Source organism: Triticum urartu, chromosome 5, assembly GCF_003073215.2.
Source record: "Triticum urartu cultivar G1812 chromosome 5, Tu2.1, whole genome shotgun sequence".
NCBI lineage: Eukaryota > Viridiplantae > Streptophyta > Magnoliopsida > Poales > Poaceae > Triticum > Triticum urartu.
Genome location: NC_053026.1, coordinates 373,076,750 through 373,148,838, shown reverse-complemented (window position 1 = coordinate 373,148,838; position 72,089 = coordinate 373,076,750).

The window sequence follows — 72,089 nt, the reverse complement described above, 5'->3', positions numbered from 1 at the left end:
TCCTGGCGTTAGAGCCTCAGGAAGGGTGTTGGATCGCAGAGCTCAAGAACTACTTGATGCAAGGGACCCTGCCGGAGAGCGAGGAGGAGGCAGAGCATGTAGCGCGGCAGGCCACGGCTTACTGCATCAAGGATGGGGAGCTGTACCGAAAGCGACCAAATGACGTGTCCCTAGGTTGCATCTCCAGAGAGCAAGGGAAGGAGCTGCTGGCGGACATACACGGCGGAGACTGTGGGCACCACTCATCATCACGAACCCTCGTCGGCAAGGCGTTCCGCAATGGATTCTACTGGTCCACAGCACTCAGCGACGTCGTTGAGCTGGTGAAGGCTTGCGAGGCCTGCCAGTTCCACGCTAGGCAGATCCGTCAGCCGGCAGGGGGTCTACAGACTATACCCCTCTCGTGGCCGTTCGTAGTTTGGGGCCTAGACATTCTGGGCCCGTTCCCTCGGGCGCCAGGGGGCTATCGCTACCTCTACGTCGCTGTGGACAAGTTCACCAAGTGGGCTGAGGTTGAAGCTGTCCGCACCATCCCAGCAGGCTCCGCAGTCAAGTTCATCAAGGGTCTCGTGAGCCGGTTTGGGGTGCCTAACTGTATCATCACCGACAACGGTTCACAATTCACCAGTAATCTCTTCAAAACGTATTGTGCTAACCTTGGAACGCAGATATGCTACGCCTCGGTGGCACACCCCCGGAGCAACGGCCAGGCCGAGCGAGCCAATGCCGAGGTCTTGAGGGGCCTCAAAGCCAGGACCTTCAAGAAGAAGCTGGAGGCTTGCGGCAAGGGCTGGTACGACGAGCTCCAGTCTGTGCTGTGGTCTATCTGCACAACCGCAGCCAAGCCGACTGGTGAGACCCCGTTCTTCCTCGTCTACGGAGCAGAGGCTGTCCTCCCTCACGAGGTCAGGCGTCGCTCCGCACGGGTCCTGGCGTTCGACGAGACGCAGCAGGACGCCATGCGGGGGAAATATCTCGTTCTGGGGGAGGAACGCCATTGAGAAGCCGTGCTACGAGCGGCAAGGTATCAACAGGCGCTCCGGCGATACCACTGCTGCAACATCCACCCCAGAACTCTTGAGGTAGGGGACCTCGTGCTCAGACGGGTTCTCTCCAGGGAGGGGCCGCGCAAGCTCTCTCCCATGTGGGAGGGCCCATTCAAGGTTGTTCATGTTTCCAGGCCTGGCTCCGCGCGCTTGGAGACCCTGGAGGGGTACCCGTCCAGAACGCATGGAACATTCAACATCTCCGGAGGTTCTATCCCTGAGCGAGACCTAGCACCTATGGAAAGGCACGGTGCCTGTGAAGCTGCCACATTTTGGGAAAGGCCCGGTGCCTGTGAAGAAGGCCAATGCCTGTGAAGCTACCACATTTTGGGAAACGCCCGGTGAGGGAGTCCTGGATTAGGGGGTGTTCGGGTAGCCGGACTATACCTTCAGCCGGACTCCAGGACTATGAAGATACAAGATTGAAGACTTCGTCCCGTGTCCGGATGGGACTTTCCTTGGCGTGGAAGGCAAGTTTGGCGATGCGGATATTCAATATCTCCTACCATTGTAACCGACTCTATGTAACCCTAACCCTATCCGGTGTCTATATAAACCAGAGGGTTGTAGTCCGTAGGCGATCAACTCCATACACAACAATCATACCATAGGCTAGCTTCTAGGGTTTAGCCTCCTTGATCTCGTGGTAGATCTACTCTTCTACTACCCATATCATCAAAATTAATCAAGCAGGAGTAGGGTATTACCTCCATCGAGAGGGCCCGAACCTGGGTAAAAAACATCGTGTCCCTTGTCTCCTGTTACCATCCGGCCTTGACGCACAGTTCGGGACCCCCTACCCGAGATCCGCCGGTTTTGACACCGACATTGGTGCTTTCATTGAGAGTTCCTCTGTGCCATCGCAATCAGGAAGGATGCCTCCTCCTGTCTTTAAAGACGGCGCCGTTGCTAAGGGAGCGTTGGCTGTCGGCCAAACCCTTCGGCTAGGTGGTTTCCTCATGACCGCCTGTTCGGCTGTTGCACCGACGGTGACCTCTCGGGTCATCAAAAGCAACCTACATGTCAGCTCGGATCTTGTCGAGCAGCTAGATCCAATGGAGCTCTCTTCCGTAAACGAGCTCTTGGATCGCATCGCCGCCCTGGGGGTCGCTACGGATTACGACCAGGTTGGGCTTAAACCCGATCTAAGAGAAATTAACTCTTCCCAAGTCACCCACCACATTGCCATGGTAGAGGAGCAGTGCGGCGACCCTTCATCTATTTTAAGGACTAGTTACGTCCGAATTCCCGACTCCTCCAAGCCGGATACCCGCAAAGAGGAGGATGTAACTCAAGACCTGAGCTTAGGATCAGGCAACGGGCTAGATTCGTTGGACAACATCCAAGAATCCGAACTTCAGAGTTCGGAAACTCTCCGGCCTCCGAATCTTGGATTGGGTGAGGTTTCAGATTCAACGACACCCGCCCACCCGAACATAAGCGATCTCTCCCAAATTAGGCAAAACCCCGAGGAAACAGTACATCATTACTGGGCCAGATTCCTCCAGGTTATGAACAAGATAAAGGATTGCCGCGAGGGAGACGCAATCTCAATTTTCTGTAGTAATTGCAAGGACGAGGGAATCCTTAACACCGTAAGTCGTCGTGATATTACACACTTCGCTGACTTGGCGTCCATAGTACAAAAATACTGTGCGATAGAAAGCGCCTGGAAAACCGAAATAAAATTATGGGATAATCCGGCCTTGAATAATAATCCCGTCTGAACTAAGAGGGTGCATCATCATAGGACACCCGGGATAAACACCAAAAAGCCAAAACCCTCTACAGGGCATGGAACTGTACTGGAAAGGTGGCTTGATGGACCCTGTAGAATTCATAATACAGAGGACGCCACACCAACTCACAGCCTTAGAGCATGTTGGATACTCCGGCAGGTGGCCAAAATTGGTGAGGACCTCCTAATTCTGGAGGCCGCAGAAAGCCAGCCCGAGGACACCAGTACCGTTCTCACAGTCTTCGAGACCTTCGCATCAAACAATATGCGAAAAAGAACACTCCGCAGCCTCGCCGAAGTCTATCAAGTTGCAACAATAAATCCATGGAGCGACACTGCTATCACCTTCAACGCAAGTGATGAACCTAGATTCCGAACAGCCCGAGCACCAGCCGCATTGGTCCTCAGTCCCATAGTGGACGGCTTTCGCCTCACCAAGGTGCTCATGGATGAAGGCAGCGGACTGAACCTCATTCATGAGGAAACCCTTCAAAAAATGGAAACAGACTGGAACCGCATCGAGCGAAGCAGCACAACCTTTAGAGGAATAATCCCCAGTCGGGAAGCGCGCTGCACAGGAAAAATCACACTAGATGTGGTGTTCCGCACGCCGGATAATTACAGGTCCGAAGAAGTCACGTTTCAGGTGGCCCCGTTGGAAAGCGGATATCACGCTTTACTGGGACGGGAAGCATTCTCAATCTTCCAAGCAATACCCCATTACGGGTACATGAAGCTTAAGATGCCCGGGCTAAACGGAATTATCACTCTAGCTAGTGATCCGGACGTAGCACTCCGCGCCGAAAACAAGACGGCCGCATTAGCCCTTGAGGCGCTATCCGAAGCCTTAGTGGCCAAGGAACTGACTGCGCTGCGCTCCACGGTTAACAGGGATGATGTGATACTCGATAAGAGATCCAAATCCACATCCTTCAAGCCAGCTGACGAAATAGTCAAATTCCAGGTCCATCCAATGGACCCCAAAAAAACAGCTTCCATCGGGGCACGACTGAACCCTGATGTAGACGCCGCACTGCGAGAGTTCCTACGAGAGAACTGGGACATTTTCACCTGGCACCCTTCAGACATGCCAGGGATCCCACGCAGGCTGGCCGAACACAGCTTAAATATCCTAAAAGGATTCAAACCTGTCAAACAAGCCCTTCGGTGTTTTTCCGAACCCAAGAGACAGGCTATGGGAGAGGAGCTAGCCAAGCTATTGGAGCACGGATCCATTAGAGACATAAAACATCCGGACTGGCTAGCAAACTTGGTGATGATACCAAAGAAGGACAAATCCTGGCGCCTGTGTGTCGATTTTAAAGACCTTAACAAGGCTTGCCCAAAAGATCCCTTCCCCCTCCCCCGTATCGATCAAATTATCGATGCCACCGCAGGACACGACTCGTTGTGTTTCCTCGACGCATACTCCGGATACCATCAAATCAAGATGGCAGAATCAGACCAAGCCGCAACAGCATTCATCACACCATACGGCCCATTCTGCTTCAACACAATGCCCTTCGGGCTGAAAAACGCCGGCGCAACATATCAGCGCAAGATCCAGACATGTCTGGCAAATCAGATCGGCAAAACAGTGGAGGCGTATGTGGATGATGTGGTCGTCAAATCAAGACATGTCGAATCTCTAGTAGATGACTTGAGGCTTACATTCGATAACCTCCGAAAATATGACATCAAGCTCAACCCGGAAAAGTGCGTCTTCGGCGTTCCAGCCGGAAAGCTCTTGGGCTTCATTGTATCCGGTAGAGGAATCGAAGCAAACCCAGCCAAGATCCGAGCTTTGTCACAATTGGATGTCCCAAAGGACCTTAAACAAATACAAAAATTAACCGGATGCGTGGCGGCTTTAAGCCGCTTCATCTCCCGCTTGGGAGAAAAGGCACTACCCCTTTATCGCCTCCTTCGGCGCACCGAACACTTCGAGTGGACGGATGCTGCCACGGCCGAACTTGATGAAATAAAAGCCATATTGGCAACAAACCCAGTCCTGGCCGCGCCAATCACTGGCGAACCAATGTTATTGTACATTGCAACAACACACCAAGGTGTCAGCGCAGTGCTCATTGTCGAGCGGGAAACGGACGGACACAAATTCCCCCTTCAAAGGCCGGTCTACTACGTGTCCACTGTCCTCACTCCATGCAAATCACGGTACCCGCATTATCAAAAGATTGCATACGCGGTATTCATGGCATCCCGGAAGCTACGACACTACTTTCAAGAGTGTTCCATAAGAGTAGCCTCGGAAGTGCCACTAAACGATATTATCAACAACCGCGATGCAACGGGCCTGATTGCAAAATGGGCCATTGAGCTTCTCCCGTTCGATATAACCTATAAGCCACGGCGAGCTATTAAATCGCAAGTTTTGGCCGACTTTGTCGCAGAATGGACGGAGGCCGAGCTCCCTAAAGAGTACGGCAGATATTCAAACTGGATTACGCATTTCGACGGCTCCAAAATGTTGGCCGGACTGGGGGCTGGCGTCGTCCTGACGTCCCCCACAGGAGACACAGTCCAATATGTGCTCCAGATCATGTACACGGATTCCAACAATGCAGCCGAATATGAGGCCCTCCTACATGGTCTCCGGATAGCAGTATCCATGGGTATCCCGCGCCTAGAGGTACGCGGGGATTCAAACCTCGTGATATCCCAAATTAATGGAGACTTCGACGCCAAGGACCCAAAAATGGCAGCTTACCGCAACACCGTCCTAAAAATGTCAGCTCGGTTCGAAGGGCTGGAGTTTCACCATATAGCCCGAGAAAACAATCAAGCAGCGGACATCCTGGCATGCATCGGAGCAAAACGCGATGCAGTCCCCCCAACATCTTTTTGGAAAGATTGTTCAAGCCATCCGTAGCATGGGAGGGAGAACCCACAAATAACAGCCCGGACCCGGCCGCACCACTCGACGCCGAACAATCTGACACAATTGGAGGCTCTGCCATTGAAATTACACCTTCAGCCCACGTAATAATGGCGGTCATCGCCCCGTGGACAGAATCATTCCTAGCCTACCTTACTAGGCAGGAACTCCCGGAGGACCAAAACGAGGCCAGCTGCATAGTGCGGCGATCTAAAGCCTATAGAGTCCATGAGGGAGAGCTTTATAAGAAAAGCACTACCGGAGTCCTTCAAAGGTGCATCTCCGAAGAGGAAGGGCGGAACCTTCTGGCTGAAATTCATGCCGGACTTGGTGGTCACCACGCCGCTGCTCGGTCCCTTGTTAGCAAGGCTTTCCGTACAGGCTTTTATTGGCTGACGGCCCGGGCAGACGCTCAGGACCTAGTCCAACGCTGCACTGGTTGCCAACTTTTTGCCAACCAAAGCCATATGCCACCCACCGCACTCCAAACTATACCCATCACCTGGCCTTTTGCGGTCTGGGGGCTTGACATGGTCGGACCCCTTAAAGGTGGGACCGATAGGAAAAAATACTTACTGGTCATGGTGGATAAGTTCACCAAATGGATAGAGGCCAAGCCTGTTAAAAAGGCCGAATCCGGACCTGTGATAGACTTCATATCCAGGGTTGTACACCGTTATGGCGTCCCCCACAGCATCATAACCGATAACGGTACAAACTTTACCGCCGACGAGGTAAAACTCTGGTGCAAAAACATGGGCATCCAGCTCGATTATGCTTCCGTCTATCACCCACAAACCAACGGCCAGGTCGAACGTGCAAATGGTCTTATCATGAGCGGCATTAAACCCAGACTGGTGCGGTCCCTCAAGGAATCTAACACGCACTGGGTAGAGGAGCTCGACTCCGTGCTATGGGGGCTGCGGACCACGCCAAATCACACCACCGGATACACACCATTTTTTATGGTGTACGGCGCAGAGGCAGTTCTGCCCTGCGACATAATTCATGACTCACCTAGAGTGCGCATGTACGAAGAAAGAGAAGCCGAGCTCGATCGGCAGGACAACTTGGACGCCCTAGAGGAGGAGCGTGACGTGGCAAAAGCCCGTTCTGCATTTTATCAACAGCAGGCCCGAAGATATCAAAGCAGAGAAGTACTGGCCAAAAGTTACAATGTTGGCGAACTAGTTCTACGCCTGCCGGATAAGAAAAAGGACAAACTCAAGCCCAAGTGGGAAGGTCCATTCATAATCGACCAAGTCCTAAGTGGCGGGGCGTACCGCCTGCGAGATGCGTCGGATAACCGACTCGAGCCGAACCCGTGGAACGCCACCCGTCTCCGAAGATTCTATGCCTAGCGCCGGACTCTGTGTTCGTCTCCTTCCTCTGTCCATTTTTTGCATTTTTCTGTCTTACATTTCTCTCCTTCCCCTCTTTTCTTTTATAGCCCTTAAAGGCTCATCTAGTGATGCGCCACTCGCGCTCATTAAACCTGGGGGCTTCTTTAACAGAAGCTTATTTATACGGGCTTCACGCCCAACACATGCGTCAAACTTCCGCATGTACCTTTTTCTTCACCATTATATGCATCGATATGACTTAAGTTTTGGCCAAGCTGGGTTGCCTGGCTCCTGTGTTTACCCCTACGTTCCCGATTGTTCGGCTAGGCGGTAAAGGGAGCACCTCTGCGATTGTTACTGCCGGGTCAGCCGGATGTGTACCTCAGACTGGGTGAAGCCGAAAGCTAGCGTTCTTAAGGGAATATTCAGTCGGTGAGATAAAAGATGATCTTTTTACTCATTTTATGCGCCCCCAGATGCTTTTTTCTGCGTCTTTTTACACAGTCCGGACATGCACTTTAGGGCATGCCTCCCAGAGAAAGGAACCTGTAACGGAACTATTCTCTCTGGAAGATGTTTTTACTAACCATGTAATATAACATAACTAGTTGGGCACTTGTCTAAAGCACTAATGACCCCTACGCCTGGTCTCCACGCATACCATGGTTCTTATATAACCGCTATGGTATTCGGACACACTCCGGACCGTCAGGTCCCGAGGTTGAAGCGAAAAGGTCGGCAACGACAAACGATCTACAATCCGGCTAGAAGGCATTACACATGTCAATTCAAAATTACATAGTCATTCTGACTGATTGTATTCCTCTTCTATACCATCTAACAGGCTGTCTAATTTACAGTCCTGCTAGGAATACTTCGCGGCCAACTCTACTTGGCCGTATACTAAGCTCACAGGGATCTCCTTCCCGTCAGGCCCCACTGGTCCGACCTCGGCCATGTGGTTTGGATCAGACTTCGTAAAACGGGTCTTCACCATGGCCCAGGCTTCCCTAGCGCCTTGTCAGCAGGCCGATATCTTCCACAACCGGAAGCGCCGCCGAGCCCCCTTCAGCTTCTCCGCAAGCTCTCCAAGGCCCTCGGGCATGGAGTGGGCAGGCCATAAGGCTTGGGCAACGCCTCGCATCGCCTGCCGAATTCGCTCGTGCAGTTGCATGAGTTCGGGAAGAAGGTCACCCGTAGAACCAGGCATCTCCTCTGCAGGACGACCTGTGAGCATACCTACAGACATTACTCTGTTAGTCGACTTCCTCGCCGAACTCTTTTTTCAAATTTCATTCAAGCACTTACTAAATATGCCGCGTTGAAGCCGCTGATTCTCCTTCATGGAGTCCGACAGCTGGCCACGAACATCTTTAAGTTCGACGTCCAGCCTGGTGTTGGCATCCTGAAGATCATTCTTCTCTCGCCTCACCTTTGTCAACGTACTCTCACGGCCTTTAGCCGGCGTAAGAGTTGTTGCTTTTCCGGATCGAGTCCGGCGCCATCTGCAACATGATTTGTCAGATTTGCACCAACACCGCATAATACTAATCTTTCGAAGTGTATCTTACCTGAGGGGGTCTCTTTGGGATCCCCTGCTGCGGCTAGTGCGGCCTCTAGTTGGGCCTTGCACTTTTCCAGCTCCTGGGACAGTACAGTATTCTTCTCTGTAAGAACCTGCATATTAAATGATCCTTAAATCAGTTGCTCTAACTGTTTCAAGTCTCGGGGGCTACTGGTATATATATTTGACCAAAATTTTCTTACCCGTATGTCTTTTACATACTGCTCCGTGGCTCTGGCTAAACCATTTTGAGCGGCACGGAGGTACACATCTCCCGAATTAAAGGCATCTAAAGCCTCTTGGGAGAAACAAGCGTCGCGTAGAACTGTCCGGCGACGCCTGTGGTTCATGGCACTCTCCACTTCAGAATTTGTGGCAGACAGCCTGTCCGCATCCTCTGTCGGAGGAGCGTCCGGTGCGCGCCTTGTGCTCGCCTTCACTTCCTAGCCAGACGTTGGAGCTTGGCTGGTGGAGGCGCGATTGGCAACCTCTCCGGATGTAGTCCGACGAGGTCTCTTCATTCTGAAGATAGCACGAACGTTAATATGCCCTGATAGAATAACACCAGGGAAACAGAGGATGCGCTATACCTTTGCGCCGGCATCTCAGTCGGGACTACATTCCTTTTTGCCCCACGGGGCCCTGCGGCCCCTCGTTGGCTAGCCGCCACAGGTTCGGCCTCCTGCCTCGGAAATCTCCCCTGCAAAACACGGTTGTCGTTAGAAACACCGGAATACGTGAGAGTGGAATCTCTCTCAAGGGAATGAGACTCCGGTTTCTGTCACCTAGGAGGCCGGAATTAACCCTGGGTAATCAGCCATGATGGCTACCAAGGTATTGTCCTTGCTTAGCTGATGGAACACCCCGTCGATAAGCTCCACCGATATGTCCGGATCCTCTTCGGAGTCCGGATCGAGGGACCATTCTGGGTCCTCGGGCTGTGGAGGGCGGCTGTTTATATCCTTTACCACCTGTCGCAGTTCCTGCATTGAAGTCGTTAGACTACATATCTAACCGTGGGAGTATAAAACAAACGGGCAAGCGCAGTTGTTCACTTACCCAACTTGGAGGATCGTACATAGTAAATCCGGCCTGCGGGTTGACACGGAGGAATTCCTCCTTTTCTCCCTTGTACAAAGAGGATAAGATCTTTACTAGAGTGGCAGATGAGGCCGGCCCCTTACGACCGTAACGGGTGGCGTCATCCTCCCCGTTGAAATCCCACATGGGGTGGCCTCTATATTGAAGTGGCTGCACCCCCCGCATAATGCATGCGGCCATGACTCCAATCATGGTTAGTCCGGAATGAGCCAACAGTCTTATCCAGCCCATCAGGTAAAGGACGTCTCTGTCGCTTTCTCTCCGAGAGCTCCGCGGACGCCAGCTCAAGCGTTTATTCAATGGAGCACTGTTGAACTCAGGGAGACCGACCCGGATAGGGTCCGGTAGCGGGACGTCATCTATGTAAAACCATTCCGAAGGCCAGTCCTCGGACGCCTTCTTTGGGGTTCCTGATAGGTATCCGGTCCCGGCGATGCGCCATACTTCGGCTCCGCCAACTTGGTATATAGACCCCTCTCGAGAAAGGGGCACCAGGCAGAATAACCTCTTCCACAGTGCAAAATGAGCCTCAACGCCTAAAAATAGCTCGCAAAGGGCGACGAAACCCGCAATATGTAATACGGAGGCGGGCGTGAGATTGTGCAGCTGGAGGCCGTAGAACTCCAGAAGTGTAGCGACCTGACCCGAATGGATCACGTCTACTGTGCTACGATGTCATCCCTGGATCAGTAATGCTGACACCACACAGTACATCGAGGTTTTATAGCAGAGTTGCAATCACACACTTATTACATCGATGGCTGAAAAAGAACTTATTACAATAAATATGACTTAAGGCCATATTTTAAAGATAACAGCGGAGGACTTGGAAGATAAATGGGTCCATCAACTCCAGCGGCATCATTGAGTATAGGGCCACGACCTAAACGCACCTCAATCGTCGTCTGAAAAGTCTGCAACATTAACGTTGCAGCCCGAAAACGGGTCAGCACATGGAATATGCTGGCAAAGTAACACATAGAGAGTAATGGAATGAAACAGCTATACTATATGCATATATGGCTGGTGGAAAGCTCTATGGTTAAAGTTTTTGCGTAAAGCCAATTTTTCCCTACTACAAAGGAATAAATTTTATTTACTGTCATGGTGGTTGTGAAACATTGAGAATGGTTGAAAGCATTCTCAATCCCAATTAAAAGTAATTAAAACCCAATAACATTAATTAGAAGTAACATGTTGAGATTCACAATGATATTCAAGTACTAGATACTCAAGTTGTCCATAACCGTGGACACGGCTAATCATGATTAGTTTGTTACTCTGCAGAGGTTGCGCACTTTTCCCCACATGACTCGATCGCCTCCGTTTGTTTTCTCGCACTACATGGTGTTTGAGAGACGGATGACCGAGACATAGTCTTTCAGAAGCACTAGCACCTTACATGTGGGGTAGACCGGTACACCTACATCCCCTACATCTGCTAGTCCACCCCGTAAGAGTTCGCACAACTTAGTCAACTATGCCAGAGCCCATAGTAGCATGTGGCTGCACACCGGAAGTTTCTAGCATGAATTATCTTATGATCCCTTTGAGCCTGGGTGGCGGTCCAAAAAAAAACAGGCAAGTCCTGATAGACATCAGGTGCCTCAATCCACCCAGATGTGTGTTTAAGTTGCCACCTTAGATAAACCATTAAAATTATCAATCGCACATCTGTCATGGATATCACTCACCCAATCCACGTCTACTAGCATAGCATGGCATAATAAGTAAACGTAGAAGTAACTCCCAAAGGTTTCATAATAATACAGGTAATAGATACTACCTCATCTACTTCCCATCCCACAATTTAATTAGATCCTAATCATGCAATGTGTGGGGATTGATCTAATGCAATAAAACATGGGTTGTAGAAAAGGTATGATCAAAGTGTTACTTGCCTTGCTGATGATCCGCGAGTCCTAGGGTTTCGAAGTAACAAGCGGTGCAATCCGGGTAATCTATCGCAGACAAACAACAAGCATACAATAAGTACTCATCTAATGCACAGGTAAAACTCGAACAAGAGATCGAACCAGGTAGTTCAACTTAAGAACTCCGGTTGCAAAGAAAGAACGAAAAACAAACGGCGGAAGAAAACAACTCGGTTCTAGCAAGTTGAATCTAGGTCAAAATTTTACTGTAACAAAAGCTTGTTCAAGTTGATTAGACGGAACGGCGGTTTCGAGACGAAACTCCAGGCGCTTGAATCACCTGATTCCGATAAACGAGCGAAAAGATAGACTAGGAAGAAGATCGGATCTGAGATCGCGATCGCGGAATAAATCCGACGAAAAGAAAAAGAAGAACGGTTAAACGAAAGGACGTTCGTTAACCTAGAAGAATCCGGTGATCACGTTCGTTAGGACGAACGGTCCGGCGAACGGTCCAAAGCAACTAAATCGGAGAAGAAAACGAATCCGATCTAGGGTTTCGGAGAAGAAAAACCGAACGAAAAACCGATCTAGAAAACCGGAACGGTTTAGAGAAGAAAAGAATCGGAACGATTAGAAGAAAACGATCCGAGAAAAAGAATAGATGTAGCGCGGGGCAACCTTGGCGAGGTCTCCGGTGAGGGCTCCGGCGGCGTCGGCGTAGGTGTGGGGCGGCGGCGTGGGCAAGGTGCGGCGGCGGCGCGGGGTGTGGGGTGGCGGCGCGGGTGAGGCGGCGCGGCGGCGGTGACGCAGGGCGCGGTGTGAGCGGCGCGGCGGCGGTGACGCAGGGCGCGGTGTGATGCGGCGCGGGGCGCGGTGCAAGGCGTGGTGTGGAGGAGAGCTTTGATTTGATGTGTTTAGAGGGGGGTGCTTGGGTATTTATATTGGGGAGGGGAGGGGTTTACTTGGGGTAGAGGACAAGGAATTAGAATAGGAGTAGGAAAGATCTAGAAAATAAACGGAGTAGGACTAAAGAAAACGAAATAAGGAAAAGGGGACAAGGGGGCGCCCTAGAATCCTAAAAGGATTCGGTCCTAGCAAGAGGCGGCGGCCGACCGGCTCCTGGCTCGGCGCCTGGCGCCTGGGAGCGCGGCGGTAGGTGGCTTGGCTTGGGCCTTTGGCCCAAGGCGCTGCTCAAATTTTTTTTAAATAGTTTCCTCGCGCAGAAAAAAAACAAAAAAGGGATCTAAACGAACTCCGAAAAATCTAAAGTAAATTTTCCCCGACTCCTAAAAATGAGCCGAACAAAATGAACTTTTCTCCGGACCTAAAATGCAATTTTTGAAAACGCGCATTTTTTCCCTATCCAAATAAAATGCAAATAAACACCGGAAAGCAAAATTGATCTATTTATTATATCTTCATTTTTCCTAAATTTGGGAAAGTCATATTATTCCCTCTCTCATATTTTGACACCGGAAAAATTATTGAAGATAAAATAAATAAATCAAATGATCCTATTTTCAAAATTCGAGAGAACTCTCAAATATGAAAATAACGAAATCTCCAACTCTCTCCGAGGGTCCTTGAGTTGCGTGAAATTTCTAGGATCAACCGAAATGCAAGAAAATATGATATGCATATGATCTAGTGTATAACATTCCAAATTGAAAATTTGGGATGTTACAAACCTACCCCCCTTAAGATGAATCTCGCCCTCGAGATTTGGGTTGGCTAGAAAATAGGTGAGGGTGGTCTTTGAGCAAATCTTCTTCTCTCTCCCAGGTGGCTTCATCCTCTGAATGGTGGTTCCACTGAACTTTGCAAAACTTGATAACCTTGCTGCGAGTAACTCTACTGGCAACATCGAGAATCTTGACTGGCTTCTCCTCATATGTTAGGTCATCCTTTAACTGAATGGCTTCTAATGGCACTGTATCTCTTAGCGGTACCTCCGCCATCTCGGCGTGACATTTCTTCAGCTGAGAAACATGGAATACATCATGAACTCCTGACAGTCCTTCTGGTAATTCCAACTTATAAGCGACTTCTCCCATACGTTTCACGATCTTAAATGGTCCAATGAAACGCGGTGCTAACTTTCCCTTAACTCCAAAGCGCTTAACTCCTCGAAGTGGGGATACTCGAAGGTAAATTCTGTCTCCGGTTTCGTAAACTGTCTCCTTGCGTTTAGAATCTGCATAGCTCTTCTGCCTGGACTGGGCTACCTTGAGCCTATCGCGAATCAACTTAACCTTCCGTTCTGACTCCTTAATCAAATCTGGTCCAAAGAATTGACGGTCTCCAACTTCGTTCCAGGACAACGGTGTCCTGCACCTCCTTCCGTATAAAGCTTCGAAAGGGGCCATCTTCAAACTGGTTTGGTAACTGTTGTTATAAGAAAACTCCGCGTACGGTAAGTTTTCGTCCCAACTTGATCCATAATCTAGTGCACAAGCTCTCAGCATATCTTCCAAAATCTGATTGACTCTCTCGGTCTGTCCATCTGTCTGCGGATGAAAAGCTGTGCTGAACTCTAGTCTGGTTCCTAAAGTTTCATGCAACTGATTCCAAAACTTTGAGGTAAATTGGGTTCCTCTATCTGATACGATACTCCTCGGAACTCCATGCAAACAAACGATTCTAGTCATGTATATCTTTGCCAACTTAGCACTGGTGTAAGTGGTCTTAACTGGAATGAAATGTGCTACCTTCGTCAAACGATCAACTACTACCCATATCGAGTCATATCCGGCTTTTGTCCTGGGTAGCCCTGTGATAAAATCCATGCCTATCTTATCCCACTTCCATTCGGGTATCGGCAGTGGTTGTAACAATCCTGCTGGCTTTTGATGTACTGCTTTTACTCTCTGACATACGTCACAAACTGCTACATACGCTGCAATATCCTTCTTCATTCCGGTCCACCAGAATGTTTCCTTCAAATCCAAATACATCTTGGTATTCCCTGGGTGAATCTAATATGGTGAATCATGTGCCTCCTGCAAAATCAACTTCCTGATCTCCGGGTCATTGGGCACATAAACACGGTCCTCAAACCATAAGGTGTCGTGCTCATCCTCACGAAATCCCTTTGCTTTTCCTTCGCTCAATTTCTCCTTTATAGCAGCAATCTCTTTGTCAGATTTCTGAGCTTCTCTGATCTTATCCATCAATGTTGATTGAATCTCCAATGCTGCTACATAGCCTTTCGGAACTATCTCTAAGCTTAGTTCACGAAGGTTTTCTGCTAACTCCTTTGGTATTTTCCCCGTCATTATCGTATTGACATGGCTCTTACGACTCAGTGCGTCAGCTACTACATTAGCCTTTCCGGGATGGTAATGCAATCTCATGTCATAATCCTTGATGAGCTCCAACCATCTCCTCTGTCGGAGGTTCAACTCCTTTTGAGTGAAAATGTACTTCAAACTCTTATGATCCGTGTACACCTCACAATGATTTCCAATGAGGAAATGTCTCCACGTTTTCAATGCATGCACTACGGCTGCTAACTCCAAATCATGCGTGGCATAATTCAACTCATGAGGCTTCAGTTGTCGTGATGCATACGAAAAAACTCTCCCTTCCTGCATAAGCACTGCTCCAAGTCCTCGACGTGAAGCGTCGCAATACACCTCATAATCCTTGGTCTGATCTGGCAAAATCAATACCGGTGAGGTAACCAATCGTTTCTTCAACTCCTAGAAACTAGCCTCACACTCCTCAGTCCATTTGAACTTAGTATCCTTCTTCAACAATTCATTCATAGGCTTTGCAATCTTTGAAAAGTTCTCAATGAATCTCCGGTAGTATCCTGCGAGTCCAAGAAAACTCCGGATCTCTCCAACTGTTGTTGGTGCTTCCCATTCGGTTACGGTCTCAACCTTTGTGGGGTCAACTGCTATACCTTCTCCGGATATAACGTGTCCGAGGAATCCAACTTCCTTCAACCAAAACTCACATTTGCTGAATTTGGCATATAACTGATGTTCCCTTAATTTCTCCAAAACCATACGCAAATGTTCCTTATGCTCCGCTTCATTCTTTGAATAAACCAAAATGTCATCGATGAACACTACGACGAACTTATCCAAAAACTCCATAAACACTTTGTTCATCAGGTTCATAAAATAGGCAGGTGCGTTAGTTAATCCAAATGACATAAAGGTATACTCATACAGTCCATATCTTGTGGTGAATGCTATCTTAGGTATGTCCTGCTCTCGAATCTTCAACTGATGGTACCCTGATCGCAAATCGATCTTGGAAAACACTTTAGCTCCTTGCAATCGATCAAACAGATCGTTGATCATTGGCAGTGGGTACTTGTTCTTGATGGTTACTTCATTCAATCCCCGATAATCTACAACCATCCTTAATGATCCATCCTTCTTTTCCACTAGAAGTACGGGTGATCCCCAAGGTGAAGAACTTGGGCGAATGTAACCTTTATCCAATAACTCCTTAATCTGATTCTTAATTTCCACCAAATCCTTTGCTGGCATCCGGTACGGTCGCTTCGATATTGGGCCTGTACCTGGCAATAACTCAATCAAAAACTCAATGTCTCTATCCGGTGGCATGCCTGGTAATTCCTCAGGAAATACATTAGGAAAATCCTTTACCACTGGTACTTCCTCCTGCACAACTCCTGATAAGCAATTCACTTGTGTCCTGTTTGGCACATGCCGGGATACATACTTGATCCTTCTTCCTTCTGGTGTGGTAAGCAAAATTGTCTTACTGGCGCAATCGATGTTTCCTCCATACATCGACAGCCAATCCATACCAAGAATCACATCCAGACCTTGGGATTCCAGAATAATTAAATCTGTTGGGAATACATGCCTTCCTATACTCAATGGTACTTGAAAACATCCTTGTTTGGCCATGTATTCTGCTCCTGGCGAGCTTACTAGCATAGGTGTTTTAAGAATCCTAGTGGGCAGGCTATACTTCTCCACAAATCCCCTTGATATGTATGAATGCGATGCACCAGTATCAAAAAGAACGAGTGCAGTAAATGACTTAACCAAAACTTACCGATTACTGCATCGGGCTGATCTTCAATCTCCTCCACATTAACGTGGTTCACCTGTCCCCTATTGAAAGGGTTCGGCTTCTTCCCAGAGCTTCCATTGCCATTTCCATTCTGGCCTTCAGGACATTCATTGGCATAATGTCCGGTCTTCGAACACTTGAAACAGGTGACTTGACTCAGGTCTCTCTTGGTTGGGGTTGATGGGGTTGTTCGGTTCTGGCCGTTGCTTCCTCCATTCCCATTACCATTCTTGTGGCCATTATGGTTGTGCGAGCTACCTCCTCCACATACTGGCCAACAGTCCTTCCTCCTTGGCGTAAGTTGCGAAACTCACGCTTCTTTATGGCCATAGCTCCTGCTGAAACATGGGCAGTGCGGAAAGCTTGCTGAAACTGATCCCATGTGACAGTGTCAACTGGATAAGTGGCTGTGAAATTCTCCCACCATGCTGCCGCGGGTCCGTCAAGCTGGTGTGCGGCAAACTTCACTTTCTCACCATCCGTGCATCCTGCAGTGGTCAACTCCCTTCCTATCTTGCGGAGCCAATCGTCTGCTACTATTGGCTCGGTGCTACTGGAAAACACCGGCGGATTCAGCCTAAGGAAACGGGCTAAGTGGTCAACAGGTGGTGGTGGTGGTGGGTTGTTGTTGTTGTTCTGCTGATTCTGAACTAACATTTGCATCAATTGATTCTGCTGCTGGATCAACTGAGTGAGCTCCGGTGGAAATCCATTGTCACGTCTCGGAGGCATCTAAGGGTTTAGAAAAGACGAGAATTAAGAATAGAGGGGGTCTAAAGGGAAAACACTACCCATAAGCACATGAGGCAAAAGCACACAATTCACTTCAATCAATCAAACAAGGGCTTACAAACGGTCTAACTATCGCAAAAGTGCTCGACTATATTGTGTTTACATGGGGGAATACTACTACTATCTGGTGGTCATCTAGAAATTTGAACCGGTGGAAGACTCCATGATATCTACTCCAGCTTCGTCTTCAAAGTCGGGTTCACTTGGATCCGAATCGGTGTCGTCGATGATGATGTAGTTGTCTGGACATGCGACGTACTTGTCGTCCTTCTGGGATGCTAACTTCCTCTTGAGTTCTTCAATCTCCTGCTTAAGATCGCAATTGTGCCTTGCTAGAGCTACGATCTCGTCCATGTAGTCCTTGCGTGTAGACTTTAGTTCTCCTTCTAGCTTGATGATCCTTGCCTTCGCATTCTTCAACTCTACCATATCATTGCACATCTGGTTCTCATGGCGTCGAATGTGCTGGTTTAACTCCTGGATGAAAGATGCAATGGATCTATCCTTCTTGGTGCTGACTAACTCCCATTGTTCATCACGGCGTCTGCAAATCTGGTAGATAGTGTCCTTGAGGTCTTCTTGATAAACTTCTCCAATGCGTCCTATGGTGATATGAGCTGCCATGCTCCTTCCTAGACTCCAGGTTGGTGCATTGAAAACACTATCTATGGGCTTCGTGATTGGCGCGAATGTCCTTCCCGGAACGTGAGCTTGAATCTTCCAGCGCTCCTCTTCAGGCAGAGTGGCGTTGAAGGTTCCCGTGAAGCTTGGTAATCCAATGTTCAGGTACTTGGTGACTTCCTTCAGGTGAAATCCAAATGGTGTGCCTTCATCCGGTTGAGCGTACTTAATCTTCGCGTGCGTCATCCTAATAGAGTAGAAAAGATGAGGAGTTAGAAAATGAGAAGAGAAGGGTGATCTATGGCTTTAACTTAGTGGTCGTGTCCTACAGTCAGCGTGTGCTCTGATACCATCTCTGTAGCGACCTGACCCGAATGGATCATGTCTACTGTGCTACGGTGTCATCCCTGGATCAGTAATGCTGACACCACACAGTACATCGAGGTTTTATAGCAGAGTTGCAATCACACACTTATTACATCGATGGCTGAAAAAGAACTTATTACAATAAATATGACTTAAGGCCATATTTTAAAGATAACAGCGGAAGACTTGGAAGATAAATGGGTCCATCAACTCCAGCGGCATCACTGAGTATAGGGCCACGACCTAAACGCACCTCAATCATCGTCTGAAAAGTCTGCAACATTAACGTTGCAGCCCGAAAACGGGTCAGCACATGGAATATGCTGGCAAAGTAACACATAGAGAGTAATGGAATGAAACAGCTATACTATATGCATATATGGCTGGTGGAAAGCTCTATGGTTACAGTTTTTGCGTAAAGCCAATTTTTCCCTACTACAAAGGAATAAATTTTATTTACTATCATGGTGGTTGTGAAACATTGAGAATGGTTGAAAGCATTCTCAATCCCAATTAAAAGTAATTAAAACCCAATAACATTAATTAGAAGTAACATGTTGAGATTCACAATGATATTCAAGTACTAGATACTCAAGTTGTCCATAACCGGGGACACGGCTAATCATGATTAGTTTGTTACTCTGCAGAGGTTGCGCACTTTTCCCCACATGACTCGATCGCCTCCGTTTGTTTTCTCGCACTACATGGTGTTTGAGAGACGGATGACCGAGACATAGTCTTTCAGAAGCACTAGCACCTTACATGTGGGGTAGACCGGTACACCTACATCCCCTACATCTGCTAGTCCACCCCGTAAGAGTTCGCACAACTTAGTCAACTATGCCAGAGCCCATAGTAGCATGTGGCTGCACACGGAAGTTTCTAGCATGAATTATCTTATGATCCCTTTGAGCCTGGGTGGCGGTCCAAAAAAACAGGCAAGTCCTGATAGACATCAGGTGCCTCAATCCACCCAGATGTGTGTTTAAGTTGCCACCTTAGATAAACCATTAAAATTATCAATCTCACATCTGTCATGGATATCACTCACCCAATCCACGTCTACTAGCATAGCATGGCATAATAAGTAAACGTAGAAGTAACTCCCAAAGGTTTCATAATAATATACAGGTAATAGGTACTACCTCATCTACTTCCCATCCCACAATTTAATTAGATCCTAATCATGCAATGTGTGAGGATTGATCTAATGCAATAAAACATGGGTTGTAGAAAAGGTATGATCAAAGTGTTACTTGCCTTGCTGATGATCCGCGAGACCTAGGGTTTCGAAGTAACAAGCGGCGCAATCCGGGTACTATCGCAGACAAACAACAAGCATACAATAAGTACTCATCTAATGCACAGGTAAAACTCCGAAAAAGAGAACGAACCAGGTAGTTCAACTTAAGAACTCCGGTTGCAAAGAAAGAACGAAAAACAAACGGCGGAAGAAAACAACTCGATTCTAGCAAGTTGAAACTAGGGCAAAATTTTACTGTAGCAAAAGCTTGTTCAAGTTGATTAGACGGAACGGGGGTTTCGAGACGAAACTCCAGGCGCTTGAATCACCTGATTCCGATAAACGAGCGAAAAGATAGACTAGGAAGAAGATCGGATCTGAGATCGCGATCGCGGAATAAATCCGACGAAAAGAAAAAGAAGAACGGTTAAACGAACGGACGTTTGTTAACCTAGAAGAATCCGGTGATCACGTTCGTTAGGACGAACGGTCCGGCGAACGGTCCAAAGCAACTAAATCGGAGAAGAAAACGAATCCGATCTAGGGTTTCGGAGAAGAAAAACCGAACGAAAAACCAATCTAGAAAACCGGAACGGTTTAGAGAAGAAAAGAATCGGAACGATTAGAAGAAAACGATCCGAGAAAAAGAATAGATGTAGCGCGGGGCAACCTTGGCGAGGTCTCTGGTGAACGGGGCTCCGGCGGCGTCGGCGTAGGGCGGCGGCGTGGGCAAGGTGCGGCGGCGGCACGGGGTGTGGGGTGGCGGCGCGGGTGAGGCGGCGCGGCGGCGGTGACGCAGGGCGCGGTGTGATGCGGCGCAGCGGCGGTGACGCAGGGCGCGGTGTGATGCGGCGCGGCGGCGGTAAGGTGCGGTGTGGAGGAGAGCTTTGATTTGATGTGTTTAGGGGGCGGGGGTGCTTGGGTATTTATATTGGGGAGGGGAGGGGTTTACTTGGGGTAGAGGAGAAGGAATTAGAATAGGAGTAGGAAAGATCTAGAAAATAAACGGAGTAGGACTAAAGAAAACAAAATAAGGAAAAGGGGACAAGGGGACGCCCTAGAATCCTAAAAGGATTCGGTCCTAGCAAGAGGCGGCGGCGGCCGACCGGCTCCTGGCTCGGCGCCTGGCGCCTGGGAGCGCGGCGGTAGGTGGCTTGGCTTGGGCCTTTGGCCCAAGGCGCTGCTCAAATTTTTTTTTCCTCGCGCAGAAAAAAAAACAAAAAAGGGATCTAAACGAACTCCGAAAAATCTAAAGTAAATTTTCCCCGACTCCTAAAAATGAGCCGAACAAAATGAACTTTTCTCCGGACCTAAAATGCAATTTTTGAAAACGCGCATTTTTCCCTATCCAAATAAAATGCAAATAAACACCGGAAAGCAAAATTGATCTATTTATTATATCTTCATTTTTCCTAAATTTGGGAAAGTCATATTATTCCCTCTCTCATATTTTGACACCGGAAAGTCCTAAATTCGAGAGAACTCTCAAATATGAAAATAACGAAATCTCCAACTCTCTTCGAGGGTCCTTGAGTTGCGTGAAATTTCTAGGATCAACCGAAATGCAAGAAAATATGATATGCATATGATCTAGTGTATAACATTCCAAATTGAAAATTTGGGATGTTACAAGAAGCCCGCGGAGAAATGGATGAATTGGAAACCCCAGTCCCCTTATTAGATAGGGGACGAGGCACACCCGCTCTCCTTTAGAAGGATTGGGGGTGCTCTCCGCTTGTTTTCCGCCATTGTAGGTGGCGAGACCGGCTCGGACCGGTACCTGTATGGCTGAGGGAGAAATCCCTTGGCCTGAAGCGACACTAACTCGCTATGTGGAATGGTGCAACTCTCCTAGTCCCCGGGTTTGGGACTGGAGGGGCGAGGGGAGGAGCTGCGATGGCTGGTCATGTTGGAATGGACCTTTGCTGGAAGCGCTCTGATGATAACTCGCGGAAAGGAGAAGATGTGGTTTGGACCTAAATCCCCATCCCGTTAAATAGGCGGCTCGTTTATACGGCTAGGGGTGTGGATGTAGAAAAAACCCGGCTTTTCGCATTTGTTTGACACGTGGAAGACGGCCATTATTGGGCATGGAAGCCGAAGAGCACTACATTACAAAAATCGGACATTATTCCTACAGGTACACAAGATTTGGAGAAGAACCCGCCTTGCAATGCCGAACAATCTGTGCGCCGGACTCGTCGTCATTGAAGCCTGGTTCAGGGGCTACTGAGGGAGTCCTGGATTAGGGGGTGTTCGGGTAGCCGGACTATACCTTTAGCCAGACTCCAGGACTATGAAGATACAAGATTGAAGACTTCGTCCCGTGTCCGGATGGGACTTTCCTTGGCGTGGAAGGCAAGTTTGGCGATGCGGATATTCAAGATCTCCTACCATTGTAACCGACTCTATGTAAACCTAACCCTATCCAGTGTCTATATAAACCGGAGGGTTGTAGTCCGTAGGCGATCAACTCCATACACAACAATCATACCATAGGCTAGCTTCTAGGGTTTAGCCTCCTTGATCTCGTGGTAGATCTACTATTGTACTACCCATATCATCAATATTAATCAAGCAGGAGTAGGGTATTACCTCCATCGAGAGGGCCCGAACCTGGGTAAGAAACATCGTGTCCCTTGTCTCCTGTTACCATCCGGCCTTGACGCACAATTCGGGACCCCCTACCCGAGATCCGCCGGTTTTGACACCGACACCCGGTGCCTGTGAAGCTGCCGCATTTTGGGAAAGGCCCGGTGCCTGTGAAGCTCGCCGCTCGTGACACTCTCACGTAATAATGAGTGGGGCTGTACACGCCCCGGAGTCTCCGGAGTGCCGCCCTCGGGCCTCGGGGGCTCCCGCCCATGCCTAGTGGCAGTAGTTAGCTCCGCGCTGGTGAGAAGACGTCGAAGACTAGAATAGGTGCCGGACGTGGCTTTTTCATTTGCTTTCTACAGTTGGCTTGTTCGTTCCTGTTTGAAGTTGTACTGGAGCTGTTGCCATCCCAGGCTTGTGACTCTTTATCTTTTTCACTCACTTGCCTCATTTTCTCTCGCCAATCTCGCGAGGGAGGTTCGCGGACGCCCTCGCGAGTGTTTTCTGCCCTGATCGTTTGAAGCTTTCCTGTCCGGGTCCGCTGCGGGAGCACCCTCCCAGTCTGTGCCCCACGGGCATCGCGACACGAGCACAGGACCTGGGCCAATTGCCCCCACAACCAGATCGAAGGCTACTCCTCCTGCTAATCCTTGCAGGACATGAAGGGCGAGGCCCCAGCCTCGGGAGGCGAGGACCGCGTCAAGCCCCACTGAGCTAAATAATTCCCGCACATGGGCACGCGACGCGGAAACATAGCGCAGAAATAGCGGAAGCAGCACGATGATCAACAGCAACAGTTCTAACACGCCCCCGCGGGGCCCTACACTACCTTCTTATTTCTGCGCAGGGAAAGAAGAAAAACAAAATGGGCACGACTTGCTCGGCACCAACTTGCGGCGAAAGCTCGAGCTGCCTCTCGGGGCTCAGGCGGATCCCTCCTCTCGCTTCACCAGGGCGCGACGGCGGGCTGACCCGCTACCTTCACCCAGGCGGGCGCGACGGCGCGGGGGCTGGTCGCGGCCACCACTGGAGGAGCTGCTGCCTGAGAGAGAGTCGCCGAAGCTTGGCGAGCCCCGAGCGCCGCCGCCTACACGCCTGTCGCCGTCTTCATCCTGGTCAGCACCAGGGCAGGGCAGGCGGCCGCGGTCCTCGTCTTCGGGGCAGCACCCAGCGCAGCGACCGTCTTCCCCGAACACCCTCATGTAGAGGGTGGCGTCGCCATCGAATTTAAAGTGCGGGGTGCGCCGCCGGCTCAGGCCGCGTGCATGGGCAAACGTTTGCCAGCCGCGGGTCAGGACCACATTCCCAGAAGCGGAGACCTCCAGCAAAGCCCAGGAGGCCCTGCTGCAGCAACCATCTGCCTGAAGCCAGAGGCCGCCCCGAGCGCCGGCCGGCAGTTCACCTACGAAGAAACGGGGGAGCTGGAGCCAGGTGCTAGTCGGGTCCGCCGACCACACGACGAACTCCGGTAGCACCTCCGCCGAGCGAAAGCGCGGCCTGGGGGGCCTCGCGGCCACGGCGTGCCTCCCATCGGCAACCGGGCGCTCACCACCGCGCAGGGAACCACCTCCATGGCCACAGGAAGCCATTACGGGGACCGCGGGGTGCTTGCGAGGGCGGCCCCGGCCGCGCTTGGTCGGTGGGCAGTCTGGCTCTACCGGACGAGCTTTTCCTTTCTCCGCGGTCGAGAATCTCTTCGGCGGAGCCATGGGAATGGCGAGTAGCCAAGAAGAAGAAAAGGAGTAGCAGGAAGGGATAAGCTAACGAGGCTCGCACAGTCCCGTACTTATAGCTGGAGAAGGCCAACCACCGACCACCACGATCGCAGGTAATCATGACCCATTTCTCTGCATGCAGGGACTTGTCAAGTCGTGCGGTTGCCGAGGCATCATGGGGAAGCACATACGCCCACGTCCAATCTGTCGCCACGTGGCGCCCAAGGCCGCAGGCTATTGGGGCCCGTGGTGCTTCGCGCTTGTCCCTTCGCTTCTCTGCTAGGCCCAGCCCGGGCACGCCTCGGTCCCGGGGGCTACTGTCGGCGTTCTGGGAACGGGGGTCCCCAGACTTGCCTGCCTGCGGCCTGCGGCGTGGCTCGAGTGGGGGCCCAATTCGGCCCAGCTTCATCAGCTCAAACTCAAGACCCTCGCGAGGGGCCAAGCCCTGCGGGGCGGACGATAGGAAGCTTCCTCAGGAGCAGCCTCATCAGGCAGGCTCGCGAGGAGGCGGAGAGATCAAGGCAGGGGCACCTCGCGAGGAGACCGTGACGCAAGCCATGATGATTGAGATCAGGCGGGCGCCGGCCCGTGCAGTGTCCTTGTTTCCCCTCCGGTGCAAAGGGAGTAAGCACAGTCCAAGGCATCGGGCAAAGGTTACCATTCCGGTGCAACGAGACCAAGACCAGCAGAGCGGCAGGACGGAGGTCACCGTGGAGCCCAAGACGGCGTCATCACCAGTGCTTTTGGCAGCCGAAGACCACCTTTGGTCAAGATAACTTGTACTAGATGTTCCCCTTCAAAATGGCCAATTGCTGGCGCCCTTCCCGCTCATTATTTGGGAAGAGGACCAGGGCCTCTATAAATAGGACTAGCCCCCAGAGAGGAAAGGAGGAGGAGGATAGAGAGAGAGATCCGGAGCAAGTAGAACACACCGCAGCAGCTCAAGAACACCTCTCGCGAGGCCGTTCTTCCCCCTGTATTGTTCATCATCAGCCCCTGAGGCAATCCACCACACCACACACTGGAGTAGGGTATTACACCACATCGGTGGCCCGAACCAGTATAAACCTCGTGTCCTTAGTGAGTTCTTCTTTCCGGGCTAGATTTCTTGCGAGCCATAGAAGCGCGAGTCGGTAGGGGAAAGATCATTGTGCGCACCCCAGAGTTTGAACCTTAAGGGTCTGTCGGAACCCGAAATCCGACAGTGTTCCCCTCCTGGGCCCAGAAGAACTGCACGGCGTCAGCAGCACTCTTCGGAAGATCTTCAAAGGCGTCTGGAGAACTCCACAGTCGAGTGAGCAAGGAATATCTCTGACCGCCAAATATACTCTGCAAAAGAAAGGGCTTACCAGCCGCTATCTGTTCGGCCTGCCGGATCTCTTGATGAGCACTCCGGGACTCGGTCCGTGCCTCATTGGCCTCATGGAGGGCTTTGGCGAGTTCAGCCGCTTGGGACGTAGTCTTCTCCTCCAAAGTCTCGCATTTGCTGATGGCGTCTTTCAGCTCCTCCTCCACTTCGGCCACCCTCTCTTCATGCTGGCGCCGGGCGACCTGTTCGGTCTTTAATTCCACAGCCACTTTATCAGCGGCTTCTTAGCTCGCTTTCGCCTCCTCCTTGGCCTGGGCAAGGGCGCTTTTGAGGGTCTCGACCTTGGCCGCGCTACCTACACTCATAATCACAACAATACATGAGTTATACTCTGAATTTGCATGTTTCTTCAAATATATGATTAAACTCTTTCAAAAAGTACACGCATACCTTGCGCCTCATCGAACCGCTTGTTAATGCGGACGATCTCATCATCGGCCAACTTTAGCTTTCGATTGAGTTTGGAAACTTCAGCGGCCTGGGCGGTTGCCGCCAACAGGGAAGCCTATGGAAAAAAGAAAAGTATGTCACCTTCTCCAAATTCAATGAGATCCTTTGTTTGGCCTTTTCCAAAAACCGGACAGAGTATCAGGGGCTACTATCTATATACAGGTATATTTCCTTCATATGAAAAGCATCTAGAGCATTACATCGCATACCTTGAAGCTTGTTAGCAGGCTGGTAAAGGCTTTGTTCAGCCTGCTCTTGGCAGACTAAACCATCTCAACCACCACACCCATCAGGGTGCGGTGCTCCTCCACGATGGAAGCACGTCATAGTGCCTCCACCAGAGTATTCAGCGCCTCCGAATTAGTGGAGGTCGCTGTCGGAGTCGATGCTCCCCCCACCTTCAAAGGGGGTTGCTCGCTCGATTCCGGAGCCATGTGGGTCTCCGGAATAGTATTCGGCTGGGGGCCAGACTGGTCAGGGCCCCCACTGTCGGTCTCCACGGGGGTTGCACCCCCCATGTTCTCGGCAGCCGAGGCCTCACCCTCAGGCGCCATATTGGCAGCCTTCCTCACTTCTCCGTGGCAAGGAGAGGCCCCTCAGGACAACACCTCAGTGTCATCCGTGGTGGTTGGTGGAGAGGCTCGCGGAGGCGTCTCGCTCTCCACCATCTCTGGTGCCAGAGACCTCCCCTCAGATAGCGATGGATGAGGGAGGTCGCGGGCAGGACTAAAATACACACAACATAATATGTTATATTGAAAACATAAAAGACCGGATATTTGTACAATATCCTTTGATACTTACGATGTGGCCAGGGCCTTGGCCCTGGGGCGCCTCTTGGGGATGTGTTCGGCATCCAAATCCGAACCATCCAAGAGGGTTATCTTCCCCCTCTTGGCCACCCACTCCCACATATGGAGAGGCCGGAGTTGGTAGGTGAGGATTCGGCGGAAGAGGATCACCCGAACCACGTCAGTGAGACTGGTGTTCTTGCTTATCATGGTTTTGATGCGCTTTTGCAGCGTCAGCACTTCCGCGGTGGACCCCTAGTCTAGACCCTTGTTGTTCCACGACGCGAGCCGCATAGGTGGTCCAGATCTGAATTCAAGAGTGGCTGCCCACCTGGCGCCGCGGGGTTCGATGATGTACAACCACTCCTGTTGCCATACCTTGACGGTCTCCACAAAGGCCCCTTTAGGCCAAGTGGATTGGGGAGCTTGCTCACCATGGCGCCGCCGCAGTCCGCGTGCTGCCCATCGACCACCTTCGGCTTCACATTGAAGACCTTGAGCCATAGGACGAAGTATGGGGGGATGCGGAGTAGCGCCTCACACACGACGATAAATGCCGAGATGTGCAGGAAAGAGTTTGGGGCTAGATCATGGAAATCTAGCCCGTAGTAGAACATGAGGATGCGGACAAAGGGGTGGAGGGGAAACCCTAGCCCGTGGAGGAAGTGAGGGATGAACACGACCCTTTTCCTGGGCTCCGGGGTGGGGATGACTTGCTTCTTGGCAGGGAGCCTGTGTGTGACGTCCGTAGACAGATACCCCGCCTCCCGGAGCTCCTTGATGCCCTTCTCCGTGACAGAGGAGGCCTCCCACTTGCCTTCAAACCAGATCCGGACATGGCTGGAGAGGTTGGTGGCGGTGGGAAAGATTAAAGTTTGGGGCGCTGGGGCTCAAAGACGGGAAAGTAGGAGAAGGAAGAAGGCGTGGGAAGGAAGAGGAATCTTTACCCTCTTATATAGGCAGTGAATATCAACCCCCCCTCAAGCCTTAAGACTCGCCTATTCCCAAGGGGTCGTGCAAATGGCATGGTTAGATTACCCAAACTGTATAGATGAGGATCCTGCAATAAGTGGACACGATCTATTTTGACAAGACATGTCAATAGAGGCAGCGCCTCAAAACATGAAGCGGGAGGTGAAAAATGGTTTGAAATGTTAAAGAGGCCAGATGTGGCGTTTCACCAAAAAGTTGTTAGTTGACACGCATTATTTTGATTAAATATTTTGCCTTCGTGATTGAGGGTTGTGATTATCATGTAGACCCAGATATAGCTCTTTCATTCAGAAGATTGCTTTGAAGTATTTGGGAGGAGGAACCAGCCTTGCAATGCCGAAGTCAATCTGTGTGCTGAACATATTGTCATTGAAGACTGGTTCGGGGGCTACTGAGGGAGTCCTAGATTAGGGGGTCCTCGGGTGTCCGGGCTGTGTGATATGGGACGGACTGATGGGCTGTGAAGATACAAGGTAGAAGACCTTTCCCCGTGTCCGGATAGGACTCTCCTATGCGTGGATGGCAAGATTGGCGTCTGGATATGTAATTTCCTTCTTCTGCAAACTGACTCAACACTAGGCCCCTCCTGTGTGTATATAAGCCGAAGGGTTTAGTCCTTACAGGCTATCAGAAATCATATAGGCTAGACATCTAGGGTTTAGCCATTATGATCTCGAGGTAGATTGACTCTTGTAACCCCTATACTCATCAAATACAATCAAGCAGGACGTAGGGTTTTACCTCCATTAAGAGGGCCCGAACCTGGGTAAAGATCATGTCCCATATGTCCCTTGTTACCTTTAATCCTCAGACGCCCAGTTCAGGACCCCCTACCCAAGATCGGCCGGTTTTGACACCGACACAAGGGGCACCCCAAGTAGGTCTGAATCCTACTTGGGCTCCTGCCCTTGGCTGCGCTCACCTGCCATATTGTCGGAGGGGGGAAGGAAAGGGGGAAGAGGGGAGGAAGGGGGAGGCTGAATCCCCCCTTTCCTTTCCCTGCTTGGGAGGCTGCCATGGGGGGTGCGCCAGCCCCTTGTGGGCTGGTGTGCTCCCCTCTAATGGCCCAATACACCCACTAGCCTCCCGGGTGTGTCCGGTACCTCTCCGTTACTCCGATGACTACCCGGTACACTCCGAAACACTTCCGTGTCCGAATACCATCGTCCTATATATCAATCTTTACCTCTCGACCATTTTGAGACTCCTCGTCATGTCTGTGGTCTCATCTAGGACCTCGAACAACATTCGGTCACCAAATCATATAACTCATATAACACTATATCGTCAACGAACGTTAAGCGTGCGGACCCTACAGGTTCGAGAACTATGTAGACATGACCGAGACACCTCTCCGGTCAATAACCAATAACGGAACCTGGATGCCCAAATTGGTTCCTACATATTGTACGAAGATCTTTATCGGTCGAACCTTATGATAACATACATAATTCCCTTTTTCTATTGATATGTTACTTGCCCGAGATTCGATCGTGGTATCTTCATAACTAGTTCAATCTCATTACCGGCAAGTCTCTTTACTCATTTTGTAATACATCATCTTGAAACTAACTCATTAGTCACTTTTCTTGCAAGTCTTCTTATGATGTGTATTACCGAGAGGGCCCAGAGATACCTCTCTGATACTCGGAGTGACAAATCCTAATCTTGATCTATGCCAACTCAACAAACACCTTCGAAGATACCTATAGAGCATCTTTATGATGACACAGTTACGTTGTGATGTTTGATAGCACACAAGGCATTCCTCCGATATCCGGGAGTTGCATAATCTCATGGTCAAAGACATATGTATTTGACATTAATAAAGCAATAGTAATAAACTGAAATGATCAATATGCTAAGCTAACGAATGGGTCTTATCCATCACATCATTCTCCTGATGATGTGATCCCGTTATCAAATGACAACACATGTTTATGGTTAGGAAACCTTAAGCATCTTTGATCAACGAGCTAGTCTAGTAGAGGCTTACTAAGGAAACCGTATTTGTTTATGTATTCACACATGTATTTAAGTTTCCGATCAATACAATTTTAGCATGAATAATAAACCTTTATCATGAATAAGGAAATATAAAATAACAACTTTATTATTGCCTCTAGGGCATATTTCCTTAAGTCTCCCACTTGCGCTAGAGTCAATAGTCTAGATTATATTGTAATGAATCTAACACCCAAGGAGTCTTGGTGCTGATCATTTTTTGCTTGCGGAAGAGGCTTAGTCAACGGGTCTGCCACATTCAGATCATATGTACTTTGAAAATTTCTATGTCTCCATCCTTGACCTATTCACGAATGGAGTTGAAGCGTGTGTCGATGTGTTTGGTTCTCTTGTGAAACCTGGATTCCTTCGCCAAGGCAATTTCTCTAGTGTTGTCACAAAAGATTTTAATTGGACCCGATGCACAGGGTATTACACCTAGATCGGATATGAACTCCTTCATCCAGACTCTTTCATGTGCTGCTTCCAAAGAAGCTATGTACTCTGCTTCACACGTAGATCCCGCCACGACACTTTGCTTGGAACTGCACCATTCAATATTAATACATATGCGGTTTGTGACTTAGAGTCATCCAGATCAGTGTCGAAGCTAGCATTGACGTAACCATTTACGACGAGCTCTTTGTCACCTCCATAAACGACAAACATGTCATTGGTCCTTTTCAGGTACTTCAGGATGTTCTTGACTGTTGTCCAGTGATCCACTCCTGGATTACTTTGGTACATCCCTGTCAAACTAATGGCAAGGCACACATCAGGTCTGCTACACAGCATAGCATACATAATAGAACCTATGGCTGAGGCATAGGGAATGACTTTCACTTTCTCACTATCTTCTGCAGTGGTCGGGCTTTGAGTCTGGGTCAACTTCACACCTTGTAACACGGGCAAGAACTCTTTCTTTGACTAATCCATTCTGAACTTCTTCAAAACTTTATCAAGGTATGTGCTTTGTGAAAGTGCTATTAAGCGTCTTGATCTATCCCTATAGATCTTGATGCCCAATATATAAGCAGCTTCACCAAGATCTTTCATTGAAAAATTCTTATTCAAGTATCCTTTTATGCTATCCAGAAATTCTATATCATTTCCAATCAACAATATGTCATCCACATATAATATCAGAAATGCTACATAACTCCCACTCACTTTCTTGAAAATACAGGTTTCACCATAAGTCTGTATAAAACCATATGCTTTGATCACCTCATCAAAGCGTATATTCCAACTCTGAGATACATGCACCAGTCCATAGATGGATCGCTGGAGCTTCCACACTTTGTTATAACCTTTAGGATCGACAAAACCTTCTGGTTGCATCATATACAATTCTTCTTTAAGAAATCCATTAAGGAATGTTTTTGACGTCCATTTGTCGGATTTCATAATTATAAAATGCGACAATTGCTAACATGATTTGGACTGACTTAAGCATCGCTACGGGTGAGAAGGTATCATCGTAGTCAACCCTTTGAACTTAACGAAAACCTTTCGCGACATGTCGAGCTTTGTAGATGGTGACATTACCATCAGCGTCTATCTTCTTCTTGAGGATCCATTTATTCTCAATGGCTTGCCGATCATTAGGAAAATCCACCAAATTCCACACTTTGTTCTCATACATGGATCCTATCTTAGATTTCATGGCCTCAAGCCATTTATCAAAATCTGGTCTCATCATAGCTTCTTCACGGTTCATAGGTTCTCCATGGTCTAGTATCACGACTTCCAGGATAGCATTGCCGCATCACTCTGGTGCGGAACATGCTCTTTCGACCTACGAGGTCTAGTAGTAGCTTGATCTGAAGTTTCATGATCATCATCATTAGCTTCCTCTCTAGTTAGTGTAGGCATCACAGGAACAGATTTCTCTGATGTGCTACTTTCCAAATTGAGAGAAGGTACAATTACCTCATCAAGTTCTACTTTCCTCCCACTCACTTCTGTCAAGAGAAACTCCTTCTCTACAAATGTTCCATTCTTGGCAACAAAGATCTTGCCTTCTGATCTGTGGTAGAAGGTGTACCCAATTGTTTCCTTAGGATATCCTATGAAGACGCACTTCTCTGATTTGGGTTCGAGCTTATCAGTCTGAAGCCCTTTAACATAAGTGTCGCAACCCCCAACTTTAAGAAACGACAGCTTAGGTTTCTTGTCAAACCATAGTTCATACTGTGTCATCTCAACGGAGTTAGATGGTGCCCTATTTAACGTGAATGCGGTTGTCTCTAATGCATAACCCCAAAACGATAGTGGTAAATTGGTAAGAGACATTATAGACCACACCATATCTAATAAAGTACAGTTACGGCATTCGGACACACCATTACGATGTGGTGTTCCACGTGGCGTGAGTTTTGAAACAATTCCACATAGTTTTAAATGAAGGCCAAACTCGTAACTCAAATATTCGCCTTCGCGAGTTTTAGTCATCTTGCCCATGAGGAATGGTTCACAAGTATCAAATGATTCATAATCAAGTGATTCCAAAAGTCCATCTGCATGGAGTTTCTTCACGCGTTTAGCACCAATATGACATAAATGGCAGTGCTACAAATATGTTGCACTATGATTGTCAACTTTGCATCTTTTGGCATCAATTTTATGAATATGTGTATCACTACGATCGAGGTTCAACAAGAATAGACCATTCATCAGGGGTGCATGATCATAAAAGATATTACTCATATAAATAGAACAATCGTTATTCTCTTATTTAAATGAATAACCATCTCGCACTAAACAAGATCCATATATAATGTTCATGCTCAACACTGGCACAAAATAACAATTATTCAGGTCTAAAACTAATCCCAAAGGTAGATGTAGAGGTAGCGTGCTGACAGCAATGATATCGACCTTGGAACCATTACCGATGTGTATCGTCACCTCGTCCTTAGACAATCTTGATTTATTCTGTAGCTCCTATTTCAAATTACAAATACGAGCAACAAAACCAGTATCAAATACCGAGGCGCTACTACGAGCATTAGTTAGGTACATATCAATAACATGTATATCAAATATACCTTCGTTCACTTTGCCATCCTTCTTATCCGCCAAATATTTGGGGCAGTTTCCGGTTCCTGTGACTAGTCCCTTTGCAGTAGAAGCACTTAGTTTCAGGCTTAGGTACAGCTTTGGGCTTCTTCCTGGGAGTAGTAACTTGCTTGCCATTCTTCTTGAAGTTCCCTTTCTATCCCTTGCCCTTTTTCTTGGAATTAGTGGCCTTGTTAACCATCAACACTTGATGCTCCTTCTTGATTTCTACCTCCGCGGCCTTAAGCATTGCGAAGAGCTCAGGAATTGTTTTATTCATCCCTTGTGTATTATAGTTCATCACGAAGCCTTTGTAGCTTGGTGGCACTGATTGAAGAAATCTGTCAATAACACTATCAACGGGAAGTTCAACTCCTAGCTGAGTCAAGTGGTTATGATAACCAGGAATTTTGAGTATGTGTTCACTGACAGAACTGTTCTCCTCCATCTTGTAGCTATAGAACTTCTTAGAGACTTCATAACTCTCAACTGGGGCATTAGCTTGAAATATTAACTTCAAGTCTTGGAACATCTCATATGCTCCATGACATTCAAATCGTCTTTAAAGTCCCTATTCTAAGTCGTAAAGCATGACACACTGAACTATTGAGTAGTCATTAGATCGAGCTTGTCACACGTTCATAACATCAGCTTCAGCTCCTGTAGGAGGCTTTTCACCTAGCGGTGCATCAAGGACATAATTCTTCTGTGCAGCAATGAGGATAATCCTCAAGTTAGGGACCTAGTCCGCGTAGTTGCTACCATCATCTTTCAACTTAGCTTTCTCTAGGTACGCATTTAAAATTTAGGGGAACAATAGCTCTGACCATTGATCTACAACATAAATATGCAAAACGATAAGACTAAGTTCATGATAAATTAAGTTCAGTTAATCAAATTACTAATGAACTCCCACATAAATAAACATCCCTCAAGATAACTAAGTTATACGTGATCCAAATCAACTAACCCATGTCCGATCATCACGTGAGATGGGGTAGTCATCAATGGTGAACATCTCTATGTTGATCATATCGACTATCTGACTCACGTTCGACCTTTCGGTCTCCAGTGTTCCGAGACCATATCTGTACATGCTAGGCTCGTCAAGTTAAACCCAAGTATTTTGCCTGTGCAAAACTGTCTTACACCCGTTGTATGTGAACATAGAGTCTATCACACCCGATCATCACGTGGTTCTTCGAAACGAAAAACTTTAGCAACGATGCATACTCGGGGAGAACACTTTTATCTTGAAATTTAGTGAAAGGATCATCTTATAATGCTACTGCCGTTCTAAGAAAAATAAGATGCATAAAAGATAAACATCACATGCAATCAAAATACGTGACATGATATGGTCATCATCATCTTGTGCTTTTGATCTCCATCTACAAAGCATTGTCATGATCTCCATCATCACCGGCTCGACACCTTAATCTCCATCGTTGCATCGGGGTTGTCTCTGAATGAAGTATGCCCTAGAGGCAATAATAAAGTTGATATTTTATATTTCCTTATTCATGATAAAGGTTTATTATTCATGCTATAATTGTATTGATCGAAAACCTAAATACAAGTGTGAATACATAGACAAACACTGTGTCCCTAGTGAGCCTCTACTAGACTAGCTCGTTGATAAAAGATGGTTATGGTTTCCTAACCATTGACATGAGTTGTCATTTGATAATGGGCTCACATCATTAGGAGAATTATGCGATGGACAAGACCCATCCGTTAGCTTAGCATAATGATCATTCAGTCTTATAGCTATTGGTTTCTTCATGTCAAATACATAGTCCTTTGACTATGACATTATGCAACTCCTGGACACCGGGGGAATGCCTTGTGTGCTATCAAACATCACAACGTAACTGGGTGATTAAAAATATGCTCTACAGGTATCTCCGAAGGTGTTTGTTGAGTTGGCTTAGATCGAGCTTAGGATTTGTCACTCCGAGTGTCGGAGAGGTATCTCTGGGCCCTCTCGGTAATACACATCATAAGCTTGCAAGCAAATGACTAATGATTTAGTAACGAGGTGATGTATTACGGAAAGAGTAAAGAGACTTGGTGGTAACGAGATTGAACTAGGTATGAAGATATTGATGATCGAATCTCGTGCAAGTAACATATCGATGGACAAAGAGAATTACGTATGTTGTCATAACGGTTCGACCGATAAAGATCTTCGTAGAATATGTAGGAGCCAATATAGGTATCCAGGTTACGCTATTGGTTATTGACCAGAGAGGTGTCTCGGTCATGTCTACATAGTTCTCGAACCCGTAGGGTCCACACGCTTAACGCTTGATGACGATATACTATTGTATGAGTTATGTGATTTGGTGACCGAATGTTGTTCGGAGTCCCGGATGAGATCACGGACAGGACGAGGAGTCTCGAAATGGTCGAGAGGTAAAGATTGATATATAGTACGATGGTATTCGAACACCAGAAGTGTTCTGGAGGGTACCGGGTACATATTGGGTCACCGGAAGGGGTTCCGAGCACCCCTGGCAAAAGATATGGGCCAAGAGGGGAAAGCACCAGCCACAAGGCCCTGGTGCACCCCCATGTGGGCCGGCCTAGGAGGAGAAGGAAATAGGTGAAGGGAAAGGAAAGAGTGGAATAGGATTTCCCCCTTCGTTCCCTCTCCCCACTCTTTCCTTCCCCTGCGACAAACATGGCAGGGGGGACGCGGCCAATGGCAGGAGCCCAAGTAGGATTCAGGCCTACTTGGGGCGCCCCTTGGCTCTCCCTTCTCCCTCCTACCTATATATATGAGGTGGGGGCACCTAGAACACACCAGACAATTGCCTAGCCATGTGCGGCGCCCCCTCCACCGTTTACACCCCCGATCATATTTCCGTAGTGCTTAGGCGAAGCCCTGCGGAGAGCACTTCACCATCACTGTCACCACGCCATTGTGCTGACGGAACTAATCTACTACCTCGACGTCTTACAGGATCAAGAAGACGAGGGACATCACCGAGCTGAACGTGTGCAAAACTTGGAGGTGCCATACGTTCGGTACTTGATCGGTGGATCATGAAGAAAGTTCAACTACATCAACCGCGTTGTGAAACACTTCCGCTTACGGTCTACGAGGGTACATAGACACACTCTCCCCCCTCGTTTCTATGCATCTCCATGGATAGATCATTGTGTGTGCGTATTTTTTTTGTTTTCCATGCAACGATTCCCAACAGTGGCATCATGAGCCAGGTCTATCCGTAGATGATATGCACGAGTAGAACACAAAGAGTTGTGGGCGGTGATAGTCATATTGCTTACCACCAACGTCTTATTTCGATTCGGCGGTATTGTGGGATGAAGCGGCCTGGACCAACCTTACATGTCCATGCAGATGAGACCGGTTCCACCGATAGACATGCAACTATTTTTGCATAAAGGTGGCTGGCGGGTGTCTGTTTCTCCTACTTTAGATTAATCGAATTTGACACCGGCCGGTTCTTGAAGAAGGTTAAGACAGCAAACTTGACGAAACACCATTGTGATTTTATGCGTAGGTAAGAACGGTTCTTGCTAGAAGCCCGTAGCAGCCACGTAAAAACATGCAACAACAAAGTAGAGGACGTCTAACTTGTTTTTGCAGGGCATGTTGGGATGTGATATGGTCAAGACATAATGTGATAAACGTTATTGTATGAGATGATCATGTTTTGTAAGATATCTCACAACCGACAAGAGCATTATGGTTGTCACTTTATTGTATGAAATGCAAACGCCATGTAATTGTTTACTTTATCACTATGCATTAGCAATAGTTGTCGAAGCAATAGTTGGCGAGACCACCACGATGCTACGATGGAGATCAAGGTGTCGAGCCGGTGACGATGGAGATCATGACGATGCTTTGATGATGGAGATCAAAAGCACAAGATGATGATGGCCATATCATGTCACATATTTTGATCGCATGTGAGGTTTTTCTTTTATGCAGCTTATTTTGCTTAGTACGGAGGTAGCATTATAAGATGATCCCTTAACTAAATTTCACGGTAAAAGTGGTCTCCATGAGTATGCACCATTGCTACAGTTCGTCGTGTTGAGACACCACGTGATGATCGGGTGTGATAGACTCTACGTTCACATACAACAGGTGTAAGATAGTTTTACACATGCGGAGTACTTGGGTTAAACTTGATAAGCCTAGCATGTACAGACATGGCCCCGGAACACTGGAGACCGAAAGGTCGAACGTGAATCATATAGTAGATACGATCAACATAGAGATGTTCACCATTGAAGACTACCCCATCTCACATGATGATCGGACATGGGATAGTTGATTTGGATGACGTATCACTTATATGACTTGAGGGATGTCTATTTAAGTGGGAGTTCTTTAGAAATATGATTAACTGAACTTAATTTATCATGAACTTAGTCTTACTAGTTTTTGCATATCTATGTTGTAGATCAATAGCTCACGATATAGCTCCCATATTTTTCTGATATGTTCCTAGACTAACCTAAGTTGAAAGATGATAGTAGCAATAATGCGTACTGGGTCCGTGATCTGAGGATTATCCTCATTGCTGCATAGAAGAATTATGACCTTGATGTGTCGCTAGGTGACAAATGTATTGCAGGAGCAGATGCAAACATTATGAATGTTTTGCAAGCTTGATATGATGACTACTTGATAGTTTAGTGCGCCATACTTTACGTCTTGGGACTGGGACTTCAAAAATGTTTTGAACACCACGGAGCATACAAGATGTCCTAAGAAGCTGAAAATTGATATTTCAGATTCATGCTTGATAACCCACAAGTATAGGGGATCGCAACAGTTTTCGAGGGTAGAGTATTCAACCCATATTTATTGATTCAACACAAGGGGAGCCAAAGAATATTCTCAAGTATTAGCAGTTGAGTTGTCAATTCAACCACACCTAAAAGACTTAATATCTGCAGCAAAGTATTTAGTAGCAAAGTAGTATGGAAGTAATGGTAACAATGGCAAAAGTAACAGTAGTAGTTTTTGTAACAATTGTAACAGTGGCAACGAAAAAGTAACTAAGCAAAGATCAATATGTGCAAAGCTCATAGGTAATGGATCAGTGATGGATAATTATGTCGGATGCGATTCCTCATGCAACAGTTATAACATAGGGTGACACAGAACTAGCTCCAGTTCATCAATGTAATGTAGGCATGTATTCCGAATATAGTCATACGTGCTTATGGAAAAGAACTTGCATGACATCTTTTGTCCTACCCTCCCGTGGCAGCGGGGTCCTATTGGAAACTAAGGGATATTAAGGCCTCCTTTTAAAACAGTACCGGAACAAAGCATTAACACTTAGTGAATACATGAACTCCACAAACTACGGTCATCACCGGGAGTGGTCCCGATTATTGTTACTTCGGGGTTGCCGGATCATAACACATAGTAGGTGACTATTGACTTGCAAGATAGGATCACGAACTCACATATATTCATGAAAACATAATAGGTTCAGATCTGAAATCATGGCACTCGGGCCCTTGTGACAAGCATTAAGCATAGCAAAGTCATAGCAACATCAATCTCAGAACATAATGGATAGTAGGGATCAAACCCTAACAAAACTAACTCGATTACATGGTAAATCTAATCCAACCCATCACCGTCCAGCAAGCTTACGATGGGATTACTCACGCACGGCGGTGAGCATCATGAAATTGGTGATGGAGGATGGTTGGTGATGACGATGGCGACGGATTCCCGTCTCCGGAGCCCCGAATAGACTCCATATCATCCCTCCCGAGAGAGATTAGGGCTTGGCGGCGGCTCCATACCATAAAATGTGATGAATCCTTCTCTCTGATTTTTTTCTCCCGAACGTGAATATATGGAGTTGGAGTTGAGGTCGGTGGAGTCTCAAGGGGCCCATGAGGTAGGGGGTGGGCGTGCCCTGCACCCTCGTGGATAGGGTGTGGGCCCCCTAATGGTGATTCTTTCGCTGGTATTTTTTATTATTTCCAAAACGTGTCTCCGTGGATTTTTAGGTCATTCCGAGAAATTTTATTTCTGCACAAAAATAACACCATGGCAATTCTGCTAAAAACAGCGTCAGCCCGGGTTAGTTCCATTCAAATCATGCAAGTTAGAGTCCAAAACAAGGGAAAACATGTTTGGAAATTTAGATACGTTGGAGATGTATCAATGCCCGTGTCGAGAGGTATGAGACCTCTGACAAGTACTTCGCCTACAAGATGGAGAAGAATAGCTCAGCCAGTGAGCATGTACTCTGGATGTATGGGTACTAAAATCGCTTCAATCAAGTGGGAGTTAATCTTCCAGATAAGATAGTGATTGACAAAGTTCACTAGTCACTATCACCAAGCTACTAGAACTTTGTGATGAACTATAATATGCAAGGGATGATGAAAATAATTCCTGAGTTCTTCGCGATGCTGAAATCAGCGAAGGTAGAAATCAAGAAGGAGCTTCAAGTGTTGATGGTTAACAAGACCACTTGTTTCAAGAAAAAGGGCGCACTACAAAAAAAGACACGTCCGTGACATTTTGGGCCGAACGAAATTTTTTCTGTCATGCTTATGAAACTTCTATGAAAATAATTGTGACAAAACCCGGTATCATCATAGATGTGGTGGGTTCCTACTTCTATGACAAAAAATCATGACAGAAAATAAGCTTTTAATCTTGGGCGGGCTGGAGACGCAGCTGCGTAACATTCTTTAGGCCGTCCATGACGTAAAAAATCGTGGTAGAAGCGAGGGCGAGGAAAATATCGGGGAGTTCCGGTTACGGTGGGTGGTCAGGGCCGAGCGATGCATAGAGGAATTGCGTGTTTCTCTCGTACACGTACGCGCGTCGGTGCGAGGCATTGGCTCTAAATGAACCCGAGCAAGGTGTTCGCCTACTGAACCCGAGCGATTGCACTGGCAACAAGTTACTGAACTTGAGCAATCGATTGATCCCTGGCTGCTAACTGAACCCGATCGAGCGATTCCTTCGCTACTGCTGCTAACTGAAGTCGATCGAACTTGATGCCTCTTGATGAACAGTGAGCACTGTTGGGGTTTGGATTAACAGTTCCCAGTGGGGGTTGGACGAACAGGACCCCGTGGTAGTAGAGGCCGTTGCCGCTGGATGAACAGGACTCCGAATGAGCCGGTTGAGGGTGGATGAACAGGACCCAGTGGACGGCTGGATGAACAACAGCTAGTGGAGGGCTGGTTGGACAGTAGTCGGTGGAGGGCTGGATGAACAGTAGCCTGTGGTGGGGTGGTTAAACAGGACCCTGTGGAGAGGGCTGGTTGAACAGTAGCCGGTGGATGCTGGATGAACAGGAGCCCGTGGATGAACAGTAGCTGGTGGAGGCAGGACGGAGACGCCATGGATGAACAGTCGCAGGTGGAAGATGGAGGAGGTCGATGGTGGATGAACAGTAGACCGTTGAGGCTGGAGCGAGGCAGTAGACGGTGGATGAACAGTAGTCCGTGGAGTCTTGTTTTGCGATATGCCACACCATTCCCAATGAACAGGACCCCCGCTTCGACCGTAGGAGGTCGAAGAGAAGTCTGTTTCCTCCGTTTTGCGGTACGCCACACCCCTCCCGATCAAGAGGACCCCGTGTGACGCCCCAAGACCAACGCTCCAGATGCCTTCCATGTTTTGAGTGTCAGCTCTGTTATTTAATTGTCTGCTGCATTTCATCATGTCATCATCGCATCATGCGCATTGCACCGGCACTCCGTTGCCGTCATGTTTCTGAAACTTGCATTCGTTCGGGTCTTCCAGTTCTCTCCGTTGTCCGTTCTGAACTCAGACACACTCGCACGTGCCTGCGGCACCTCCGAAATATTATTTTATAAGTGTCTAGAAAATGTTCTCGGAATGGGATGAAAGTTGGCATGCGGTGTTGTTGTGTTGTAGGTAGACCGCCTGCCAAGTTTCATCATATTCGGAGTCCGTTTGATATCCCAACGGATAACTATAGCGGCACTATAGCCGGTTTTTCGTCGGACGTTTTTGGTCTCGGGAAACAGTCGTTGGGCCGCTTTCCGCCCCTCTCTTCTCAACCCATGGCCTTCTGCACAGCCCACGTATAGCCACCCTACCCCTCCTCGCGTCTGGAGTCGTCCGATCGAGATCTAATCGTCCGAAAACGGACTAGTTCCCCTAACCCTAGACCCCTACCCTATTTTAAGCAGCCCCCCTTGCCATTTTTAGGCATCCCTAGCCATTCCCCTACCTCATAGCCGCAACCAAACCCTCCCCTGCCTCAGATCCGACGCCGCAACCTCGGTCCCGCCACTTGCTGCCTCCCGATTGCCCCTGCGCCACCGCAGCCGCCAGCCTTGTCGACTCCCGCGATGCCACGCGTCCTCCTCGCTGCCGCGGCTGCCTAGGCCCGGGCGAAGCCCGCCAAGCCCATCAGGGCCCGGCCCCGAGCCCGTGTGCCACCGCCAGCGGCTGCCACTCCTCGCCGCCACGCTCCCGCACCCGGCGCCCGCACCATCGCGTCAGCCCCGCCGTCTTCGCGCCTAGCACCTGCGGCCTCGCCGCCCGCTCAACGGAGCGTTGACCCATGCCGCCCCGCGGCTCCGCTGCTCCCGTGCCTCACCGGACCCCTCGAGGGATCCGCCGCCGCCGCAATAGCCCGAGGCAGCCTAGAGCTCGCCGGAGCTCCACCGGCCCTTGCTGTCACCGCGAATGGGCCCCCGGAGCCAGATCCGACCTCTACCACTCCGGATCCGCCCGTCCCGTGCCTTGGACCTCGCTGGGGACGCGCCAAGCCGCCATCATCGTCCTGCCTCGTTCGGTGCAGCCTCGCCGCTTCCCCTGCCTCGTGTTGACCTGCGTCGCCGCCTGCTTGGGCCGCATCCAGCACCCTTGCCCAGCTTTGCCTGAGCAAGCCGGCCTGCCGCCGTTTGCTAGCGGGTTCCTACCCGACCGAGCTGTGAAGGCCCGAGGTGAGAATGCCCAGCCCAATTCCCCTTGGTGTTGTGGGCTAGACCCAGTAGTTTTGGCCTGTGCCTGTTTTTTAGTGTCTGGCAAATTTCCTAAATAACCAGTGCCTGCATACTACAGAAATGCCATTTTACTTGCTTTGCTCACAACTAAATAACCGTGCATCGGTTTAAAAATGATGTAAACTTATAAAATGCTTAGAATTTCATCTAGTTTCATAATATGCAAATTTCATCCATGTTAAAAATGTTTAAAATGATGTTTGCATTTAATTTGCATATTGCCATGTTAAAAAGATTTAATTCATAACTAATTAACCATAGCTCGGATTTAAGTAAACTTTATATGTAAATGGGGTAGAAAAATGCATAGTTTAACATGGTGGCATTACTTTGCATGGTTAACAACTCTAAAATATGGTTTAGGTCACAACATTACCAAATTCATAATATGCATACGGGGATTTTCCAGATTTGTTGTTTGTTGTTTCCGGCCTCATTTAAACTTGCCTAAATAGTTAGTTTATATATGTTTCACCTCTTGCCTTGTTTAACAACATTTAATATTGATGAGTACATAACCGAGAGAGAACTAAATAAGTCATGTGGTGTTTCGCCAATATGCAACTCGTTGCATATTGAGCTCCGCTTAACTTGTAGTGTTGTTTGTGCACTTTGCCATGCCATACCTTATTAAATCGGACATGCATCATACTTGATTGTGCTTCATGCCATGTTTATGTGATGGTTGTTTACCATGTTGTTTGCTTCTTTCCGGTTGCGCTTCTCCTTGATAGTTCCAGTTACATTGCGTTTGTGAGGATCTGTTCGACTACGTTGGTTCGTCTACTTCTTGGTTTCAGTTTTCTTCCTAGCGGGATTTCAGGCAAGATGACCATTACCATCGATATCACTTATATCTTTGCTTGCTTGTTGTTTGCTCTATCGTTATGTCGCGCTACCTACCACTTGTTTATCATGCCTCCCATATTGCCATGTCAAGCCTCTGACCCACGTTCCTAGCAAACCGTTGTTTGGCTATGTTACCGCTTTTGCTCAGCCCCTCTTATAGCGTTGCTAGTTGCAGGTGCCTTGCAGGTTGTTCCATGTTGGAACATGGATATGTTTGGGATATAATATTATCTATTGTTTAATTTAATGCATCTATATACTTGGTAAATGGTGGAAGGCTCAGTCTTTTGCGTGGCATTTTGTTCCACTCTTGCCGCCCTAGTTTCCGTCATACCGGTGTTATGTTCCTTGATTTTGCGTTCCTAACGCGGTTGGCATTATGGGACCCCCTTGATAGTTCGCTGTGAATAAAACTCCTCCAGCAAGGCCCAACCATGGTTTTAACATTTTCCACCACTACCTATTACTTTTCAATTGGGAGTCACGCTCCTGAGGGTCATCTTTATTTAACCCCCCCCCATGGGGCCAGTGCTTCTCTAAGTGTTGGTCCGAACTAAGTAGACTATGGGGCCACCTCGGGGAAACTTGAGGGCTGGTTTTACTCGTAGGATGTCTCCTCCGGTGTGCCCTGAGAACGAGATATGTGCAACTCCTATCGGGATTTGTCGTCACATTCGGGCGGTCTTGCTGGTCTTGTTTTACCATTGTCGAAATGTCTTGTAACCTGGATTCCGAGTCTGATCGGGTTGTTCCGGGAGAAGGAATATCCTTCGTTGATCGTGAGAGCTTGTGATGGGCTAAGTTGGGACACCCCTGCAGGGTGTAAACTTTCGAGAGCCGTGCCCGTGGTTATGTGGAAAATGGGAATTTGTTAATATCCGGTTGTAGAGATCATGAAACTTAACTTAATTAAAATGAATCAACCGCGTGTGTAGCCATGATATTCTCTTTTCGGCGGAGTCTTGGAAGTGAACACGGTTTGGGTTATGTTTGAACGTAAGTAGTTTCAGGATCACTTCTTGATCACTTCTAGCTTCACGACCGTTGCATAGCTTCTCATCTTACTCTTGTATGCGATGTTAGCCACCATATTTGCTTAGTGCTTGCTGCAACTCCACCTCATTACCATATCCTACCCATAGAATTAAATAGTGTTGATCGTGAGGTTTTTGAGATTGCTAAGTCCTCGTGACTCACGGATACTTCCAAAACAGTTACAGGTGCCAATGATACCAGTGTAGGTGACGCAACCGAGCTCAAGTGGGAGCTCAATGAAGATCTTGGTAGTTATTATGTGTCTTTTCCGGATGATTAGTAGTGGTGCCCAGTTGGGACGATCGGGGATCTAGCATTTGGGGTTGTCTTCTTTTATTTTGGTTCCGTAGTCGGACCTTGATTGTACTCTGGATGATGTATGTTTAACTTGTTATTTGTGCGAAGTGGCGATTATAAGCCAACTCTTTATCCCTTTCTTATTTAGTACATGGGATTGTGTGAAGATTACCCCTCTTGCGGCAAAACCACCATGTGGTTATGCCTCTAAGTCGTGCCTCGACACATGGGAGATATAGCCGCATCGTGGGCGTTACACGTCGTTTCGACCGTAGGAGGTCTAAGAGAAGTCTGTTTCTTTTGTTTTGCAGTATGCCAGACCCCTCCTAGTGAATAGGAAGCCGTTTCGACCATAGGCGGTCGAACACAAGGTTGTTTCCTTCGTTCCGCGGTACGCCAGGCCTCGTTTCAGCAGTTCCGTCCAAGCCAGTTGGTTCCCAATGAACAGCACACATTCTTTTACCTCCCGATAAATATGACATAGTTTCGCCGTTCGGACCCAGCCGGTTGGCTGCCGATGAACAGGACGTTGTCGCTGCTCTTCGTTGCCTCTCCATGTACACGAGCCCTGGTCGTACGTATGCGCGAGTAGGCGTTCGACACCCCGCCCGTATGTATGTACGTGGACGTATTTACTTTCTTGGACCCTGGCTGTATGTACATATACACGATATTGACGGGACTGCGTGACATGCTACGTCCGTGCCTCTACTACAACACGTGCCCTTCCTTACTCGGCCACGGTTCATCGCTGCAGCCTGCAGACAGACCGATCGACCAGTTTGTATGTACATGTTCGCGACTAGAATGACAATGCTACATACACTTCGACCAGGTGGGTCTCGAATATCAGGGAGGATAAGGAAGCACTTCCTTACGTGCGAAGTTATTGCTGGTGGGTCCCACCTGTCAGGGGGAGAATCATTTTTTTGCCCGTAATATGGACACACTTCCTTGCGTGCGAAGATGTAGCTGGTGGGTCCCAGCAGTCAGGGGGAAACGTTTTTTCGTGATATATGATGGTCGTCCAGTGGGTCCCTGCTATCAGGTGGAGGAATCATTATTTTGCGTGTAATAAGGAGGCACTTGCTTGCTGCAGCTGTGGACCCAGTTGTGAGCCTCTCCACGTACGGTACTCTTTCGATGGAAGTCGTTCCTTGACCACATTAACCACGCCGCGCCGGGAGCACCAAGGTGGTGGACGCAGCGAGACCTACGAAGGGAAAGACGCGGAGCCGGGGAAGACGTGGTAGTGGATGCCCATGCGGAGAGGAGTACGAGGGTTGACTGGTTCGGCTGCAGTGTGAGGCTGCCGTCGCCGCAGAATAACAGGGGTTGTGGGTGATTAGAGGGTTGGCCTGGCCAGAGGTTGCAGTAGGGTGGGGCAGTCAGGCCTGCATGGCAAGAGAGCTGGCCACGGGAGGCAGGATCAGGTGGAAAGTTCGGCGCTGGTTTGGGCGGCTGGAGCAAGAAGACCAGAGGTTGAAGAAGCACTACGGCCATTGGATGGACAACATACGGTCACTGGAGCTAGAATCGTTCATATTGACTAAGTTGACAAAGCCCTCCGTCCACGTCAACTTAGTAGGCCCACAAGCCAGCCTCCCACTATGTTGGGTCCCAACTAGCAGGGGGGTATTCATTTTTGTGCGTAATAAGAAGGCACTTCCTTGCGTGCGAAGATATAGCTGATGGGTCTGAGCTGTCAGCGGGAGGAACATTTGTTTCGTGAAATACAGAGACTCTTCCGGTCAGTCCTAGCTGTCAGGTGAAGGAATCGTTTTTGCATCTAATAAGGAGGCACTTGCTTGTGTGGGTCCCTACTGTCAGCCTCTCCACTTACATCGCTCTTCCAATGGCTTTTGTTTGTTGACCATGTTGACCACCCGCGCATCGAGAACACAAACGCGATGGACGAGGGCGAGGCCCAGGAAGGGAACGACTCGGAGCTGGTGAAGCCACAACAGCGGATACCCACGCTGAGGTGAGTACGAGCGCTAACTGGTCGGTTGCAGGGTGAAGCTGACATCGCCGGAAAATAACAGGATGTGCGGGTGGCTAGAAGGATGACCTGGCGGTAGCACAACCGGCCCAGGAGGAGAGATCAGGAAGTCCCGCGGCGCTAGTTTGGGTGGCTGGAGTAGGAAGATCAGAGATTAAAGAAGCACGACGGTCGTTGGATGAACATCCAACGATCACTGCTCTGTGTTGACTAAGTTGACAAAGCCTTGCGTATGCGTCAAAATGTTTTTTAGGACAGCGTCATCGTCAACCGAGTAGGCCCAGAAGTCAGCCTCCAAATATGTGGAAAACAACATACAACCCATTAGCCATTATTTTCAATAATTTACATCCCATTTTCTAATTCTTAAGGATATTTTGAAGCCCATATTCTTTTTATTAGCATAACAAACCATATTCTGGGCACTGCTAGAAAATTCAACGAAATTTCGCATATTTCGGTGGGGTCCAAACTCTTTTAATCACGAAATTTTGAGTCATGTTAAAAATAATTTTTCAAAAAGTATATCACAATAAAATTAAAAAAATGACCGCAAAAAATGAATGAAATTTATAATCTTGACTTGCAAGATGCCCGTGCGTGGCACGGAACATCAAGATGCATTTGTATGAGTAGTTTATCTTGTGGGAGAAAAGGATGAACGAGGGAAGGCCGTATATGCAAATGTGGAGAGGAGTGCGGGTAAATTGTCATAGTTTCCTTCCTATCCGTTAGATATAGATTAGACTGCCTATATTGCAGGATGGCAGGCACACCATCATCACCAACTCTGCTTTTTATAAGAGTACAGAAATAAAAAAAATGATATTTGAATGTAATTGCCGGTTTGCTCTGGTTTAAAAATGTACCCATTTCTTACAACTTATAGCCAAATTTCTGGGGAAGCCCATTTGTTACTACTTACATCCCTCCTCGTCTTGAAAGATTTGCAGCCCAGCGGGGCTGAGAAAAGCAAGTAGACCTCGGCTGGGTATTCTGTAAAAAAAGAACTGGGCTAGCAATTTTCAGAAATAAAAAAAGATATCAACTAGGCTCGTCATGTGCTTAAATAAAAGCATAAGGTGTGCTAGATGAGCCACAGCCCCCGCACATCGCACAGTTGAGCTACCCCTAAAAAGCGAAAAAACAACTAGGCGAGCTGCTGGTTCCTTGGTGTTATCCGCTCGTTGTGTATTTATCATTTATTGACTACATTGACAATGGCATGGGACCTAGTTGTCAAACAATTAGGAGGAAGTATTTTTTTGGCTCGTAATAACGAGGAACCTGATTGCATCATGGAATGACCCTAGTGGGTCCCTACTGTCAGCCTCTCCACGTACAGTCATCTCCTGCTTCCTCTCGGTTGTTGACCATGTTGACAATGCCAAATGGCGGTGGTCTCAACGAGCGAACCAAGGCAGAGAATGACAGCGAAGCCTTGGACGGGAACGAACAGGAGCCGTGGAAGATGTAGCAGTGTAGTGGCAGGCGGAGGGGAGTACGAGGGGAACAACATGTAACTCAAGCTTACAAACGGTATTAAAGCCCAAGGATTAATTGTTTATCAAATTTAGACAAAACCCAGATTAAACATGGCAATAACATCTAACCCAACCACTCTTTTTCACAGTCACAAACAAATGGATCGGTCTGATCCATAAAATAAACATCCTGTTCAAACAAAATTATTGTAGGATTACTACAAATTGTTGTAAATAGAAGCCGAGCACGTTCAGAAGCCCATTTGTCCACCTAAAACTTCGTTTTTTGCTGTTCAACATGTCTGTCCGTGAGAAATCTCTTGTTGAAAAACTTAATCCTCATGGACAATAGTAACCTCGCATTCAACAGGAAGAATGTGACAAAGCTTCTGTTTGCCTGGTTGGATGCATATCCATCCATCGTTATTGTCCTCAAACGAATGTCATGAGAACTGAGAAAATCCTGGTGCTTATTACGACACCAATTGGTTATATGTTTTTCTCCATGTGTTAGCACTGCCTAAGTAGACATGAAGATTGAAAATAGTTAAGGTCTGAAAAAAGAGTATGTCGAAAGAGCGACAGCTGAACAGTTCATTCTAGTACAATATATACGGCTTTGAATGTGCATGAAATCATCACCTTTATATATAAATTCTCCAGAGATGAAAGCATCGCAGCAAGCCAATAATCTAGCAGCATTGATAGGCTATCCATGGATGAACTCTTCATTGAGCATATAACATAATATTAGTACCCAAAGTGTACTCCAAGATGATATAAAACTTATGCGCACAAATGAAAAATGCGGCTTATGATTACAAATGTGTAGATGATAATATACGGTACCTGAAAAAGTGAGAAGCCAAACACCAACTTGTTGTGATCATTAAATGGATCATGAATTACACCCAAGGTCTCCAGTGTGGGCACAGAGATGACAGTTATTTGCGAAGGTTTATAAAAATAATGAGGGAGAAACCTTTGAAGTGAAGGGACATCTTCGATGATGAGTTGTTGTCCTTCAAAACAAATTCCAATGCTTTTAAGGTGAGGCGACTTTATTTGGAGACAACTGATAAGTATTTCTATTCCCAAAACAAACAGCAAGCGCTCCAGGGCAGGGCAACTGGAGTGGATGATGATGTGTAGCGAGGCCTCCAACAGATAAACCACCACAAGCGAAAGCTTTTTAGCAGTGGGAGTCGAAGCATTTGTACCAGATCATCTGGTAGATGGCACCGGGCGAAGGTGGCGGTGTGGAGAGAGCAGGAAAACCACGAGATGGACAACGGTAGTGTGGGCACAAATTCTTGGTGTTCGGTTCATGGTATGAAACTTTTTTGGTAATGGTAGAACTCAAAATGCTGGAGTTTTTCTAATTCACGGGATGTCAGCCAAGCGTCCACCGTGCAGGGTATGGACAGCGGGTAGCATGTTCGGATGAAGAAGCGTTGAATGGGGCCCTACTGGTGAGAGGAGATGATGGCTCAGAGGAGATCAAATTCAGGAAGGACAGATATATGACGACAATCGAGATTGAGGGGCGTGGTGCGCCATAGAGCGCAACACCGAGTTGAGAGGACTTGTGTGCGGTAGCAATCCTTGGTGGGGAGAAGCAAGATGATCTCCCCAAGGATGTTGTCCGGGAGATCGCTAATGCAGTCCGCTGGAGATTCTACGGGTTCCTCAGATCTGGGGGGGGGGGGCTCGCCGCTTCTCCCCGCGCTGCCGGGTGCAGGATCTACAACCGGTGTCGCTGCTGGCGGGAGCCTCATCTTCTTGGCGCCGGGGCCAGCCGACTCCATTTTCCTTGTGGGCGTAGCACCAAGCTAACGGGTTTGAGCAGAGTAGCCAGAGACGAGCCTAGTGGCAGTGCGAGTGGGGAAGAAGGAGGGCTAGGGGTTTCTATAGGAGTGGAAGAAGAGGAGCAGGCGTTTTCTGTACGAGTGATGAAGAAGGTGAGTGGGGGTTTTCTATATGAGTGAGGAAGATGGGGAGCGGGGGGAATTCAGGGGTGACAGGAGCGGGAGAGTCTAGCGAGCTGCAGTATAAGTGGAAGCGAGGAGGAAGGAGGGTTTTTTCTGGGATCGCACCCTCTTCAAGAAATATGGGCTTCTCCTCGCAAAAAACAAAAACAAATGTGCTTTAAGATGGATAGGCTTTTGTATTGGCCCAATCGGCTGGCCGTGTTTCGTACTGGAGGGCCTTAATACTAGAGGCATCCCATTAGAGACACTCTCCAGCTCTCCAGCTTATTGCCCATTCGAAAGAAAATAAGAGACGCCTCCAGCTTAATTATGGCTCCTCATCGGTAACATTTTTCAACTTGAAAAAAAGTTATAGCTCCTTTTCGGGCCGACTTGGCATCCACCAAATTAGAGGATGGTGTACTCCATGCAGACACTCACACTTGTCATAGTGCGGCAAAATGAGGGGTCAAATAACATGCCCACAACATACATAATTAACAGGGGTCAAATTAACAGGGATTGTGGGGGATTAAATCATGTACAAGCCAAGTTCCCCTCCATTCCTCTCCAAACACCTTGGGAGGAGGTTGAACTGAACAAGGCCTAAGACTAACCACTGTGGGAGTAACTTAATTCCATACGATATCATAATATGATACTCAACCCTCTCTTTCTTCATTTAATTCTAAGCCACCTCATCAAATTTTCCTACTAGTTGGCATACGTGATACTACTTATGATACTCCCATTACAACCAGCCTGGTAGAATTAATATACCTAATTTAAATGGTCGCCGCCCGATCTCTTTGTCCTCCTCCAGCATCCGGCTGAAGAAGAATCGTGCAAGTCACCGGCTGTATTCGCCGATGTCGCCTCAACGATGGCCTTCATGGGATACAATCGGCGGCGGCCTCCCGTGTTCTACTTCTCCTCAATGATGGCGGTAGGCAAGGACATGTTGGCCATCACCTCGTTGGCATCCATGTAGCCGCGTAGCCACGTCACCTCGTCGACATCTGCGGCGGCTTCTTTCTCTGCCTGCATGGCGCGGCTACGCACGCGTCGACGGCGGATGGCGCAGTCGGAGACACCGGAGGTGATGTATGACGCGGCGGCGTCGAGGGCAGCGACGATGCCCGTGCCGCCGTGCTCCCCGACAAGCCAGCGTGGAGCAAGTCGGCGCTCTTCCTCGAGCTGTATTGGAGCGGCCAGCTGCAGAACCACATGCTAGCTTAGTGTGGCAACTGCCTTCGACAGGCTAGGCGAGGTAGGTGAAGCAGCGAGCTGCCTCATAAGTAACTGTCGGGCTCGATGGGCCACCCACATGGCTTTTATGCCGGAGAAGTGCTCTTCCTTCTCGTCGGATGCCGCCGAAAGAGTGGAGAAAATGGTGGAAGGAGGAGCTTGGCCGGCGCCCTGCTCCTGAATGGACGTGTGTGGCCGGAGTGGGTTTCTCACATTCCACGCGGGTTTAAATGCAGGTTTTGAATGCGGCGAGGAGGCGGGTACAACTGGGAGTGCAGCAGGCGGCGTCCTGGGCAGGCACGCCGCTCCAAATGGCGGACGCGGTGAGAGGTCTTGTCCGCCCTGACCCCCTTGACAGAGGACCTTGACGGTGTACATCACCTTGTGTCCAGATCTGACATGCCACGTGTACTAGATGAATGACTCTAAGTTCGACCACTGTGATGCTAGGTGCGAGCCGAGGAACACTGTTGGAAACACCCCCCTGAGGCTAGTCATGGTGGGAGTAACTTAGGTAGTAAAATATCGTACTCCAAGAAAATTTTGCATATGTGGTATGTAGTTAATGAGGAGAGAGGTGTTTAGAGTACTATAACATAACGCTTCCCAAGAAAGGATGAGTCTAGAAGCTAATAAATGAATCCATCTATGACACTAGTACTACGTTACTTTGCACTATGGTGGTGGTAATTAGACTAGTGTCATATGCATGACACTAGTATAAGTTACTCACCACTATGACCAGCCTCATAGTTTTTCTATTCCTGCGTTTTAAGTTCCTACGAAGAGAGTACCTGCTCTAAATGATGTGGTGCTGCAAGAGCCGCCTATATTAATTAACCATGCTCTAAAAAGGTGGACCAGCTTTGGCTATAGTATATTGTACTAGGTTAGTAGGTGACCTTGCGCTTGGCACTTCGCCTCTTCCGGAAGTTGAACAATAATGATGGTACTACAGTAGTACTACTTCTGGCAATCTGACACCAAATGAACTGATGCACGCCCACCACTTGTAAGCAAAAGTTTTTACTCGTACTGCGAGCCACCACACACGCATTGGCAAGGGAGAAGGGGTAGTAAGCAAGCTTCTCGTCATTCTGCGAGTTGACGGGACACATCAAATTTATTTAGTACTCTCTCCAAAAAGGGCCGACCATGTCCATAGCTACCATCCCATGCTCCGTCATTGAGTACATGCACTATTCATGTGCCATCGAGGAGAAAATATATTGCGTAGTACTAGGTGCCATCAAGTGCATAACTCACTTACGCACTGCTTATCTCCATTTTCTTGCATGACATGTGCACCTTGATGCTAGATGTCCCGCGTGTTGGCAAAAGGATGAACAAAGCTCACGTCAAAAAGAGAGTGGAAGAACATTGATTCCCGACGATCGAAATGAGCAAGGAACCTCGCGGTGGAGCGTCTGCACTCATAATATTTTATATTATTCAGCGATATAAAATCAACCAAATCTCTCGTCTAGCTGGTTCGCACATTTTCTCCTGTTTTTTGCCACCTGCCCACCTATAGAACCGCCTCGCGGTGGCCAATTCCTCTCCAAACACCTAGGGAGGCGGCTTATGTGGCAATGAGTTAATGAGGAGAGAGGTAGTTTGAGTAACTTCGCTAATAAATGCAGCTTTGCATGATACCACACTTATGTTACTAGCCTCTATGAAGGCACTCCATATAACATAGTCTAGGAATATGTGTATGATACTCTCCATTGTGGCTAGTCGTAGTAGGCAAAGCTTCTCCTCGTTTGCGAGTTGACGGGACACATCAAAAGTAGTGTATTAGTCTCCAAAAAGGGCTGACCATGCCCATGGCTACCATCCTGTGCTACTCCGTTCATTGCGTGCATGATTCACGTTCCATTGAGAAAATAATGTTGCATACGTACCATCGAATACAATAACTTAATTTATAAAAAATGCACCACCGCGTCATGATCGAACTTTGATTCGTCCACGCATGGTTCCCATGAACAACTACTACACTCGCCAAATTATCTAGGTGAGCTACCTCTTCGTACAGAAATGAGCTCACTGTGTACCCGCACATGAGTATTAGGGAAAGACGCAAAGAGTACCTTTGTCGGTGCCTGCACCTCTTCTCTTCATGCTCGTATTCCTTTTTTTGGGTGATTCATGCACGTACTCCACCTACGTTCGTGACCGTTGGTGAGTCTCTCCTACTATACTTAACTCCATTTTCTTGCATGACACGTAAACCTGGATGCTGGATGTCCCACATGTCGGCAAAACTTAGAAGAACGCTTTCCGACGACCGAGAAGGAGCAAGAAACCTCGCGGTGGGGCGTCTGTACTCTTTAATATTTTTATTCAGTGGTATAAAATCTACCCAATCTTCTCCACAGTAGACCAGAAGATTCCGAGACACGACAACGTGTGTAGTTACATCATACATGGCCAACCCACGGTATCACCATATTTCTTGGCCTCCCTGCAACACCAAGCTCTAGTAATCCACCAGCACGTATCGCTTCTCACTCCTCGTCTCTCTCAAAGTGCGATGTGCTAGTGATTTTGCCATCTATTGAGGTCGGTTAACTCACACATGTTAGCGACATGCCAAGAGCATTCTAAAAAAATATTGTACTCTATTGTTATGCCAAGAAGAGGAAGCGCTTTGATCGATGGGCCATACGAGACAGGTGTGTCGTGTCATGAGTGCGTCCATTTTCTTGTTTTGAGCTTGTTTGGTGTAGTAGTAACACTTGGTTTTGACTATTGATAAGATTTTATATATTTTGAAAATTATATCATTCGTAGATCCTTTCATGTTCCGTTTCAAAAAAAGATCCTTTCATGGACGAATTTGACGGTGTGCTTTGAGAAACTTGCATGTCCTATACTGCTCCTGTTGGATACTCTAACTTAGCTAAAGGTTAGTCTAACTCATGACTAACCCTGAACTAACTCTAGCTAAAGAGGTGTTTGGATGACAGTGTTAGATTGACAATAAATGCACTTGATGGAGAGAGAAAAGTGATTTTTCAATGGGCCCCACGAGAACTAGCTCCAATTAGCACCACTTGGCTGGCGGGATAGAGAGAGAAAAGTGATTTTTTAGTGGGCCCAATGAGAACTATCTCCAATTAGCACCTCTTGGGTGGGATAGTTTTTTTGGTGGGTTTGGTGCAACTTGCTCCAATTTAACCCTCATGTTTGGATACTTTTGGGCTATTTGAGCCCCAACTAGCTCAAACTAACTCTAACACATGGATCCAAATAGGGCCAAAGTTAGTCTCGAAAAACACATTAAGACCTATATACATGGACACACGGAGTACATGATACTAGCAAACGCTCACCATTGATAGTAGTTCATTGGTTGGTTTTGATTTTTGATTTAGTTTCTATGCTACTACCATCCAATATTCGCGTGTGGTTGTTTCTAGAATAAAATGGAGGTTGTACTTACTATGGGAAAGGTGAAGTGATGGTTGCTTCGCCCGAGCAACTTACTATTACTCTGGGAATATTGGAGCACCAGAGGATTCAAAAAAAGATAAATGATGGTTGCTTCGTCCGAGCAACTTACTGTAGTGAAGGTGGGGCTCTGTGATTTGACTGCTCACTAGTCATTATTAATGCGGCGCAACGATTGGGGTGAATCTTTCTTGCAGTTGTGCACTCAAAATTGTTGCATGGCAGGTGGAGCCGGATGAAGGATGTCCCACATGTCGGCAAAACGAAGTTGAATTCTTTCTGGCATTGCTATCAATCCTTCACGACTTGTTTATATGTATGCATGATTTTCTAGCATAATGAAATTGTACTGTGATGCTATGAAGGTTTCAACATTGGTTCCCGCAGGGAAAGAATGTTTCAACATTGGTTCTAGCATAATGATTCATGTGCCCTCTTGCCTCAAGATTTTCTCGTTACAACATTCCAATGGTTCACATATCAGCGCCAATATTCACATCACAACTGAAGACAAAGTTGTGAGAAGGTGTACAAATAAAGAAAAGTTGAGAGAAGGAGTATAATTGATCGATGTTGTTCGTAGGCATGGCTCCATTTCCTGGGCACAATGTTCATTGGTTGGCAGCTAGTTTCACCCAGCTCTGTAGCCAAAAAAGAGGTGTATGGAGGACATCACAATCCGATCATTTTGTGCAGCTCCACTAAAATCAAGCTGATCCTCCCTGTTTGCAAAGATATTCAGTCAGTGTGATTACAATAATAGTGGAACTAGATGATGGAACATAACACACACAAATAGAAGTCGATCACTTCTGCGATCTCTTTTTAGGACTAACTACTTGTTGGAGAAGATTAGGCACGGAGTTGGATGAGGAGGATAGCAAAACCAATCTCCCTTTCTGCAGTCCCACAGAAATGTAAAAACGTTGCCCGTGTGACATTTTGGCGGAACTGCACAAAACACTCTTAAGAAAAAAGTGATTTGTGCAATTCACCAAAAGGTCGCAATAGCAACGAGGTGAAATGGATAGCCCTGTTTGCAAAAGGAGGTAGAAAGGAAACAATTAGTGCCCAATAACACGAGTTGAAGACACATACGACAACAAAAAGAAGCATATTCCATGTACTAAGGGAAAGATAGCAGCATGGTGGTTTATCAAAAATGGTTTGAGGACGAGATTGCAAGATGGAAAGGACGCCGGCCGAGATATGTTTTAATCAAACAACTAAAGAAGATCCACATGCAGGATTTTCCACATGCAGCAACATGGGAAGATCGGCAGTGGAGCAAGGCCAGAGGAAGCTGTACCTGAGGGTCGTCGGGATGTAACTAGGAGGGCACCGGCGGTCGGGATCTTCCCATATTGTGGCAGCGAGCAAGTGGCGAAGGCCCTACCGCGTCGGAGCTTGGTTAGAGAGAACGGCGGGTACTGCAAATCGGGACGTGCTGCCTCAACGCTGTCGAACGGAGAAACTATGCACATCCTCCCTTTCCACCAATGTACGGGATGCAGCCGGATCAGTGACCAACAGTGAGAGAGAGAGGCCACCGCCGCCTTGTGTGAGATAGTGTGACGAGAGACAAACCCTGGCAGGCAGGCTCCATTCTATATAGTGGAGCAGATTTTTCTTTTTTCTCGACGACAATCATTTTATATACTGTATGTGCCATTGTGGAATATAACTTTATTTAATACTAACGTGTCAAGTTGAACTTTGTTCCATCTACGTGTGGTACACGACCCTCCTTCGAGTAAACAACCGCTACATGCGTCAATTATCACGTGGGCTGCCTTTTCATACAAAAGTGAACTCCACCGTGTACCCGCGCGGGTGTGGACGGGAACAAGGCGTGAGTACGTGCGTCATGCGTGCACCTCTTCTTTAGGTGCAGGTACGTACGTGGGTGTGTGTGAGAGAGATGGTTTGTGCGAAACAGAGGCAATGTGTCGATGATATCTCAAACAAAAACGTAACATATGGAATGTGTGACACAGTCATGGATATATCATATATAGAGGGAGCGATCCACGAGAAGGGATTGGAGGGATCATCGACGTGAGATATCGATATAATCGAAAACAGGGATGAAGTGTGTGGGTGCGTGATCGCTAAATAGTGCCATCGAATTTGTGTTTGCCCACATCAAAGATACAGGGTCGCTGACCTACTGGAATGTGAGAGGGCAGAGGTGTAGTTTTTCTCTGGGGCATGGATACCTACCTAAAACATTCTACTATCGGTGTGTGGGGGGAGAGGGCAGAGACCTAACTATAGAGAGGTAGATCGACTAGTATATGTGTGGAGAAGGAGAGAGACCTAGCTATGTATTGAGGGAGTTCGATCGACATCCATGCGTATGTGTAGCAGAGGAATAAGGCTGGGAGAAAGACGAAGGTAGAGTGTCAGAAGGTTGCCGGTGGAGTTGCTTCTCACAAATGGTGGGAGAGGCCTGCTAGACAAACGGAGGGTACGAGTGCAATATCAATAAGAGAGGGGATGTCTGTGTGTCTATGCACGTGCATGTGAGAGACGTGTCAGGAGGTATGCAAGGATGATGAGCGGGGACGATATGGTTGTGGTAAGCAGATGTAACTACATAGGAAGATCAATCGTCATGTTTCCGAGAAAGGGAGAGACATAACTAGTGAGGTAAGTCGATCGGTGCGTGGAGAAAAAGAATTATAGTCGACCTAGCTATATGTAGGGAGATCGGTACATATACATGCATGCATGTGTTAGAAGCAAATAAGGTCCGGAGAGATGGACAGGGGGAGGGGTGTGGCTAGGAGGTGGTGCAAGGCGCCACGAAAGAGGTTGTACACTCATTGCATCGCACCTTCTCCTTAACTCGACCTCCCACCGCCGACGGTGCTCCATCTCGCACCCCCATGGCGGGGCTACCTCGAAGCCGGCGCCCCGGGCAACATCTTCACGGCGGCTCTCCTCGGTGTGAGGCCCCTTCGGTGGCGGCGTCCATACCAGCCAGATCTGTTCCTGCTGCTTTGGCTCTCACTCGCTTGCTCGCCCGCGCTGCTGCATGCTGCTCCAGCTTTCGCCTGCTTGCTCTGCTACTGCTACTCCGGCTCTCGCTTACTCGCGTTGCTGCTCTGCTCTCCCCCTCGCTCGTGCTGCTGCTCTACTCTTCCCTTCGCTCGTGCTGCTACTCTGCTCTTGCTCTTGCTCTCGCTCGCGCTACTGATGTTGGTACACGGGCTACTACAGCTACACAAGTTGTTGCTCTGGCTCTAGTTCACGCTGCTGCTCCGGCTGCTATTTGCTACTGTTTCCTATGGCACTCTACTATTCAATTATTCATGCATTTTATTGAAAGGAATGGAGCAAAACATCCACCTAGACCTACTTTTCAAAATCCTATGCATGAAAACAAGACCAAGTGCATTAGTGGCAGAATAACACTCTAACTGTACACGCTTTCATATCGTGTCGTGGGAAACCACATCCACCTATGGGACCAAGGGCCCCTTGCTGGTTCGGCAGGGGGGATGTCATGTTGCACAAAGAGCAGATGAGCGTGGGGTAGCACGACAGAGATCACACAAGCAATTATACCCAGTTTCGGGTCGCCACGAAGTGTAAAACCCTACTCCTACTTTTGTGAATTGATGGTGGAAGAATGGTGGTGGAGCGTAGTACACTTGCCCGGCAGGGTTGCCTTAGGGCGGTAGTGGCTATGCGCGTATGAATGCGTGGGTATCCAACCTTCTAACCCTTGTTACGGTTGCCATGGGCCTCCTTTTATAGGTTAAGGGGTCACCACAATGGCAAAGTAGTCATTATGCACTGATAAGATAGCAAATAGTGCTATCATACCTAACCTTGCAGGCTAACAAGGCGCATTAAATGCGTCGCTCAATGTCAAATCGTCACATGCCCGACAAGCCTTGCCGGGCTATCTTGCCAGCTTCGCACCTGCTCGCTTGACATGTCGCAGGACAGGTATCGTTTGTAGTTATTCCTTGTAGAAAGAGGCTGCCATCTCATGAATGGCCACAACTTAGTCACTGTGGCTTGACACCGCATCGATTGATGACGTGGGTCATGGTGGAGTAGTTGGGTGAGGTGGTTTTGCCTCCGCGAGCCCTGGCAGGCTCTGCCGGGGGGGTCTTGGAACCTAGCTAGCCTGCCCGTCAAGGGAGGCTTTTCTCCTGGCGGCATCTTGCTTCTCTAGCTTGATCTTGGTCCTCTTGATCTGCATGTTGGTCCTTCGAAGACCTTGGTCTCTTGTACTTTAGCTTGTCCATGCACGAGTCAGGGGAAAACATGTACCCCTGTATGTTTTCCCAGACATAAGCCCCCGGGCCTGAGCCATACGTATTGGCACAGCACGTTGGGTTAGGCCCCAAAAAAGTGTGCGGACATGTGGCAGGAGAGGGATGCATATGCCGGTTCACCATGGTGACTAGTCAATCCAACATCCACTTCGCAGAATTACTGCGCATCGTGGGGTCGTGGGACTGTAGCAGTTAAGGTAAAACAGTAACTTTCTGAAGTGTCGCGCCTTTGTTCCGCACTTCCGCCTTAAAACTAGGGAAAAGTGGAGCGACACGGTTCACCTGTGGCTTGACTCGCCCTTCCATCATCTTCCCCTACAAGCCGAACCACCGCCCTTCCTCCCTCTTTCTCTTGCCTGCCGCCGCCCTCCCACCGGACCCCTTCTTCCATTCGCATCGCCGCCTGCGGGAATGGGGAAGAAGCATGTGGAAAAAGGGAAGCAGATGGCCGCCGCGAAGGAGATGGCCGCCGAGGAGATTAAGAGGGCCGCAGAGCTGAATAAGAAGCGTAGGGGAGATGTCTTCTTCCTTCCGTCGAATCTGGACGGCCCCATTCTCCAAGCAAGTTATGGGTATCTGTGGGGGAGGCCTGTCCCGAAAGGGCATGGAGCGCCCAATGTTTTGGCGGAGGGGAAGAAGATCTGCTAGACTCGTACCGATTCTTCTGCGCTTATTTCATATGCGGCCTCTGTCCCCCTTTCCCTGATTTCTTCGAGGCGATCATGAACATTTATGGATTCCATCTCCTTGACTTTACGCCAAATGCAATGGCGACCATGGCCATTTTTGCCCACTTGTGCGAGAATTTTTTCGGAGTTGCCCCCAATGTGGATCTGTTGAGGCACTATTTCATTCCGCAAGTGGAGAGCAAAGGCCATCGCTCCGGGAACATCAGCTGGATGCCATGGGTGGCGAGGAAGCTTTGGGATTATATCCCTGGTAAGCAGCGTGAGAGGTGGGATGAATGGAGAGGGGGTTGGTGCTGGATTCAGGATAAGGAAGCCCTAGATTTCTGCGAGGCACAGATGGAACGCGTCGAGCACGGCAAGGAATGGAGCACTCATGGCCTCACCAACTATAGGTTGCGCCTGGCAATAAACAGGATCACCCGTTTGAAAGCTGTCGGGTTGACCATTGAGCACGCGGGGGAAGATTTTCTCCTCTGCCGCATTTCGCCGAAGAAGAGGTTGGTTGTACAGTGATGCTGCAGACAGGATGAGGTTGCTCCCGGGATAGGCTAACAACTTGTCAGTTTACGTCCACGCCTGGTTGTGTGACCAGTTGTTTGGCCACTTTAAAACGAAGAGCTTGAGTGGTCTGGTGCCCTGGTGGAGAAGGCCACCAGGGTTGAAACTGGCATGTGCAAACGCACCTCCTCCATGGAGGTAGTGTATATCCTGAAGAGGGTTGAGGAGGACAAGGCTGCCCGGCTTGCAGAAATGGCAAGGGCCTCGAAGGCCGGGAAGGGCAAGGGGAAGGCCGAGGATGAGAGCTCTTCTCATGGTGACAACAAGGTGCAGGCCACGGGAAGGGTTGCCAGGGAAGAACTTGTCGGGGACGTTCCCATCAGGGATGAATTTTCTGGGCTTTATATCCTAGCCACAGCATCAACGGAACTCCAAGAGGAGGTGGAGATTGGTGCGGTGGTGGAGCTCGAGGCGGACTGGCTTGCTGCTGGGTTGGAAGCCCCCGAGCCAGTTCCGGATCAGTGCCCCTGTAGGCGCGCTACTAACCAGGGGCGGTGGCTCCCAACCCTGCGCCTACCACCAAGAGAGTGAAGAATACCTCCTCCAAGGTCATCAAGGTTCATGTGGCGTGCCGCTAATCCCCTCGCTTTGCTCGGATCAAGACTTCCTCCGCCAAGCAATTGGCGAATGCGGAAGCTGATTCCAGCTCCCGCTCCGGCTCGAGTTCTTCACAGAGCTCGCCTCCCTTGGAGCCCCCCGGCGCCATGTCAGGCGATGAAGCTATCGGAGAGTTTTATTCCTCCGCCCCTAAAGAGAGGAAGGGAGCCCTCGCCTCCCATGGAGTTCAACTTGAACTCCATGCTTATTAAAGAACAGTAAGGAAGATCTTTCCTTTCGTAAATAGCTCTGGTATACTTGATTACCCTTGTTGATTAACCTTTTGTTCTATTGTTGCCAATAAGGAAGTGGAGGAAGACATGGAAACCCTCATCCATCGTCCACGGAAGAGGCTCCGGCGCGTCGGGTTGCCGAAGACCGCGGAGAATCCGCACTTGGCGGGGAGCGACGCGGAAGATCCCGTGTCGAGCCCTCGGTCCAGCCCTCAGCCCGGAAGCGGAGGACCAGACTCTTCCGCTGGAGACAATGGGGACGGCCTTCCCGCTCCCTCGGCCGGAGGGGATACTGAGATGACGCAGGGCGAGCCCCTTTCGGATGGGCATGTCTCCTTCACCAACCGAGCCGAAGAATCCCTGAAAGATCCTTCCATGGACGAAACCGCGTGGAGAGCTGCCGCGACTGCCACAGTAGGGGTGGAATACATGGCCCGGCAACGGACGCTACTGGGGAAACTGAGGTCCCTGCTTGGCAGACTTCTCCAGGTACTCAACTCATGCCCCTTCTTTCTTTCTTGCCCTGATCACTTCTCCTTGTTTCCCCATAACCTAAAACTTCTACCTCTTCGTTGTTCACTTTTCCTCTCATCCGCATAACCCCAAGCCGAAGAGCCGGAACTACTGGAGCTGGTAGCTGACATGGGAAGGGCTGCTGCGGACGAGGCCGTTGAGATTGCTGCTGTAGAGGGACGGGACCTTGTTGCCGGGAATGTCCAGGATTCCTTGGCGGTGGTGGAATATTCGTCGAAGGACGCCCCGGAGGAGGAAGTGGTGGTTGAGGTGAAAATCCCTCTCCAAACCATGGATCCGCTTCCCTCCTCCGGGATCGTTATGGAGACCCCGCCACTCCCTTCAAACATGTTGGCCATGGTATTGTCGCAGTCTGGGACTGGAGCCACCGGCCCGTCTTTGACGTCGGGTGCGGAGCTCGACGAAGAGCTTCAACGCCTTCTGGCACCACTATATCAGGAAGTTAGGGAGGTGCATGATTCAACCGTCGTCGCTCTGGACTTGTCCTTCCTGGAGTCTGTGGCGGCGGGTGTAAAGGAGATGCAGGCCCGACACAACCAGAAGTGGCAGATGCTCAAGGAGCAGCGTGACTCCGCCAGCAAAGTGGACCAGACACTAAAGGACAAATGCTTGGAGCTGCGCGAATGGCATGATAAGCAATTCAAGGTGCTCATGAGGCAGCAAGAGACCCTTCTGATGACAAGGGAAGATGTCTCGGCCCGCAAGACCCGCCTGGCGGACCACAAGGCACTCCTAGATGTCAGAGAGAAGGAGATCTCTCTCCGGGAGGAGAAGCTCGAGGCCACCCTTTGCGCCAAGGATGATGAGTTGGAGGCTCTTGTGCAGCAGCGAATCAAAGAGCTGGAAGACAAGCATGGAGCTGCATTGGATGCCCTTGCGACTGACTCTGTCGCTCAACTAAAGAAGCTCACTAAAGATCTAGCTGCTGCGTCTGCCGCCAAGACTGACTTTGACCAGCAGATGGCTAAGTTGACCGAGGACCTTGCCGGGAGCACCAAGGAGGTGGTGGTTCTCAAAGAAGAAGCACGGAAGGCGGAGTTCCTTCTTACTAACATGCAGTCACAACTCTCCTCCAAGGCCCAGAACCTCGAGATCACCAATGGCACCATCACCGATCTAAAGGCCAGGATCGGCTCCTTGGAGAGCATGGCAGAGTCGTACGAGTCCCGCCAACAGCTGCTGTCCAAGGATCTGGATACTGCCCAGAGCCTCCGGAAAGATGCGGAAGACAAGCTGAAGAACCAGTCCGAGCATGTTGATCTTTGAATCAAGAGCCTGATCGACATTGTCGAACGCCTCACTGCCCAAACGGTGGAGATAGGTATGGACGATCCAACTTTCCCGGTCAACAGGCATGAGGTTCCAAGCGCCAAGCTGGGACTCTTCTTCAATGAGTTGATCGAGAAGTTGAAGGTGCATGAAGAGGGGAGGGCCGAGCGTTTTGTGACCGAGTCCCGGAAGCTTGCCCATGATGCCCTCTTCATGGTCTTGAGCAATATCGCCTGCCGCCATCCGGACCTCGACCTTGATGACGGATTAAAGAAGCCGCCAGTGGGTGCTGATGTCACAGCTACCAAGGAGAAAGCCGCTTCTCGGGCCGCTAGGGTCCTCCACGTCCAAACGGCTTCACCCGGCCATCAGACCAAGTAACGGGCCGTTGTTGCCCCTGTGTTCCCCTGTAACAAAACATGATGTATGTTTTGTGTTTAGGCACTATGTATTTTGTGTTTGCGTGGAACTGATATTTTCTGTTGAATCTTAAATGTGCGTTTATCCCTTTGAGCTTTATACGCTTGCGTTCCCATGACTAATCCCTATGTCTGTTCCGGATGCCTACCAGTATCATATTGCCGCGATTGTCGTAAGGGTCAGGACCCTAACACTCATCTTGGCGTAGATGCGTCCCGGCAGGTTTTTCCTAGGTAACTCTCGATGCAACCTCTCATCATGCGAGCATGGCTCGAGACAGGACGATGGTGCGATCAAAGAAACTAGCCAAGGTTCCATCACATGAGGGCTTTTAATGATACGAACACTTACTAAAGCCAAGGGATAAACAACGACAAGAATCAAAAATGCATCAAAAATAAACGATGATGTGAACTTAGCTTTTGTTTTCAGTTCTTCTTCATCCCTCCGAACAACGTACGTTCGACATGTTTGTGGCGTCTGGGAGGGTTGAAGTCAAGCAAAGGATTCTCTGGTTCCCGACAGAGATCAGCACACGGCACGTGTGTCTGGCGAGCAATGGGGTATGGTGCCAGGCTCTCTGTGGTCCCCCTTTCCTTCCCTTATTCCCTTTGAATAGCTTTGGCGGCCATCGTCGTGGGTCCACGCCAATGCGTACGGCCTTCCCGAAACGCGCTTGACGAGGCATCAATCAATGGATTCATAGCAGCGTTTCACTCAGGATTTCCCACGGCGGGGTAAATACTAAACAGAGTATCGCGCGTTAATCATCGGCATTGATGATGCCTGGGTCAAGGTGGCTCGACTGCTGATGAAGGAAGGGGATGGGAAAAGATCAACCTCATGTCCCCACTTCTTGTCTCCTTTCTCCGGACGATGCCTGAGCAGCAGTCACGCCGCATGGGTCACCGGGTAGGAACAGATCACCGTCGGTATGATCTCTGTCGCAGCCACGATCACGGCGGAATGTGGCAATGGATGAGGCGGGCATGGGGGCAGCCCCGCTTGGCCTTCATATCTCCACAAGCGTGATCGATGCCCGAAAGCTTGGGGTGGACTTCCATAAGTATGGCGCGCTGCGCACGCTTTCAGGTTCACGCAAGTGATCCCCCTACCTGGCACGCCAAACATGTCATGGGAAACCACAGCCACCTATGGGACCAAGGGCCCCTTGCTTGTTCGGCAGGGGGATGTCATGTTGCACAAAGAGCAGAGGAGCGTGGGGCAGCACGACAGAGATCACACAAGCAATTTTACCCAGGTTCAGGCCTCCGCGAGGCGTAAAACCCTACTCCTGCTTTGGTGGATTGATAGTGGAGGAATGGTGGTGGAGCATAGTATACTTGCCAGGTAGGGTTGCCTAAGGGCGGTAGTGGCTACACATGTATGAATGCGTGGGTATCCAACCGTCTAACCCTTGTTACAGTTGCCATGGGCCTCCTTTTATAGGTTAAGGGGTCACCACAATGGCAAAGTAGTCATTGTGCACTGAAAAGATAGCAAACAATGCTATCATACCTAACCCTATAGGCTAACAGGGAGCATTAAATGCATCGCTCAATGCCAAATCTTTGCTTGCCCAGCAAGCCTTGTCGGGCTATCTTGCCAGCTTCGCGCCTGCTAACTTGACACATCGCAGGACGGGTGTCATTTGTAGGTATTCCCTGTAGAAAGAGGTTGCCATGTGGCGAATGGCTGCCACTTAGTCACTTTGCGGCTTGCCACCTCATCGATTGACGACGTGGGTCGTGGTGGAGTAGTTGGGTGAGGTGGTTTTGCCTCCATGAGCCCCGGCAGACTCTATCAGGGGGGTCTTGGATGTTCTCTTCTGGGGGCGACCCTGCCCTCACCAAGCTCGCCTGCCCGACAAGGGAGGCTTTTCTCCTGGTGGCATCTTGCTTCTCTGGCTTGATCTTGGTCCTCTTGATCTGCATGTTGGTCCTTCGAATACCTTGATCCGCATGTTGCACAGACAAGTGCACGAGTCAGGGGAAAACATGTACCCCTGTCTATTTTCCACGACATATGGTTTCACTTTAATTTGGCCATGCTTCTTTCCATTTCTCTGCTCTTCCAATTCCTGTGAACCAAACACCCAAGTTGACAGAAATCCTGTGTTTACAAATGTTCTATTTCCCACGTGCATTCCTATCCTATTCTGGTGTTTTTCCTATCCCTGCATTTTTGAATCCTGCAAGCCAAAGGAGCCCTTACAGAATTACTTCAGTTACAGGTAGGTGTCAAAGAAAACTTTGCGTGGTTTGTCCCGCTCCTGCCGCGACGTCGTCCACCTCACCTGAGATGCTCCATCGACAGAAGCATCCACCAAACCAGACATCACGACTCCTGACCGTCTTTCACCGCCTCAGATCTCCTTCCCTACGCCGGCACCCACCGCAAGTGCATCACCATCATGACTCAGCAGATGAACCTGAGGAGTACACGGGTCCACAAGAGAGGTCGCACTCTTTTGTTTCTACTTATGTTATGCATTGCTCAATATTACTTGCTACTTTATCATCCTATTCACCTTGTAGACTCCAAGTCAGGTCCAAATTAATATTCAAACTTGATTTTAAAAATTACTTGTGAGGCACATATTGAGGCAGCTACGAATAGTATCTCTGCCTATTATCAGGTTCACCTATGGTATGCCTATGTTGTTCAACTTGGGTGGGAAACAAATAGTAAAGCAATCATCATCATCTGTCTTTTTAATAAATTAAAGCTATCATTATTTTTGGATCCATCCACTAGTTGTTACCATCACTCTAGATTTCTGCATGCTCTCCTTACATAATTTCACTATATTTTTCGTATGCATGTCAGATATTGAACATAGTCATGCTGAACATGTAGAGAAAAGAGAAGAGTTTTGTGTGGCAATACAATGTCATGCAGACATCGCTCCATGGTGGGTTCAATGGCAAACCCTCCCCCCCCCCACTCCAGATTGTAATCCAGAGGAAGATATCTGCTCTGAGGGGGATTCAGACGCAGCTGGCCACTCCTATTTACCTCCCAAGGTGTTTGCTCTAACTTGGCATGATGATGTTGGTCATATCATGCATATGTTGCCTTGCTATGCCTACTTTCGACATCATATATGTCATCTGCTTAGTTTAGACATGTTCTATAATGCCACCTGTTTAGTTTCTATATCATATATGGCAATTATGCATTTTCATCTCTTTTAGCCAACCATAATATATGTGAAATATGCAATGCCATCTTGTTTAACCAGGCATCATATATTTGAATGATATCTTCCCATCCTTTTCTTCATTACATTTCCATTTGTCGACAATGTTTGTACATTAAACTACTCTTCCTGTGAATAAGCCATTTGAGTGGGTAATAGAAAAATCTGGAGTGAAAATAAGGTCTTCAGAGCAGACAGTGCTACCTGTTGAAGCAGATCTCTTGCTGGGTCCTGATAGCTCCTCGGAGATGCATACAAAGACAGATGACCAGTCCTATTCCCCCACCGAGGTGTATACTCTAACTTGGCATGGTTATACTGCTCATATCATGCATATGGTGTCTTGCATTGCATAGTTTAGACATCACATACACAATATTCAACACCATGTTCTTAGTTCAGACATCATATATGCGAATGCCCTCTGCTTAGCATATAAATCCCATATGTGAATTAAATCACGCGATCCTGATTACTTAAATAACATGTATGTGAATTATGTCATGCGAACATGTTTACTAAAGACATCATAAAATTATCTCATGCCATCCTGTTTAGTTAGTCATCATATCTTTTAATTATGTCATGCTATGCTTTCCAGTTTAGATAGACATCATATATGTGAAATTATGTCATGCTATCCTTTTTAGTTAAACAATATACATGTCAACTATTTCATGCCATCTTTTTCCACACTATCTATTGCATCTGTCTCTCATACAATGTCTGTACATTCAACTATGTTTCCTGTTTATCAGCCATTTGAATTGGAGTGGGTGATGGCAGTATCTAGCGGAGTAAAAACACGGTCTTCAAATAAAATAGTGCTACCTCTTGGTGGAGATAGCACCCCAGTTGTACGTCCACGAGAACCGGCCCTACCCATATGATACGTCTCTAACGTATCTATAATTTTTTATTGTTCCATGTTGTTATATTATCATTCTTGGATGTTTTATAATCATTTTATAGTCATTTTATATCATTTTTTGGTACTAACCTATTGACATAGTGCCAAGTGCTAGGTGCTGTTTTTTGCATGTTTTTTACATCGCAGGAAATCAATATCAAACGGAGTCCAAACGCAGTGAAACTTTTCATGGATTTTTTGGACCAGAAGACATCCAATGGGCTGGAGAAGCTCCTGGGGGTGATCCGAGGGGAGCACAACCCACCAGGGCGCGCCCTGGTGGGTTGTGCCCACCTCGGGTGCCTCCCGAACCGACTCTTTTCTCTATAAATACCTCAATATTCCAGAAACCTTAGGGGAGTCGACGAAAATCAATTCCAGCCACCGCAGAGTCCAAAAACAGCAGATCCATTCTAGACACCATCACGGAGGGGTTCATCATGTCCATTGGTGCCTCTCCGATGATGCGTGAGTAGTATTTTGTAGACCTTCAGTTCTGTAGTTAGTAGCTAGATGGCTTCCTCTCTCTCGTTTGATTCTCAATACAATGGTCTCTTGGAGATCCATATGATGTAACTCTTTTGCAATGTGTATGTTGGGATCCGATGAACTTTGAATTTATGATCAGATCTATGTTTTTATCCATGAAAGTTATTTGAGTCTTCTTTGATCTCTTATATTCATGATTGCTTATAGCTCGTATTTCTTCTTTGGTATTTGGTTTTTGTTTGGCCAACTTGATCTATTTATCTTGCAATGGGAAGAGCTACTTTGTGATGGGTTCGATCTTACGGTGCTTGATCCCAGTGACTGAAGGGGAACTGACACGTATGTATCGTTGCCATTAAGGATAACAAGATGGGGTCTATTTCTACATAAATAGATCTTGTCTACATCATGTCATCGTTCTTATTGTATTACTCCGTTTCTCCATTAACTTAATACAGTAGATGCATGCTGGATAGCGGTTGATGTGTGGAGTAATAGTAGTAGATGCAGGCAGGAGTCGGTCTACTAATCTTGGACATGATGCCTATATAATGATCAATGCTTGGATAACATCATGATTATTTGAAGTTCTATCAATTGCCCAATAGTAATTCGTTTACCCACCATTTGCTATTTTTCTCGAGAGAAGCCACTAGTCAAAACTACGGCCCCCGGGTCTCTTCTTTAATATATTTGCCTTTGCGATCTATTTTCCTTTGCTTTCATTTTCAGATCTATTAAACGCAAAAACACCTTGCTGCAATTTATTTTATCTGAAATCTATTTATCCTATCTATCATATTTTTATCATGTTCATTTACCAATTTCTGGCGCCGTTACCCGAAAGGGATTGACAACCCCTTTAACACGTCGGGTTGCGAGGATTTGTTATTTGTGTGCAGGTGTTGTTTACATAGTGTTGCTTGGTTCTCCTACTGGTTCGATAATCTTGGTCTCCTCACTAAGGGAAATAACTACCGTCGATGTGCTTCATCATCCCTTCCTCTTTGGGGAAATACTGACGTAGTTCTTGCAGATCACTAGACAGCGGTCAAAAGTATCATTAGGTACCTAAAGAGGACTCGGGAAATTTTTCTCGGTTATGGAGGTGATAAAGAGTTCGTCATAAAGAGTTACATTGATGCAAGCTTTAACACCCATCCGGATGACTCTGAGTCTCGATCTGGATACATATTGAAAGTAGGAGCAATTAGCTAGAGTAGCTCCATGCAAAGCATTGTAGACATAGTAATTTGCAAAATACATACGGATCTGAATGTGACAGACCCGTTGACTAAACCTCTCTCACAAGCAAAACATGATCACACCTTAGTACTCTTAGGGTGTTAATCACATGGCGATGTGAACTAGATTATTGATTATTGACTCTAGTAAACTCTTTGGGTATTGGTCACATGGCGATGTGAACTATGGGTGTTAAATCACATGGTGATGTGAACTAGATTATTGACTCTAGTGCAAGTGGGAGACTGAAGGAAATATGCCCTAGAGGCAATAATAAAGTTGTTAATTTATATTTCCTTATTCGTGATAAAGGTTTATTATTCATGCTAGAATTGTATTCATCGGAAACCTAAATACATGTGTGAATACATAAACAAACACCGTGTCCCTAGTGAGCCTCTACTAGAGTAGATTATTGATCGATGGTTAAGGTTTCCTAACCATTGACATGAGTTGTCATTTGATAATGGGATCACGTCATTAGGAGAATGATGTGATGGACAGGACCCATCTGTTAGCTTAGCACAATGATCGTTGCTATGCATCTCCATGGATAGATCATTGCGTGTGCGTAGAAACTTTTTTGTTTTCCATGCAACGATTCCCAACAGTCTCGCCAAGTATTGCTTCTACAACTATTGCTAACGAATAGCAATAAAGTAAAGCAATTACATGGCGCTTGCACTTCATACAATAAAGAGACAACCCTAAGGCTCCTGCCGGTTGTCGATTTTACAAAACATGATCATCTCATACATCAACATATATCACATCATATCTTCACCATATGACATCACAACATGCCATGCGAAAACAAGTTAGACGTCCTCCACTTTGTTGTTGCAAGTTTTATGTGGCTGCTACGGGCTTCTAACAAGAACTATTCTTAACTACACAAAAACCACAACGGTGATTTATCAAGTTTGTTGTTTTAACCTTCTTTAAGGACCGACCGCAGTCAATTTCGATTCAACTAAAGTAGGAGAAACAGACTCCCGCCAACCACCTTTTATGCAAAACTAGTTGTATGTCAGTCAGTGGAACCGGTCTCATGTGCGTGGACAGGTAAGGTTGATTCGGGCCACTTCATCCCACAATACCACTGAATCAAAATAAGATGTTGGTGGTAAGAAATATGCCCTAGAGGCAATAATAAAGTTGTTATTTTATATTTCTTTATTCATGATAAAGGTTTATTATTAACGCCATAAATATAAAGAAATACTGTGTCCCTAGTGGGCCTCTACTTGACTAGCTCGTTGATCAAAGATGGTTAGGGTTTCCTAACCATGGACATGAGTTGTCAATTGATAACGGGATCACATCATTAGGAGAATGATCTGATGGACAAGACCCATTCGTTAGCTTACATAATGATCGTTTAGTTTTATTGCTATTGCTTTCTTCTTGTCAAATACATATTCCTTCGACTATGAGATTATGCAACTCCCGGATACTGGAGGAATACCTTATGTGATATCAAATGTCACAACATAACTAGGTTATTATAAAGAGACTCTACAGGTATCTCTGAAGGTGTTTGTTGAGTTAGCATAGATCGAGATTAGGATTTGTCACTTCGAGTATCGGACAGGTATCTTTGGGCCCTCTCGGTAATACACATCATAAGCTTGCAAGCAAATGGCTAAAGAGTTAGTAACAAGGTGATGTATTACGGAACGAGTAAAGAGACTTGCCGGTAACAAGATTGAACTAGGTATGAAGATACCGTCGATCGAATCTCGGGCAAGTAACATACTGATGGACAGAGGGAATTACGTATGTTGTCATAATGGTTCGACCGATAAGGATCTTCCTAGAATATGTAGGAGCCAATATGGGCATGCAGGTTCCGCTATTGGTTATTGACCAGAGAGGTGTCTCGGTCATGTCTACATAGTTCTCTAACCCGTAGGGTTCGCACGCTTAATGTTCGATGAGGATATAGTATTATATGAGTTATGTGATTTGGTGACCAAATGTTGTTCGGAGTCCCGGGTGATATCACAGACATGACGAGGAGTGTTGAAATGGTCGACAGGTAAATATTGATATATAGGACGATGGAATTCGGATCCCGGAAGTGTTTCAAGGGTATCAGGTACTTATAGGTTCATCGGAAGGGGTTTCGGGCACCCCCGGCAAAAGATATGGGCCTTATGGGCCAAGAGGGGAAACACACTAGCCACTAGGGTCTGGTATGCCCCCCATATGGCCGGCCTAAGGATGGGAAGGAAAGGGGAGTAGGGAAAGGAAAGTGTGGATTAGGATTCCCACTTCCTTCCCTCTCCCCCCCCCTCTTTCCTTCTCCCTCGGTTAAATATGGCAGGGGGCGTTACTTGGGGAGGACCCCAAGTAGGATTCGGCCTACTTGGGGCGCCTCCTGGCTGCCTCCCCTCTCCCTCCCACCTATATATATGTGGGGGTGATACGTCCATTTTGCATCATGTTTTCCTACTGTTATTTATGATGTTTTTATACATAATAATGCCTTTTGGAGTAATTCTAATGTCTTTTCCCTCATAATTTGCCAGGTACACACCAAGAGGGAGAATTCCGGCAACGGGTTGAAACTTCACGGAGAATTTTTATGGAATATATGAAGAATATTGGAGCAAATAAGTACCAGAGGGGCCCACCAGGTGGGCACAACCCACCTGGACGCGCCAGGGAGCCCAGGCGTGCCCTGCTGGGTTGTGCTCACACAGGCCTACCTCCGGTGCCCATCTTGCGGTATATAGGTGATTTTGACCTAGAAAAAATGACGAGATGACTTTCGTGACGGAGCACCGCTGTCTCGAGGCAGAACTTGGGCCGGAACACTTTTACCCTCCGGCGGAGCGATTCCGCCGGGGGAACTTCCCTCCCGGAGGGGGAAATCATCGTCATCATCATCACCAACAACTCTCCCATCTTTGGGAGGGCAATATCCATCAACATCTTCAACAACACCATCTCATCTCAAACCCTAGTTCATTTCTTGTGTTCAATCTTGTTACCACTATAGATTGGTGCTTGTGGGTGACTAGTAGTGTTGATTACATCTTGTAGTTGATTACTATATGGTTTATTTGGTGGAAGATTATATGTTCAGATCCAATATGCTATTTAACACCCCTCTTATCTTGAGCATGATTATCATTTGTGAGTAGTTACTTTTGTTCGTGAGGTCACGGGAGAAATTATGTGAACTTGATGTGTGTTCAATATTTTGATAGTATGTATATTGTGAGTCCCTTAGTTGTGATGTGCACGTCGACTACATGACACTTCACCATATTTGGGCCTAAGGGAATTCATTGTGGAGTATAAATTAGATGATGGGTTGCGAGAGTGACAGAAGCTTAAACCCCATTTTATACACTATTCCGTACGGAGCCGATTGGATCCAAAAGTTTAATGCTATGGTTAGAATTTAATCTTAATACTTTTCTCGTAGTTGCGGATGCTTGCGGGAGGGTTAATCATAAGTAGGAGGTTCATTCAAGTAAGAACAGCACCTAAGCACCGATCCACCCACATATCAAATTATCAAGGTAGCAAACGCAAATCGAACCAACATGGTGAAAGTGACTAGATGAAATTCCCGTGTACCCTCAAGAACGCTTTTCTTATCATAAGAGACCGTTTTGGCCTGTCCTTTGCCTCAAAAGGATTGGTATAC